Below are 66,054 nucleotides of genomic sequence, written 5' to 3' on the forward strand. Positions count from 1 at the left end.
TTTTCACTTGCACTTTGTTGTTTTGTTGTAACATGATTAGTGAGGAACTAATTATTAGGGTCATCAATGCATACATCTGTATTACAAATATACAAAACATAATGGGTTTTGATCTTGGACGGCTGGATAACATTTTGAGAGACACACGTTGCATCCGACCATCCCAGTCTCATCCCAGCGAAAGACATCCGACGGACGTCGTTTCTGTAACCCCTCTCATTATGAATCAAAATTTATTAATCTTTAATTATTGCATCGCCTCTTAACTCAAGATATTTAAAGAAACATTAAATGTAATCATAATATATCATACATGCATTAATTGGATTTAGTGGTGGCACGATGAGTCTAATAAGAATGAGATTTATTTGTTTATTTTTATTCATAACTCATAAGTGACATATGCATACACATTATTACTTAAATGATTTTGTGCTCGTTTTTGGATAATGTATATGAATAATTTTACAATGTACTTATAGACATTATTTTCGTTTAAAACAAAATAGAAAACTATCTTGTAAAGGAACACGATGTAATTTAAAGTCCGGAAAAAAAAGCAAAAATTACACCAGTCAGATATCATATTAAAGCAGTGTCGTTATGCACAAACTATCTCTAGATATTTGTTAGAACTCTCTGTTAACCCCACGTTGTGTCGTTACGGCACGGGTTATTTCTAGAATTTAACGTCACTGCACCCAGAAAGATTCGGCATATTACTCTCATATTTTTATGATGTTTCCTTACTCAGTGTAAACATAAGGGGTTTTTGAACCTTGGACGGTCGGATAACATTTTGAGAGAAACCGTTGCATGCGACCATCCCAATCTCATCATACCCAAGAACATCCGATGGTCGTCATTTTTGTAACCTATTTCATTATGAATTCCAATTTGTTAACCTTTAATTAGTGGGTAACCTCCTAACTCAACATATTTAAATAAAGATTAAATAAAACCATAATGTCATTTATGCATTAGTTGGTGGTGACAATGTAAATCTGACGGGAAGTAACACTTTTCTTTATTATTATTTTCCTGTACTAAAGTGAGATTTATATTTAAGAATATATGTACATCCTACTTACTTAAATGATTAAGTTTTGGTTTTTGGATAATGGCTACTTTTATAATGTAGATATGAATATTATTTTGTCTTAAAACAAAAACCTACCTCACAGTTGAACACGGTTGAAAAGTCGGAGAGAAAAATTACATCAACATAGATCAGACTAAAGAAGTGTTGTTACGACACGGGGTTTATAGGGTATCGACAAAAAACCTAATTCAACTTAATCTTGGGTTTTAGAATACACAAAATTGGTCAATTAACCCAATAACGATAAATCCTGGGTGAAAAAGACATGTAAAATTTGATACGGTTTAAATGGGCGAAAATATAAAAATATCCAAGATGTAAACAGTTTCATCCTACCTATTTTCAAATAGTTTTTATTATTTTTAATTTACATCAGGATCCATCCAGTTTCATCCTTAATATTTTTTAAGTTTAAGCTAGGATGAATCCAGTTTCATTCTTGTTATTTTTTTGGTATCCATTTCACCCATAATAATTTTTACTCGTCCATTAAACCATGTTTTAAAAATATTTGGACAAATGACCCATTTTCCGTTTAGAATAATGATTCCCGGTAGCGGAGGAAAAGAATTCATCCCATCCAAAACGTCCGACGGATGTAAGATTTGTAACCTCCTTGAATTATGGATATATGCATTGATAAACTTCGTAATTAGCCCCTCACCAATTAAAAAAATTAATGTGCCAACCAAAAAGATCCTTACATTTAATTAATAAAAAACTAAAAAAATAATTAATTTATAAAAATTAGCATACACCAATTTATTAGGTTTTTTTTTTTTTGGTAAAAAGGCCTCTCAACTGAGACTAAGAAGCCCAAACTTTGTTAATAAGTCTTGGTGTAGCAACACCTACAACATCATTATGAAAATGTGAACTAACAAAACTAGGTAAATTCCCAACCCAAACAACTTCATTTTTTCTAGAATCACCATCCTTTGTAAGTCTGTCCACAACGTGATTGGCTTCTCTAAACCGCTGATTGAATCTTACTTCATCAAAAGCATCTCTGAGTTTGTGGATTTCTCGGATAAGTCCGTAAGTGTCTCAGTTCGGTTGCACTTCTTCATTGCACAGTTGGATAGCATAGACTGAATCACTCTCCACTTCCACACAAATTTATTAGTTAAAATATATTTTAACAGATTAGCCATCTTTTATTAACTTGAAAATAAAGAACAACATTAGAACTTTTGCCAACATAAAAAAGTAAAAAATAATTTTATTTTATGTGATAACCAGTTAAATATGATTTTGAATAATAATATGCACCTATGTTAATTCAAATAGAATCGAATGCAAAAAGATGTGAGACAAAAAAAATAGTTGAATTACAAGACATAGTTTGGATAACATTTTGACAGACAAACGTTTCATCCCAGCCAAAGACATCAGACATATGTAAGATTTGTAACCTCCTTCAATTATGGATATATACATTGATAACTCTCATAATTAGTTCCTCACTAATTAAAAAAAATTTAATATGCCAACACAAAAATCCTTACCAATTAAATGTCACAACTATGTAAAACTCATATTTTTATTTTAAAAAAAAATTGATTCATATCTTTTTACATTTGCATTAGCCCATCTTCAACAACCTACAACAAATAATATTAGAACATTCGTGGTTACAACATGTAAAAACCTTATTCTGCCTTGAAATAACGTAATTTTCATTTATCAACCTGCAGAGAACAAAGAACATTATGTCAAAAATACAAAAATTCATTTTCAGTTTTTTTTTTTGTGGATATTATCGGAAAATAAAAATAAATACATACAATTGAGATCTATCCAAATAATGAATCACCAAAACTTTCTACTTCAATCATATGCCTAATTTAATTTTAATGAAAAAATAAATACTACTTTCAAGCCATGAAGATTCGCAAGCTTAAATTATTTGCAACCTTACAAATGAGACGACAATCTAGCTTGGAATCGCATTCCTCTTCAAAGATACACTGATAATGAACCTCAATCTGTCATAAAACTTCTCGATTTTTTGGGTGGTTTCCTTTTTCCTCTGCATCTGCTAAATTTTTTTTTTTATCTTCTTGATCCTCATTATCTTTTCCTCTGTAACAACACGATTGAGCATTGTTATCCAAACCTTCGAATACTGACCCATCACTATCACCAAATCCGTTTTTATTCTCATGACTCACGTCCATTTTTTCAACTCTTGATTTGGTGTAATGTTATGGAGAAGATTAACAGATTCACTAAATTTAAGGAAACAAGAAATACCTTCATCATTCTCGGCATTATTAAGTGAAACCCGGTTATCTCCATTTAACTGTTTCGATTTCTCTAAATCGGTCATTTTGTATCTCGATCGCTTTCGTTGCTGGCCATTTCAGAACTTACTCCACCAAGAAACGTTACAAACAGGGGAATCATAATTGAGGTTAAAATTTAGTACATGCATTGTGTTAGAGCACTTCTCGGTCGAACTCGTATGCGTTGCTATCTCAAGCATGTTTGTCAATGTTAGTGATTAAAACTATAAGTCTTGATTTCTAACCTATTTATAGATGTCTCGGACTAGGACATAGATTGTGTAGTTGAGCTTGGTTTTCACGGCGTTCATCATTTGAAGAAGAAGAACTACTAAGGGGAGCTTGTGGAACTTCAGCGACAAAAGGTATGTGTAGACTTGAACTCATCTATCACTTGGAAAGTCTATTTCTACTCTATCTCCTATATTAAGACATAAGTCATATTACGATATAGTTTTCTCTATACACGTTTGAGATTTCGAGCTGAGTTTATCTCGCTTACATATTTCTCGAAATATGTGTTCGCAAGCTTTCTCTTCGACCAAGTTAATCTTATATCATGAGAAAATTTCCGAGTAACATCTTACATGGTTTGTGTGATACAATCATTAGGTATAAAATTGGAATGTTTCGGTAATGATTATTTCAATATCTTGAAAATTGCTTTGATGCTAATACTGTGTGAAAACGGCTATTTTCATCCTCTAAGAATGTTTCAATGATTGAAATATAGAACTTAGAATCATGTAACCATCTTTGGATATAAGCATATAGTGTGTTCGCACATTTGTGTATAAGTCCAAAACAGGGAACCAAATGTATACATACTTGTGTGTGTACTAATGGTTGATGGAGACTGGCTTAGTATGCGTACTCGTACGTATACTGGCGGAAGTTCACATCCGTGAATTTCTGTTGAGTTTGAAAACCAAAAACAAATTCAAATCTGGTTACTTAAGTACGCATACCCGTGCGCATATTTAAGTGGTTACTTTCTAAAATCGGTTGTACATGAACCTAAACATTTATAAATTAAGGAATGCAATCTTTACAAACCGTGGCTATAATGTTAATGTATTGATTCGAGAGAGTCAAGCCGATTTTGTTTCGACTGTGTTCTTGTATACTTCTATGAGAATATAGCAATTGAACGGTTCTTTAACTAGTGGGCCTGGTGCGGATGAGATTTTAGAATCCAAACGATTATGGATTTATCCCAGGTACAATCATGAAAATCCGTAGGACCCATATCCGTTAGATTTAGGACACTCAAATTAGTTTTCAAAAAATATCCTCCCGCATTGTTTTTTTTTATCAAATTGGGTGATGTCACCCCGATCATTCTCAGCCTATGTGGTTTAGCGAATCAACAATATAGTTGGTTGAATAAGTTGGGGTTTAACTATGAACTTGTGACGGACCGTAAAATTACGCATTTGGGGCGTTGCCCTGCAGGACGTAATCTCCCCGATGTGCCATGATGAAGCTACGATTCGAGCCTTAAAGGGTTTATTAAGGAAACTTAGCTTCCACACCGTTCCAACTTATCATTTTTCCGCAAAGGGTTTATTAAGGAAATAAAAACTTTCTTAATACGGTTGTTTGAGGGTGAAAACGATTTCTGCTGATTTTGGTAATTTCGGGTGTGTGGGTGAGAAACGAGTTTAAACCCTAAACAATGTACTGCAAGGGAGTACTTTAGATTCGAGCGATCAATCTGTACAAATCCGGCTTAAACCAAGAAATGGCCGTTCCATACTTGCTTCGGTCACAAAGTGAAGGAGAAGGGTTGGTTTTGGGGAGGGAAGCCAAGAGAGTGTTGAGACCAGAATAGTTGATTCTGGAAGAATAGTTGTTTCACGACTTGTATCAGAAAGTGGGAAGCTAACATATGGAAAACTAGCAAATATTTTCTGAGTGTTGTATCCTCCTGACCTGAACTTGTTGTTCGGTGGAAATAGGTAAGACCTATTTATACAAGTCGAAGTGAAACGTACTCTGGTCTCATAAGAAATGGAAAACGGATGAGTAAATTGGAGGAGGTGGTAACCGGTAACGCCTGAAATTGATGTTCCATAAAAGAAAGTGTTTCACCATTACTCCCTGTATTTACTAACCGCCTCATCCTTATGACACTGTCTTATAACGGGCGTAGTGTACGCCGCACGCGGTAAACCGAAAAACCAATACCCAATGAGCATCCCCCAGTTTGTGACATATGTTGATGTCTCGAGTGTTTTCGTGGAAAACATGTAGGATGTTGTTTTTCGGCAAGTTGAGCTTGAGAGACTTGCCGGCTCGGTGGTGACCTTCTACGGTCGAGATTTTACATCTTGAGAGGAAGGGTAGCCGTTGATTATTGCAACCCTTCGTTTGGTAGCCAGTGGCATGAAAGCATGGCCGATACGGCTTTAATATGGCCTAGTTTAGGCGCGGCCAAAAGTTAGGGCTTTGTTTGGGTGCGACCAAACTAGGGCTTGGCGTCGGGCCAAAGGTTGTCATGCGTTAGCTGGTAACCTTGGACGGCTAAGATCTGCATCTTAGATGGAAAAGTGGGTGTTGATCTTCGCAAGCCTTTGTTTTGGTAGCCGCATAGGGAAGGCCAGCATGGTATGGCGCGGCAAGGTGGTTGGCATGCCATTGGCACATGTGGCATGGCTGGCATGCCTTGACGCCAAAACAAAGGTTTTGGCGTTGGGCCAAAGGTTACCGTGCGTTGGTTGGCGACCTTGGACGGCTAAGATTTGCATCTTAGATGGAAGGATGGTCGTTGATCGTAGCCATCCTTTGTCTTGTTAACCGCATAGGGAAGGCCGGCATGGTATGGCGCGGCAAGGTAGCTGGCATGCCTTGGCGCGTTTTGGGCGTGACCAAAACTAGGGTTTTGGGCCAAAGGTTACCATGTGTTGGTTGGCGACCTTGGACGGCTACGATTTTCATCTTAGATGGAAGGATAGTCGTTGATCGTCGCAAGACTTTGTTTTGGTAACCGCATAGGGAAGGCCGGCATGGTATGGCGCGGCAAGGTGGCTGGTATGCCATTGGCACATGTAACATGATCGGCATGCCTTGGCGCAGTTTGGGCGTGACCAAAACTAGGGTTTTGGAGTTGGGCCAAAGGTTACCATGTGTTGGTTAGTGACCTTGGACGGCTGAGATTTGCATCTAAGATGGAAGGGTGGTCGTTGATTGTCGCACGCCTTCGTTTTGGAAGCCGTAAAGGGAAGGACAGCATGGCAAGGTTTAGGCGCGGCAAGGTGGATGGCGCGGCATGCCATTGGCACATGTGGCATGGTCGGCATGCCCTGGCGCGGTTTAGGCGTGGCCAAAACTAGGGTTTTGGCGTTGGGCCAAAGGTTACCACGCGTTGGTTGGTGACCTTGGACGGCTAAGATTTGCATCTAAGATGGAAGGGTGGTCGTTGATTGTCGCAAGCCTTCGCTTTGGCAGCCGTGAGGGGAAGGCCCGCATGGTATGGTTTAGGCGCGGCAAGGTGGCTGGCACGGCATGCCACTGACACATGTGGCATGGTCGGCATGCCTTGGCGCGGTTTAGGCGTGACCAAAACTAGGGTTTTGGCGTTGGGCCAAAGGTTGCCATGCGTTGGTTGGTGACCTTGGACGGCTAAGATTTGCATCTAAGATGGAACGGCGGTCGTTGATTGTCGCACGCCTTCGTTTTTGCAGCCCTAAAGGGAAGGCCGGCATGGTATGGTTTAGGCGCGGAAAGGTGGCTGGCACGGCATGCCATTGGCACATGTGGCATCGTCGGCATGCCTTGGCGCGGTTTAGGCGTGGCCAAAACTAGGGTTTTGGCGTTGGGCCAAAGGTTACCATGCGTTGGCTGGCGACTTTGGACGGCTAAGATTTGCATCTAAGATGGAAGGGTGGTCGTTGATTGTCGCACGCCTTCGTTTTGGCATCCGTAAAGGGAAGGCCGACATGGTATGGTTTAGGCGCGCCAAGGTGGATGTCTCGGCATGCCATTGGCACATGTGGCATGGTCGGCATGCCTTGGCGCGGTTTAGGCGTGGCCAAAACTAGGGTTTTGGCGTTGGGCCAAAGGTTACCATGCGTTGGCTTGCGACCTTGGACGGCTAAGATCTGCATCTCAGATGGAAGGGAGGCCGTTGATTGTTGTAACCTTTTGTTTTGGCATCCAGCGGCATGTAGCGGGGTCGGCATGGCTTTGGCATGGAATCGTGGCTGGCATGGTTTGCCATTGGCACGGTGGCGCGGCTAGCATGGTTGGCATGCATTGGCGCAGAGGTGTGGCTGGCACGGCATGCCATTGGCACATGTGGTGTGGGTGGCATGGTTGGCATGCCTTGGCGCGGAGACGTGGCTGACATGGTTTGTCATTGGCACGGTGGCGCGGCTGGCATGGTTGGCATGCTTTGGCGAGGAGACGTAGCTGGAATGGTTTGCCATTGGCATGGTGGTGCGGCTGGCATGGTTGGAATGCCTTGGCGTGGAGACGTGGCTGGCATGGTTTTCCATTGGCACGGTGGTGCGGCTGGCATGGTTGACTTTCCTTGGCGCGGAGATGTGGCTGGCACGTCTGGCATGGTTGGCATGCTTTGGAGAGGAGACGTGGCTTGCATGGTTTTCCATTGGCACGGTGGTGCGGCTGGCATGGTTGGCATGACTTGGCACAGAGATGTGGCTGGCATGGTTTTCCATTGGCACGGTGGTGCGGCTGGCATGGTTGGCATGACTTGGCGCAGAGATGTGGCTGGCATGGTTTTCCGTTTGCACGGTGGTGCGTCTGGCATGGTTGGCATGCCTTGGCACGGAGACGTGGCTGGCATGGTTTGCCATTGGCACGGTGGTGTAAGAATTTAGGGTTTGGTGTACGAAGGTGATGTCGGTCAATACTAAGGGTTCTACCGTGGAACATGACACATATATATAAAAAAAGGGTACCCTGGTAATTCTTATGTAGGCGTGTTGAATGATTGAATAAATGCGCTAGTGGTCCTAGTGACGTCATGTCAGATATAAGGTTTTACGATTTTAACCCTAAGCTAAAAACCACCATCAACATTAAGTCCCCTGCTTAGCTCGGAACAGGAGCATTTTTGCGAGGTAAGCATAAGATGGTGACAGGCGAGGACAAAATCGAAATGATAAGTCGTGAAAAGATGGTCAAGAAGACCCGACTAACCTTTTTCTAGAGGTAAGGGGAGTTCGTGATTCTCGTGTTGCCGACCTTGCATAGATTCTACTTCTGGTGTTGCTGGCTAGACCGTGAAGTGGTGAGATGTAGATTGTCGTCTTGGAATGGGAGTCGCAGGCCTTGGTCCGCTTGGAATGGGAGCCGCAGGCATTGGTCGTCTTGGAATGGATGAAACTGGCTTCGGTCAGCGGAATGGTGGAAACTGTCTTCAGTCCGCAGAATGGTGTAAACTGGTTTCAGAACTTCGTCTACCAAACGATGGTGATGATGCTGGAACTTCGGTTATCAAATGGTAGTGATGGCGCCTGGCAACTTTGTCGAAATCAGGGTTTGGGATGCCAAAACCCTAATTAGCGCTCCTTACTAAAATCGTTGTAGAATTCTCGTACTAACTCGGATTTTGACGGTCTGCCCCTCCATCTTACCGGAAAAGAATTTCCTATCTCCTAGAGATGGAATATTTAGGTTTTGAGCTCCTTTAGGAGGTGAAAACGGCCCGACGGTGAAACTCGGGAAAAATTCAGGAGGAATGTTGCGGGCCCGGGGTAGCATAGTCGCGCCGAGTCATCTGTTCCCGTTCATGGAGCAAGAAGGGAACTTTATTCTATGCAAAACTCTAGAAAATCCGTCCGTATGAAAAGAGGTATTGACCTTCTTCTGTTTTATGTTGCTCGTTTGTATCAGCGCTTTCGTCTGTAGTGTCTCTCTAGTGGATTCCAAAATTTACCAAACTCCATTGCATTCTTGGGACGGATGGATGGAATATATGCTCGTCAACGATCATGTCAGGGTTAATCTTGGAGATTGCGGTTGCAGTGTCGGTCCATCCTCGGCTTTAGGTTGTTCAGTTCCTGGACTTTCTGATCATGATGATGATGTGCTGTGAATGCTTGTATGGTCGAAAACTTTTGGCACCCCCGGATGAAATAGGGATACGTTCTGTTTCCGATGTGCTGCTATCAAGTATTCCAGGACTTTGTTCCAAGCGACATCCTTCGAACCATCTTCTGAATCTTGGACTATCGTATGGAATGAGATGTGGTAAGAAGTCCCCAATTGTACTTCGGTTTGATCAGATGGCATGGATGAATATCTGAATGTATCTTTGTGGCGTGCTCTTGAAGTCTTCAGTGTACATGTACGGCTTCATGTTGAGAAATTCCTGCGGCTCGTGAAACTTCGACAGTGATGATGTTGAAATCAGAAATAACCTGGTTGAGGGGAGTGAAAGCGTCTCATGCTGGTAGTACCCATGTGTATCCTATTTTCATTGCATTGCCTTGAATCCACGTCCACGTGATTTGATACAAGCTTATCGTACTCTTCTGGACGTGACGCTGGGATGCCAGGATATCGCATGGACGAAATATTCTGGATAGAGAAGATGTAGGAATGAGAGAGTTATGTTTTTTATCATGGCTCCTTATGTTTCTTCAAGAAAATGTTTCAGACGCGTCTCTGGAGTTACCTCATGAGTCTTTGATGGTCGTCGATGGACTGCGAAGAGAAGTCCCCAGTCGCATTTTTCTTCAGTTTCTGAAGTTGTTTTCCTCTAAGCAGGCTTGGGATCCTCCGCGACCTCGTAAATTGTTGAAGGCGTCTTCTAGACAGAGAGGTGATGATATTCTTGCGTTGCACCTTTGAAGAGTAGATGACCTTGTTGCGGTTATGGCCTTTTGGTTGACTGTGTCTTCTGAGCTTTGACAGTGAAGGGATTTCGTATATATCCTTAGTCATCGGGTATGGTTTACATGTTTCCATCTTTGTAGTGATTGCTGCTGTGGTGAAGCTCTGGCTGGTATCAACAAATGAGCGGCAACAATTCTTGGTAGCATATGTAATCAGAAGAGACTACATTGTCGTGGTAACAAAGTAGGTTGGCTGGAATTGTATGGGCATCCAAGGAAGTAAAAGGATTGGATGGAGTTGTACGGGCATCCGTGGAAGTAAAAGGATTGGTTGGATGCGTAAGCGAGCAAACTTTCCATGAGTACGAAGATTGGTTGGTTGTGATCATGATCCTTGACATGGGGAGCGTGGTGGTACGACCCTTTGCAGGAAGAAGCGTCGTTTAAGCAGATTCGGCTCTTGGAGAAGATGTTGAAACTTAAGAATCCGAACGTTGAAGCCTCGTCTTCCGATCCTGGAGAAGCTTATGGAGAGAACGCTGAAACAGGGCGGCTGTTGGAGTGAGCGTTGAAGCGGAGCGGCTGTCGGAGTGATCGTTGAAGCGGAGTCGCTGCTGGAGGATGTTGAAGCAGAGCGGCTGCGTTAATCAGTGTGCTGCAAACTGGACACCCTTCAAGCGAACAATGGTTAGGAGCCCCCAGTTCCATCTATCAATCGTGCTTTCCAGAAGAGGTTAGGGTTTGGGAACGGCTTCTCTGGTTGGAAACAGTTTCTTCCCTGATGCGGTGCGGTTGAGGGATGCAAATATGCCTTGACGTTGCGCCTTGGGGAAATATATAATCTCACATAAATGTTTCATCATAGACGGCACGATTTTTCGGGCGAAGTCCCCAGAAATCATGCATCTCCTGACAGGGAAAAGAGTCTTTGTGAACTCAGGGAGGTTTCTGATTTTTCTTTACTTCGATTTTGGAGAAGTCGTTCCTGATCTTTTCGTGTAATGAAATTAGATTGTTGATTCCCTTCTACTGCGAGTTCAAGAGCAACGCTGGAAGGATGCAAGCTGTTGTAAAGATGCAAGCTGTTAGTGCTAGAAAGGATGCAAGCTGCTGGCGCTGGAAAGATGCAAGCTGCTGTAAAGATGCAAGCTATTAGTGCTGGAAGGATGCAATTTTCTGGCGCTGGAAAGATGCAAGTTGTTAGCGCTGGATCGGCTTGGAATGAGCGCTGGCTTGGCACGGACGCTGGCTTGGATTTGGTATGGGGTGGACTATGGATTGGGCATGGCACGGACTGTTGGCTTGGAACGGCGCTGGATTGGCGTGGCGCAGACTTGTTCTTACGGGCCCAGTTGCCTCTTTCCATACGTAGCTCAAATAGGAAATCATTTTCTTATTCAAATTCCAAAAGTGTTATGCGTATGAAAGGGGTTGGCTCTCCTTTTTATCTCGTATCTTTGTTCTCACGTCCTGGTGTTAGCGGTAGCAATAAAGTGGGCAAGCATATTCCATCTATGTACTCCAGCGTTTCTATTTCAATTTGTTTTCTTGTTTTCTTGTGTTGGTGCAAACCCTAGCCATAGGTATGCCTTCCATAAATTTGTAGAAATATTGTTCTTCTGAACTAGTGTAAACCCTAGCCATGGGTATGCCTTTCATAAACTTGTAGAAACACTTCGTCATAAACAATTCCTCTTCGAATATCACCGTAGTAACGTCGGCTACCTCATGAATAGTGACGGGTAATCATTACTATGAAAAGTAGGCACGTACGGGTAGGTGACTGTTTTTTTTTTTGAAAGGAAAACAAAGTGCTTGGTTTATGGTTTTGATTTTCTGAATTTTTGGGTTGATAGACAAGTATTACCCCTGAGGGTTTTGGATTATTATCTGGAATGAACTATTTTAGAATATTGATGTTTTTGGTTATGAATATAAGTGGCATGAGTACCCAGGGAAGTCATGGAATTGTGAATGTTGTGCGATAGTAGAAAGCATGAAACACAGGAAAAATATGGCTATCGGTTTTTTATCTCCCCTGTGAAGATTTGAAGTAGTAGACCATGTATTTTGTCTAGCAAGACTTACTAGGTTTTTCGGATCTCATGATGAAAAGAAATCTCCCGGGTGTAAGACCGAGTTTTGTGGGAAGCACCGCCGTGACTGTGGAAAATACCCAGTCATCCCTTGTCGTGTCATGACTGGTAACTGGGCCGTCTTGTAACTAAACCGTAAATCCCTGGGCGGGTCGTTTGGATTCTACCGTCCTGACGTCTGGGTCGAAATATGAGATCGAGGATTGAAAGTTGACATTGTAACCGGAAGATCTATCTCCCACTGTGGTCGCCAATTGTTTGAGGGTGAAAACGATTTCTGATGATTTTGGTAATTTCATGTGTGTGGGTGAGAAACGAGTTTAAACCCTAAACAATGTACTGCAAGGGAGTACTTTAGATTCGAGAGATCAATCTGTACAAATCCGGCATAAACCAATAAATGGTCGTTCCAGACTTGCTTCGTTCACAAAGTGAAGGAGAAGGGTTGGTTTTGAGGAGGGAAGCGAAGAGGGTATTGAGACCAGAATAGTTGATTCTGGAAGGGTAGTTGTTTCACGACTTGTATCAGAAAGTGGGAAGTTAACAGATGGAAAGCTAGCAAATATGTTCTGAGTGTTGTATCCTCCTGACCTAAACTTGTTGTTCGGTGGAAATATGTAAGACCTATTTATACAAGTCGAAGTGAAACGTACTCTGGTCTCGTAAAAAATGGAAAACGGATGAGTAAATGGGAGGAGGTGGTAACCGGTAACGCCTGGAATTGATGTTCCGTAAAAGAAAGCGTTTCACCATTACTCCATGTACTTATTAACCGCCTTATCCTTATGACACTGTCTTATGACGGGCGTAGTGTACGCCGCACGTTGTAAACCGCCAAACCAATACCCAATGAGGATCCTCCACTTTGTGACATGTGTTGATGTCTCGAGTGTTTTCGTGGAAAACATGTAGCATGTTGTTGTTCGGCAAGTTGAGCTTGGGAGACTTTCAGGCTCGGTGGTAACCTTCGACGGTCGAGATTTTGAATCTTGAGAGGAAGGGTAGCCGTTGATTATTGCAACCCTTCGTTTGGTAGCCAGTGGCATGAAAGCATGGCCGGTACGGCTTTAATATGGCCTAGTTTAGGCCCTGCCAAAAGTTAAGGTTTTGTCTTTGTTTGAGCGCAACCAAACTAGGGCTTGGCGTCGGGCCAAAGGTTGCCATGCGTTAGATGGTAACCTTGGATGGCTAAGATCTACATCTTAGATGGAAAAGTGGTCGTTGATCTTCGCAAGCCTTTGTTTTGGTAGCCTCATGGGGAAGGCCGACATGGTATGGCACGACAAGGTGGTTGGCATGCCATCGACACATGTGGCATGGCTGGCATGCCTTGGCGCAGTTTGGACGTGGCCAAAACAAAGGTTTTTTCGTTGGGCCAAAGGTTACCATACGTTGGTTGACGACCTTGGACGGCTAAGATTTGCATCTTAGATGGAAGGATGGTCGTTGATCGTCGCCAGACTTTGTTTTGGTAAACGCATAGGGAAGGCGGGGATGGTATGGCGCGGCAAGGTGGCTGGCATGCCATTGGCACATTGGCATGGCCGGCATGCCTTGGCGCGGTTTGGGCGTGACCAAAACTAGGGTTTTGGGCCAAAGGTTACCATGCGTTGGTTGACGACCTTGGACGGCTAAGATTTGCATCTTAGATGGAAGGATGGTCGTGGATCCTCGCAAGCCTTTGTTTTGATAACCGCATAGGGAAGGCCGGCATGGTATGGCGCGGCAAGGTGGTTGGCATGCCATTGGCACATGTGGCATGGCCGACATGCCTTGGCGCGGTTTGGGCGTGAGCAAAACTAGAGTTTTGGCGTTGGGCCAAAGGTTACCATGTGTTGATTGATGACCTTGGACGGCTGAGATTTGCATCTAAGATGGAAGGGTGGCCATTAATTGTCGCACGCCTTCGTTTTTGCAGTCGTGAAGGGAAGGCCGGCATGGAATTGCTTAGGCACGACAAGGTGGATGGCGTGGCATGTCATTGGCACATGTGGCATGGTCGGCATGCCTTGGCGCGGTTTAGGCGTGGCCAAAACTAGGGTTTTGGCGTTGGGCCAAAGGTTACCATGCGTTGGTTGGTGACCTCGGGCGGCTCAGATTTGCATCTAAGATGGAAGGGTGGTCGTTGATTGTCGTACGCCTTCGTTTTGGAAGGCGTAAAGGGAAGGCCGGCATGGTATGGTTTAGGCGCGGTAAGGTGACTGGCATGGCATGCCATTGGCACATGTGGCATGGTCGGCATGCCTTGGCGCCGTTTAGGCGTGGCCAAAACTAGGGTTTTGGCGTTGGGCCAAAGGTTACCATGCGTTGGGCCATAGGTTACCATGCGTTGGCTGGCGACCTTTGACGGCTAAGATTTTCTTCTAAGATGGACGGGTAGTCGTTGATTGTCGCACGCCTTCGTTTTGGCAACCGTAAAGGGAAGGCCGGCATGGTATGGTTTAGGCGCGGCAAGGTGGCTGGCACGGCATGCCATTGGCACATGTAGCATGGTCGGCATGCCTTGGCGCGGTTTAGGCGTGGCCAAAACTAGGGGTTTGGCGTTGGGCCAAAGGTTACCATGCATTGGCTGGTGACCTTGGACGGCTAAGATATGCATCTGAGATGGAAGGGTGGCCGTTGATTTTTGCAACCCTTCGTTTTGGAAGCCAGCGGCATGTAGCGGAGCCGGCATGGAATCGTGGCTGGCATGGTTTGCCATTGGCACGGTGGCGCGGCTGGCATGGTTGGCATTCCTTGGCGTGGAGGTGTGGCTGGCACGGCATGCCATTGGCACATGTGGTGCGGCTGGCATGGTTGGCATGCCTTGGCGCGGAGACGTGGCTGGCATGGTTTGCCATTGGCACGGTGGCGCGGCTGGCATGGTTGGCATGCTTTGGAGCGAAGACGTGGCTGCCATGGTTTGACTTTGGCACGGTGGTGCGGATGGCATGGTTGGCATGCCTTGGCGCTGAGACGTGGCTGGCATGGTTTTCCATTGGCACGGTGGTGCAGCTGGCATGGTTGACATGCCTTGGCGCGGAGATGTGGCTGGCACGGGCTTTCCATTGGCACGGTGGTGCGGCTGGATGGTTGGCATGCTTTGGTGCGGAGTCGTGGCTGGCATGGTTTACCATTGGCACGGTGGTGCGGCTGGCATGGTTGGCATGACTTTGCGCGGAGATGTGGATGGCATGGTTTGCCATTGGCACGGTGGTGCGGCTGGCATGGTTGGCATGCCTTGGCGCGGAGACGTGGCTGGCATGGTTTGCCATTGGCACGGTGGTGTAAGAATTTAGGGTTTGGTGTACGAAGGTGATGTCGGTCAATACTAAGGTATCTACCGTGGAACATGACACATATATATAAAAAAAAAGGCACCCTGGTAATTCTTACGTAGGCATGTTGAATGATTCAATAAATGCGCTAGTGGTCCTAGTGACGTCATGTCATATGTAAGGTTTTACGATTTTAGCCCTAAGCTAAAAACCACTATCAACAACGGCAAAAACGACTTTTTGAAGCCTTAAACGATGGAACTTGGCTAAACTCTGGTGACCATGTAGATCTATAGATCAACATGTCTTGATATTTGGGTCGTTTCCCATCAAAATGGACTCCTATTGAGCTAAATTATAACACTCGGGTTTTTAGCCTATGTCGAACGCCTTGATAGGAAGTATGAGCATCCAAGGAATGGAATGCAACTAGCCTCATTAAGTATGGCCACAATCATCTCTTGCATCGAGTTACCCTAGAAAATTTCGCCTTTGGCGCGTTGCCCCGTAGGCCTTAACTCCCCCGATGCGCCATGTTGGCTGAATATTGTCAACGCATTGGCCAAAGGCCAATGTTCCTTTTCCTACGCAACAGAAGCTTTGGATAAAGCTTCATCTCAAACCATGGCACATCTTTTAGCACGCGCCATGCTTAAAACACGGGTGTTACAGAACTTATGTGGTAATAGGCTTTTTTGATTGTAATTATATCATTTTTTTTCTAAAGGGAGTAAGTTAAGGTCAACATATATAGGAATCAGTTTGATGGGTCTTTTGAAAGAAAACTACGAGCATATAATACGTCATAAAATTTGTATGAGGTATACAGATCAAAGAAATGATACGTAGTCAAGGGAAAGCCTAAGACACTTTTATGTAGTCAAGGGCAAGCCAGAATGATATGGATTTGATCTATCTAAAATAATTCGGGTTGCCATATCCCGAATATAGAAAACAGTCATACCATTGGTAAAATCCTAGGTCAATCTATAATACAAAACAGAAGAAGTTTTTTAGCCTCGGACGGTCAAATAACATTTTAAGAGACAAATGAATGATCTAACTATCCCAGTCTCATCCTAACAATAGACATTAGACGGTTATATGATTTGTAACCTCTCCTCATTATGAATTTGCATTAATTGGATTTCCACTTATAACTAAATGCTAAAAAAAGTTATGAGTGGAAGCCCAATTATTGCAAATTAATGGTATAACCGTAAAAGTGATACAAAAATTAATGGGTCCAAGAGCATAGCTCAGTGGTATCCCATCAACTCCAGTAAGGAGGAAGTCAGGGGTTCAATCCCCGCCGCCGTAAAGGTTTGTATAGATTAGTTGTATAGTGGGTTTAGTGGTGTTGGGTCTGGCAGTGGGGCCAGTCCAACTGGCTGGGTTCGGATAGGGGCTTAGGTCCGGCTTTCGCGTATCAAAAAAAAACTGCAAAAAGATCGCTTACTTTAGCTTAAACATCAACCAAAAAAAAAAATAACAAGCATATTCTTTTTTTTTTAAATCATCACAAAACCAACTACACCCTAAAAAATCAAAAATTTCTCCAAAACATTATAAAAAAGTGTAATGAACTTATCTTAGTCATGTGGAGACATTTGGTGCGCGTCAAATGTCTCCACATAAATATATGGTTTCATATGGATGATTCGAAACAATGAATTGAATTAATTTAGTGAGATGATTAAAAAATTAGATAATGAATTCAAAACTCATTCAATTAAATGCATCTCTTTAATATTTTTCAAAGGAAATTTCTTTAGAAAATCATTAAAAACTCATGCATGGGGAAACGTTCAAATAAATGGGCTCTTGATGTGATTATTACTCTCAAGTTAGATGTTATTTTGCTCTTTTTCTTCACGAAAACGTATTTTGTTGGGTGCAAAACATGAAGAGTCTTCGTACATAAAATGAGAAAATATACCATAAATATTTAAGATATATCTCTTTCATCGAAATATTAGAATATCTCCCATTCGTATGCATCAAATCAGGAAGCCTTTGACGATTTGAAGTTTTATAGAAGTCAATAGTTGTTCTAAAGGTGAGTAAATTTGTACTTGAGGGATTCGAAATATTGATTCATTCAATTGTGTATCTATATGTGACTTTTTTTTGTTCTCAGTGATTGTCTGTTATGATCACAATACAATTATCTTTGAAAATCTATAGAAATCTTAATCCACTTATCCCGATAAAGATTTTAATCCATTAATATTCGGTGAAGATTTGTCATTGGGTTTTGATAATGAATAAAATGAAGTGACAAACATTATTGATCGAGTCAGGGGTTTATATGTTTGATTATAATTTTGCAAATGAAAGCTTCTTTCATTGTAATAGGAGATTTGTGTTTCTTTATCCATGATTGTTGAATTCTCTATTAACGTTTCTTTTTTAATGTTTTTATTTCTTTAATGAATTTTTTACCCGGGTAGGTAACTTTCTCGGATATTTGATGGATTGTATTTTGTTTATAATCCATTTCTCACAAGATGTGTAAGGATTTTTGTTTAGGCTATGTTATGGAGTAACGTTTTGAAAAAGAAAAAAAATTACCTAATTGTGTGTTAAGGCTAATGCAAGACTTAACTCTGATTAAGAGAGAAATTAGTTTTATGTACCCCTTTTGTTTTTTTTTTCACGTCGTACATTTTCCATTTATTCCGGCTAATTCTTTCTTATTTTCTCCATATATGTATAATCTACTGAGTTTGATTGGACTGCTTCTGTTTTTGCAAGTTCGAAGACATTACGATCCCTTTGTATTAAGCTATTTCAAGAACTTCAAAATGAAGTTTCTTCCTTTTTTTTCTTTTTTTTTTCTTCTTCTTAGGTGATCAATTTCTATAATGTATTATTTTTAATGAAAGTATGTTCTTATTTGAAACAAAATAACACCAACTTCTTCTCTTTTGCTTTTCTCAATAGATGATATCAAGATTTGTTCATATGATTGAATATCACCGTTTACCGTGTGGATCCTATACAGAGTAAAAATAAATGAAGATACAAAATTTTAGATAGTAATCTCCTATCATTTTACAAAATGAATTATGTGTATTTTCTTTCCATTAGTTTCTTTTCATTTTAATATCCATCATCCTTTGCTGAAAACTTGGATTATATATCGGACTTGCATCCACTAGATTGCAAGTTTAGACTTTTGAGTCAGAAATACTAAAGGTTTTGCTCTTTTTGGGTCGTTATACGTCTTAGGGTTTGTAATAATTGCATTATATTAACTTTGTCTATTGTTTGTGGAATATATTGGGCTAAGAGCAAGTCTTACGGTGGAATCCATCCTATTCCACGTGTGGAAAAATTGTGGAATGTCAAGTCTAGTGGCTTCCAAATTGGTGTTTTCCATGAAAATCCAAGCAGTGTTCCATGGTTTCGTGGGAGGTCCCCTGGAATCCATATGAGCGCTAATCAGATTAGCGTAAAACGCTATATAGAATAGCGCACTAGAAGACGGAAAGCACTAATCAGAATAGCGCACTAGAAGAGGGAAAGCGTTAATCAAAATAGCGCTTTTTTTTATCCGTAGATTTAAAACGAGCCCTTGAAAATCTAATGACTGGAAAGAAAAAAAATGATAATCTTAATGGCGTTGAGCGCTATTCTGATTAACGTAATACGCTATTTTAATTAGCGTTTTTGTTGTTCTACCACTACACTTGCACTTCCATCCACAGTTCCAAATGCTAAGGTGGCGTGGAAGACGGAAGATGGAACTCTTCCACCATAAAACTTGCTCTAATCATAATGACTATGAAGATATTATGATTGCGTTATACTTTACAGCTATTGGTGTTCTAAGTGAGTTCCCGGTTGGTTTGGGAGTAATTCGATCACAAAAAAATTAATATCCGGCTATTGGTATTTTGAGTGAGTTCCCTGTTGATTTGAGAATAATCCGATCATGAAATAAATTTAATAATCCAATCATGAACAATATAAGATAGATTTTGTTCTTGTCGGGGATTTTCCACCTAAGTCTCTTTGGTCAGTCATAATTTGTACAACTTCATACGATCTTATGTACATGTTAAGGACCGGGTTATTGTTTTTTCAGTCATGTAAAGGGGTTGATTTTAGTGTGTATATGGATATTAGATCTGCACGATAACCGTCTTATACTTAGGTGGGACAGATTATTTTTAACACCAAAAAAACACGATCAAGCCAGTACCACTACGGCACAAGTTATTTCTAGTCCATATACAAAATTACTCAAAATATTTGATGAAAACCTCGGCTTGTTAAACACTGGCAAGAGCTTGGATGTTAAAAATCATGGAACAGCATTATAGCATCATCCAGCTTCATTAGTGATGATTCCATAAGTATCTTAACTCTCCGTATGCGTTCAAATCTTTTACCAAGCTCACCCACCCGCTTCTCCTTTGGTAGATTTCGAATCTGTGAATGTTGAGCAAGCAGATGATTTACAATATCAATGATCTGAAGGTAGACACAACAACTACCAAGACAATATTGATTTAGTCCTATCAGAAAGAGAACAAAAACTTGTTTTTTGATTCTCAGGGACCAGGATGAAAATGGAAATTATCAAGTACAGGCACACAACAAACAGCTTAGAACTCGGAGAAACTTATTACTAATTAGATCTTGGAATCAAGTCCTAACAAGATATATATATGAATGACAGAGAGGTCTCACACCTATTCTGTAAAAAGAAATGAAAACGAGATCAAGAAAACACCAGAAAACGTCCAAGACTGTAAACATACAACGCAACCGGGTAATAACTGTAAACATCTAGTGACAAACAACTGATCATAACTTCTAAACAAAAAGATGGATACTTTTTTCAGTTTTGGGTAACACCAAAATCTTGGCTCTTACAGCATACAGAAGAATACCCAATGCAAACTGGAACTTTAGAAAGAGATTTCCTCACATCCATGCACTACATAAACTAGGGCTTTTCCAGGGAATTTATACCAGGGTACCACGCCACCAATCAAAACAGCATATTTTTAGAGAAAATTATCAACATTATTATCATTTTCAAACGCATATGTGATCTGAAATCACTTTAAAAATAAAAAGAAAAGAATACAGCGCATGCAATATCAAATACACAATGAGGATATACATAATACAAAAATACGTAGTATAAGTATTACATACCTCATGTTCTTGTTCAAGCTCATAAGCCATCCGCTGGTTCAGATTTAAGGCAGCATGATGCATCTCATCAAGAACGATTTCCCACAAGGGACACTTAATCACTTTCCATAGCATTTTTTGCGCTTGCGTAGGTCCACTCAAAATTATTTTCTGCATGGAAAGGAAACGAAAATTTTGGAATAGAGACTTACACAATAGCAGCTTGAATTAATGATATGCGTAAAATGAGGGCATTGACAAAACTCAAATAAACTATCCACTAATGAACATTGAGACATCAGGAAAGTATATGCATCATAGTTGCTTGATTTACAAGGTGTAATACAGGTGTGTTAGACTGGTCCAATGTTGCAAAGGATTTGGAAGCTACCCAGCAAAATTAACTTGACTAGTTTAGGGAAACTGCGCGGGCAAAAATGTACGCTTACGCTCTAATATGCAACGGTTGGTGCTCTAGGGCATGTCGTACTAACTGAAATATGAATTCCAACGATGGATCACACATGAACTAGAGGACAAAGTCACTCACTAACAGATTATTTAAGAGAAGGCGGGTAATGCATTCAAGCAGTAGCTTCTATTAGATGGTGCATCTCCATGCATCTAAACATATTATTAATCTAGATATACAAATAATATCAATAGAATTCAATTCGAAGAAGATTCTTTTGAATACTCTTAAAGTTGGAAACATAGTGTTATCCCTTTGCTTTTCAGCTAATATATTTTGCTGATTTCCTCAGCAGCAACATGATTAATACATAACTCTTTCTGTTGGTCGAAAAGAAAAATGAACACAAAACAAGGAAGAGTCAGTTTACCTCCTTTTCCAAGTAGCGATTCTCCCACAAAGTGTACAATAATTTTAGTGCATCCTGCTTTTCAAGAAAGGTCGTATCCGCAATCTATTGAGAATGCAAAATAATTTCATCAGAATCTCTAAATTCAAGAAATACTTTACACAAAATAAAACCTGACAAACAGGTTGTAGTTTTTAACACTGTTGTATGAGATAGTAAAAGCGAAAAGCGAAGGAGTTTACGAACAACTTAATCCCCAAAGTGAAAAAAGGACTCGAAGAAAACAAAGTTAAACTGGCTGCGTGTATGAATGTGTGCAATGATCAAGATATAATAACTAGGAAAATGGCAGCAACTGCCTAAATACATTTCTGTCGGTTGCCCAGATATTCCTATGTATAAATGTATGAAACCAACAGAGGAATGGTAATGATCAGAATACTTATGTGAAGAATATATTCCTGGAGTTGAATGGTTTGTTCTTTACTTAGTGCATGGATGTAGGACTTGAACACAAAATACTGGTCGAATAGTAGTAGACCTAGAGTAAGGCGTTGATTTTCCTAATAACCCACCCAGATCATCAGGAAAACTATTCCATAACCACAGCCATAATATTTGTAGCATTACATTTTATTTTTGGCTTCGCTCAGTGGAATGCCACAATCCAATAAACATGAAATGACTTCCATCTCATGGAAACACTAATTAAAAATCACTGAGTGTATATGCCTGGGAGGGGTATGACAAAACAGCCACATGTTAGCACACGTGGTAAGTTTTGTTAAAAACTAATTCTATCTTTGATTTTGTCTAAGACGGCAGATCATCCACCTAAAATCTTCTATTAATAGCGCTCCCCCCTTGGATGACCACTGTTCCAAGAGTGTTGCGTCGTTAAACCTTGCATGTAAAACCTGATGGGACAAAACCCAGATAAATTAAGAGTACAACATTAAAAGCCTAATATATGTGTTGGACACTGTAATTTATATCCACATGTTGGGACCAAAGTTAACTGCTGCTTGCTCGAATTGTAACATGCTATGAACAGAAGATTCTAGGGTGGATGACCCACCTTCGTCGACAAAGTAGAAGATAGAATCAAATCAATTTTATCTCTTAAGAGTTAAGATAACGATTAGCTCGATTAGTTTTAAACTTATTGCCTAGTAAAAATCACATAGCTCTTAAAAGTTGGTTGGATCCAGAAATATGGTGAAGAGTAACTACCTGATGGCTTTTTTCTTTAAGGCTATAGCTATGAATTCTATTGGACCCAGAAATGAAACATTGCAAGAATCTACAGCTATTCTTAGCTTGCACATTTAACTAGTCATGTGATGTTTTGCAGTTACAAGTTTCAGGATCTAATGTACTGTGAATAAATACGAAGTACGACAAGAGAAAACCTCACCATAAGAGAAACCCGGAGATTACCTTATCTGTTTCAGCTAGATGGCCAGTCCTTGACAGATATCTGTAAATCCGACATGCATATTCCCCATATCTTTTCTCGACAATAGATTCTACCTACACCATTAAGAAAGACATGGTATTTGATGAGCGGATAAACATGGTTTCTTAAAAATAGAAGAAAAAAGTAAAAACAAATAAATGGAGTGCCTGCATAAACCCAAATATGGTACCTCCATGTTTTGAGCTGTTTCAATAATGCTCTTCAAATCTAATACACAAAAAGTAATCAAGACATTAGTTGGAAGGTAGAGTTTAACAGAAGAGAGACAAAAATTCTTCACACTTGAAATTCAAAATGAAGATGTAAGAAAATCAATACCAACACGATAAGCCTCTTTCTCGACACGACATTCCAATTGGACAAGAGCAGTTCTAACATGTTCCAAGTCCATGGTACGACCTTCTTCACGATTGATCACCTCTTGATAAATAGTATTTATTGATAATGGATCTGACAAATGAAGACTATCAGAGAAACAACTGACAGGAAGAAAGTGCATGCAATTAAAGAACCATGACAAATGTAAAGCAACGAATAACTGCTAATTTCAGCAATAGATGTGGTCCTCTGATATGCAGGACTCAAATCACATGAACCATGACAAAAGTAAACTACAAACTTTATCGAGCATCACCTGTAATTTCTGTTTTAACTTTTTTCTCCGCCCTTCTCGTTGTCTCCAGAATTGCGTTTAACACAGTACCAGCTCCCTCATCTAGTTGTGATCTCACACTTGTCACGCAAGCCTAAAAAGATGAGCATAAAGATTCATGCATATGCCAAAGAATCATGTACATGTAGCATTATGTAGAACATTACATTTGGAAAATATGAAGTATGCATATAATAATAATAATAATAATATTAATAATAATAATAATAAAACATTATGTATATCAAAACAACTTATAGAAAAAACAATGACAATTAGGTACAACAGTTGAAACAGACAAATAATAAAAAGCAGACTTAGATGTCAAACTATTTATATTTAAAAACCTTCAACTTGCAAAACATAGGCACTACAAAGTGATTTAGTACCATACTACTGGATATACTAGCAAAAACATTGGTCAGTACTCGTCTATGTTCCCTTTTTCTGAATGATCAACTTTGTTAACGATCATATACTGAAGGGAAACAATAAAGTGGTTGTTTATGGCAATAAGAACATGGAAGAAAAAAAGTAAAACAAAAGATAGGATCAACCTGGTGGAGAAGATTTTGAGATCAAATTTAGGTACTAATTGTATTATCATATTATACAGATCTTAAACAGTGAAAAATCAAAAGTGGCCAAAGTTATGAAGTCTTCTGAATCAATCAAACTGATTTAGACGAAATACTGAGATGGAAGAAAAGGGTAATTACCAAACAGTTCAAGTCAAGAAACAACTACTGGTGTCACCAAATATTTCACTGAAAGCTTCTTGAGGTTGTATTTATCAAAAGGCTAATTATCATATATAACTTTTAAGGTCCAATTCATTTTGGGGATGTGGAGAGCATTTAGTACAAACGTCGTCATGTAGGCAATCGTCACTGAAAACCACCCCAGATTAGAAGTTTGCTACCTCGAGACTACCTGACTTCCAATAATGGATATCCTATTATTGAGTGACGGGGTTACACATTTCAAAGGGATCAGAGTTTTTAAGAATGCTCTAGCTTATTGAAAAGAAAACCGACCTTGTGCCTAAGTCGGCGTACAAACTCGTCAAAATTTACACGCCAAAGATCTTTTTTCTCCCAATCATGTTCACTCTCTATCTCCTCATGCTTACGCTGTAACATCAGAGGCAATTCAAGATAATGAGTTATTCAGCACTAATAACAAGACAAATGAGTGTAGTTAACTACAAAGTACACCAACCTTTTCGCCAATGCTTATTGGAGCATTTCCTTCAATTCTAGCTCCAGACTTAACATCAGTTCCATAGTTCATCGTAATATCAAATCTTCTTCCTTCAGAACAAGATGCCATAGCGATAGCCTGTTGTTCTTGTGTCTTCTCTCTTTGGTCCGCAATCTATTTTGTCATCAGAAAACGCAATCACGTGTATCACTTAGATGCGAAATTGTGAGATTTAAAAACTAAATGCAATTAACTAGTACTTCATTGAGCTATTTTGAATGTCTCATTGGGTCAATGAAAAATTAAATGAGAAAGTAGGAATGATTTGCTACTCATATATGGTTCAAAATATATAGATATGTCATAAAATGTTGAGTTGAGATGTCTCAATTTTTCAACTAGCCAAGAAATTCTACTAAAAGGGGACTCCAGTTTGCTCAAGTCAAATAGTCTCACATGCCACAGGCGTAACAGCAGATTGTCTTTTTTCTGAGATGAAAATTTTCATTACTAAAAAGAAAAGAGTGGCATGATGTCGCAAGCTTCCAGCATAAGACTGGAGCACAAAGGAAACACTACAAAATACAACATTCTTATCTAATAGAGATACGCAAGCACTTCCTCTAGCACAATCTAAAACATGAATTTTTTCTACTTGATGTTAAGATCCCTGAAGTAGGTGGTACTGAACTGGAACTCCTACAGATTTTATAAGCATTTAAAAAAACTGCAAGCAAGTTACCCATAGAAGGACTTTTGGTTCCTAAAACTGCAGTGGAACAATAAACATAAAACATGGTTGCAGACGAACTTCAGTAAATTATAAGTAAGCAAATAAATATATAAGAAATCCCAGCAGACAGGGTAAAAGCACGTGAATAGCGAAGGAACATCAAAGGAGAACATTGTGGACACTGGACACACGAAATCACACAGGAGGAAACATTCTCCAAGAGGCCCCATACAATTTATCTTACTTAAGCCTCCAATTTCATGGTAACCGAATAACATAAAAACAAGAAGGAAAAATGTGATTTCTGATATTTTCAGGTGAGGTTAACCCGCTGAATACTGATTACCTTAGACGACTTTGCACCGCGTCTCGCTGTAGAAGTGGTTCCATCTTGAGGTGGTATCGGAATCGAGGGTTTAAAATCTGGACAACGCTCCACATAGTGCGCATCAACAAGTTTACCAAAGCTTGCACGTATACCATCCTGAAGAGCAATATTTCCTGATGTGGATGAAGAATTCCATTATAATATGTCAACAGATACGGTAAAACCAAAATTTCTAATCCAGAGACATTGTACAAGTCGACTGTTGCCACATGAACATTTCCACAATATAATGATCCTTAGCCAATATCCACATTTCCAATTAACATGCCCACAAACTTAACACTATCTAAATATAAACAAGTATTATCACTTCAAAGCTAACAGGAGAGAATTCAAACCTTGGTCTGGCTCCGGTATTGCTCGTAATATAAGTTGTTCCAAAGACAGCCTACCATGTTGCATTAAACCCTCAAAAAGTTCTTTACACTGACAAGAAAATCAGCACACAACATAATCAATTCAAAACTCCAATTTGTTTATCTCACATACTAAAAATAAAATTCACCTAGCCATATACGGAATCTCACCTCTTTATCCAGCTCCTCAGCTACCATAGTTAGGAATTTGGTGAACCTCATCCGATGAAGTATGTTATCAAAGAGTGCAGCATAATGAACTACCCATTTATCTTGCTCTCCAATACCACCTGAAATTACATTATTATGAGTTTATAATGCGAAAAGAAAATTATATAATCTGAGATTATACCTTCTTTTTGAACAGAGTAATCTAAGACACAGTTGTGTTGAATTAAGACTAGAAGACAATTCTTCACTTGTTGAGATGGAAGCTCAGTGAATCGAGTCAATTCAGGAAGGGTTAAGGCTCCCTTACGCAATAGACAATCACATACTTTACCAACAAGATCAGCAAAGTTTTCATAAATAAGGCTAGAAGCAAGCTTAATCCCGTTTTGCAACACCATTACAATTCCTACAGGATTTAATAAACTATCTCACACAGGTTGTTTTTTCCCTGGATGTTTGGGTTAGGGTTTTAGAAATTACGGGGAGTGTTTGGTGTTGATAGAGAAGGATTTGGGGAATTATTTGTATGATTGTATCTTTGGTGTTGATGTATCTTGGCTAGTTCCTTTAGTCTACAGATTAATAATTAATCGGGAGATGGAGGTAACTGTGGAAGAAGAAAGAGGTGCGAAATGGAGGTGTTTGGTTTTGTTCGATTTGGAGAAGAAAAGATAGGTGGCTAGGGTGTTGAGCAGTTGCATCAGAACTTATGTAACAGGGTATGGATATGGGTTAGGCTTTGGGCATGGGTTCGCGTCTTGGATCTCTTAAGCCCGTATCTTCTTCAGGCCAACCTCTTCTATCGAGCGAAGCGGATGGCAACATGAGCGCAAGCGGATTGCGGTAACCTTTTGCGTGATGTTTTTACCATACTTCTCACAGCCTTTTAGCGGATCTCTTGCTTTCTGCCTTCGGTCACCAATTTCTTGTTCCTTTTACTTCTAAGTCATCCGAGCTTTATTTATTACCGAAAAACACAAAATTAAATTAGTAAAATTAGCACTACTATCCATATTCAGATCGCTACAAACATAGACTTATGAGGTATTAACGTGTTTGCCTGCTCTAATACCAATTGAAAAACCGGCGGTCTAACAACCACACCCAATTTTTTTTTGGAAATCTGAATAGACAAAATCCAATATACTTTCAAGAGAATCAACTAGAAAGTCAGACTCAATCTAGAGAAAAGTATATCAAATAGTTTATATCTCTATCTCTTAATTCAATCCGCAATCAGCAAATAGGATTTTGCGAGCTCAGTTGAATATAAGAGAAATAACTTGAAGGGTACCAAATACCAATATTCAAGGATCAATCAACAACCAAAGGTTGGATTTACCAATTGATCGATTCAACGCACAAACTGTGATATTTCAATTATATAACAAAATATAATGCGAACAAGAAATAATACATTCACCATAATTTTGTTAACGAGGAAAACCGCAAATACAGAAAAACCCCGGGACCTACTCCAACTTTGAACACCACACTGTATTAAGCCGCTACAGACACTAGCCTACTACCAATGAACTTCGGACTGGAATGTAATTGAGCCTTAATCAATGTCACACTGATCAAGGTATAGTTGCGCTCCTTACGTCTCTGAACCCCAACATGATTCTACGCACTTGATTCCCTTAGCTGATCTCACCCACAACCAAGAGTTGCTACGACCCAAAGTGGAAGACTTGATAAACAAATCTGTCTCACACTGAAAAGTCTACTGTAATAGATAAATATGTCTCCCACGGAAATACCTCCGAGTTTTGTTCCGGCTTTTGATAAATCAAGGTATACAGGAACCAATTGATAAACCGTACTTATATTCCTGAAGAACAGCCTAGTATTATCAATCACCTCACAATAATCTTAATTGTATGGTAGCGAAACAAGATATTGTGGAATCACAAACGATGAGACGAAGATGTTTGTGACTATTTTTAATCTTACCTATCGGAGATAAATCTCAAGAAAATCTTAGCAAAGATAATACTCAATCACGATAGTAAAAGTAAGATCAGAACACGCAACTACAATGAAAATAGTTGGGTCTGGCTTCACAATCCCAATGAAGTCTTCAAGTCGTTAACCTACAAGGTTTCGTGAAAAACCTAAGGTTAAAGGAGAGTCGACTCTAGTCGCAACTAGTATCACACAGGAGGTGTGGGGATTAGGTTTCCTAGTTGCTAGAGTTCTCCTTTATATAGTTCTCAAATCAGGGTTTGCAATCAATGTTACCTTGGTAGCAAAGCATTCAATATTCATCGTTAGATGAAAACCTTATTAGATTCAAGCTAATATGTTTCAATTGTTAGATCGAACTTAGCTTTTTATACACAAATGAAATGTACCCTCGTTTAGGTTTATGTAACCGTACCTAAATGTGTACACCATGTTGGATCAACAGTAGTTAAACGAGGTTAGCTATATGAGCACTCTCATATCAACCTTATTCATCTTAACCACAACTAGTTCAAATGACTCAAATGAAACTAGTTAAAGAATTGTTCAATTGCTATATTCTCATAGAAGTATATAAGAACACAATTGAAGCAAAATCAGTTTGATTCACTCGAATCAATTCATGAACATTATAACACGGTTTGCAAAAGAATGCATTTCTTATTATATAAATGTATTTTTTCATATCACGACCGATTTTAGAACTTTAACCACTCAAGTATGCAAACTGGTACGCATACTTGAATAGCCGGACCAAGTTTGGTTTTCGCCAGCATGCGAACGGGTACGCATACCTCCAAACCCAACAGAATTTTCCGGACATGAACCTTACGCCAGTATGCGTACGGGTACGCGTACGGGTACGCGTACTTAGGTTCCCGGACTTCTCAACCCAATAGATACGCATACGGATATGCATACTATGGTTCCCGGATAAGGATCACATATATGTAAGAGTGCATAACATGTCTATAATCCAATGTTGGTTAAGTGTTCTAAACTCTATTTCAATCATTGAATCTTTCTTAGAGGATGATAATAGTCGTTTTCACACACTATTAGCATCAAAGAAATTCTCAAGTTATTGAAATAATCATAACGAAATATTCCAAGATACACCAAATGATTGTATCACACAAGCCATGTAAGATGTTACTCGACGATTTTCACATGATCATCTTTTGACTTTTGTCAAGAATATAATATGAACTTGGTTGAAACGAAAGCTTACCAACACGTGTTTCGAGAAATATGTAAGCGAGTTAAACTCAGCTCGAAATCTCAAATGTGCATAATCGAAAATCTTATAGTCATACAACTTATGTCTCAATATAGGAGATAGAGCAGAAATAGACTTTCCGAGTGATAGATGAGTTTTAGTCTCCACATACCTTTTGTTGATGAAGTTCCACAAGCTCTCCTTAGTAGTTCTTCGTCTTCAATTGATGAACACCGTGAAGTCTAATGCTCAACTACACCATCTATCCTAGTCCGAGACATCACTATAAGTAGACTAGAAATTAAGACATATGGTTTTGATCATTAATATTGACAAACAAGCTTGAGATAGAAACGCTTGCGAGTTCGACCGAGCAGTGCTATAACCGGTTTGTTTCCAAGCAACCTAGCCTTGATCATTCACTATATATAGAGGTTTTTTATGTAACCACACAAGTTATCCTTTGAAAAAGTATGTGTGTGTGTGTTGCATAAGGTTGTTTTCCATATCTTTGTTCTTCACGAACAAGAATGAGAATTTAAAAGACTTTTCTTGGGGATCGTAAAGCAGAGGGAAGGTATCTTATTTGATAGTTACGGAACCTGTCTGTAGGTGTTTTTCATAAACTCAAGATTTGATAGATCAAGATATCTCTAGATTTTTCTATGTGATCTTATGAGAAAAAATTAATTAGGTTACGGAACCGTAAACTCTAATTGTTGAGGAGATCTTCCAAAAACAATTAACGTTCTGCTAGAGGATTTTCAAGAGCACCTTGTAAATAGGATTTTTCTAGGTTATTGCTAAAATACAGTTACCTAAAATCGGTGAGAGGATAAAAGTTGGATTATAGGGTTTCTGAAAGTGAGTTACGGGAGGTTGAGCACGAACAGTCTTCGCCTAAACGACGCACACTGGCCTTTCAAAGTCTGCTTCAATCACAAGGAAGAGGCTTGGGGCCGGTCTTAGGGAAGGAAGCAGATGAAGATAGATCAGAAAATTCTAGGGTTTGAGGAATAATTTCACCGAGAGTTTATGAGAAAGTTGTGCTAGCTTGGAGAAACATAGGACTTATTTATAGTTGAATTCTCTAATCTCAGGTCAGTGAAGATAGGGATCGCTTGTCGTGCCGGAGCACTTCTCTCGTTTCTTCAAGAATAGATAGAGATAAACGAGGCTTAGTTTATCTCTTTATTCAACCGCCTTTACTCTCTTCTGCCGTGAGAAATAGGATGGGTATTTCTTACACGTTTTGTAGACTGCCAGTCCAAAACCTTAATTGATATCCCCCCATTTATATGAAGTTGAGTTAGTCTTTGCGATGATGTGGCGAGAAAGAAAAAAATATTCTTTATAGCCGAGTTGGCCAAGATAAAGAGATATTCTCTGATTTGTGAAAATAACTAGGATGCATCACGTGAAAAGGCATGAAATGCCTCAGAATTTGTGTATAGAGTATGAGATGAAATGATATTAGGCTCTACCTCTTTTTGTCCAGTCACATATGTCACGTGGAGACTGTATTATTGCTTGTGGGTACCTTTGTTGAGCATACGGAGCTCAAGGGATATTATCCACGTTTTTCGATAGACATGTAAAGTTCATGCCCAATTTATTAGCCGTGAGTGTGTTTAAGAAACTGAGAAAGAGGCATGAGCCCTAAGTGAGGCTTGTGCCTGAGTCTTATGCTTGTATAAGATCCTTAAGACGAGCTGACTCAGCTTGAATGAGGCCGTCTGATGTTTGGATGACGCGACCGAGGCTCTCTGTGATTTGGCTGACGTGACTGAGGCAGTATGAGATTTGGCCAATGCAACCGAGGCCGTATGGGATTTGGATGACGCGACTAAGGATGTCTGACATTTGGCTCGCGTGATTGAGTCTCTTTGAGGTCAGCTGGGACATGTTCACGAGAGAAAGGAAGGCTTGCGCGCCTAATAATGTCTCAGTGAGACTTCGGGTCAATTGTCTTTGACCAACGTATCTTGCAAAGATGTGCTAAGAGTCAATTGTGTCCGTATAATAGGGCCAACATGACTAGTGTATCTTGAAAGGATGTTCCAGGAGTTGTCGAAAAGACCCATAGGCGGAATAACCAACATATTTCACGGGGATGTCCTAGGAATTATTCGGAAGCCTCAGTAAGCCGAGTTAGATCCTAGAGTAGACATGACCAGTATATCTCGCGATGATGTAATATGAATCATACCTTGATTTTAAATATGGTGAGTCGTTCTTATAGGAGACATGCATGTCTCTGCTATGGTTTATAAGTCCGTCGGGGACGTTATACGCTCTACAGAACCTACGTGACCATCAATATCTCGTCGAGGATGTACGCTAGGAGTCACGACAGCACGATCAACAGTGTCTCACGGGGACATATGCTAATCGTGGCTATAAGTGCCTTGAGGACCAAGGGCTTAGTCTTTGAGCTTGTCTTTTGGCGATGATGATCAAATTTGTTTGCAAAGCTTTCTTTTTATGCCCAATCCTCTCATTTTAGTCTTGCTGAGCTTTTGAAGATGACTTTTTAGCTCAGAATGATAACTCAAACCCTAGTTATGGAAGTACCATTTTTCCCATGGTCTTGAAATGACACTTTTACTCCTTATCCAAATTCACCATCTACACTTTCACAACAAATATCCCCGAGTCTAAAAACAACAACAACTTTTATGTGCATTGTTCTCTATAATTAAACAAAAGTTATTGATACATTGATAATTAAACATGGTCAAAAAAGATTTCAACATATTTAAATTCTTATTACCATCCTATTGCTTTGAGAGTTTTTCTTGGTCGGGTAGTTCACAAGGATTTAAAGCAAGTACAATAAATTTCCCATGTCCTACATAAATGCAACCTCTATGGTGTCCAATTATGTAACACCCCGATTTTTTAGCATGGTGCATGCTAAAAGATGCAAAATGGCATGAGATGAACATCTCAAGTTTCTGTCGCGTTAAGAGGAATATTGGCCTAGGGACAATATTGCACAATCATTGTCCATCAGGCCAGTGAGGGGAGGAGATCGAGTGTTGCTCATTGTACATAATCATTGCGCGCATCACTGTACGCAATCATTATGCGCAATCATAGTGCGCAATCATTGCACATGAATAGTGAAGCAGACATGTCAATATGGTCCCCTTTCCATACTTGTAGAAATTGCAAGTTAACATATATAGGGAGGGGTACTTGGTTGAAGGTGCACATACGGACCATGCACCAAGTAAGCTTCATAGATTAGCCGAAAGAGTATAAATGATGTGTAAGCCTCATTTATAACTGCGTAGACTTGCGGATAGGGCATTTGATGCTTAGGCATCACTATGCCATGTCGCGGACCCGATAATGTGTAATTATTGTGCATTATGATGGAACAGCCTATACGGACTAGGCCATTACCATTATTTCAAGGCCACGACCTTGCGAACGAGTTGGTTTAAGTTGCTTCCCCTTAGAGAATGAACTACGGTCTGTGCTTGATCCCTTTAGAGTAGGGAAGGGTATGTAGGTAGCCGCAATGAGTTGCAACATTGCGGTCCAACACTTTGTCGCTCATATCATCTATTTGAGAGATGATTGCAGCACATTGGCCTCTCATATCATCTAAGATCGGTGATGCGATGCAAGAGATGATTGTGGCCAAACTTGATAAGGCAAGTTGCATTCCATTCCTTGGATGCTCATACTTCCTATCAAGGCGTTCGACATAAGCTAAAAACCCGAGTATCGTAATTTAGATCAAGACGGGTATAAATTGATTGTAAACGGCCCAACGATCAAGACGTGATACCACGCATCACGATCTTGGAATTTTAGCCAAATTCCATCATTTAGGGCCTCAAAAGGTCGTTTTTGCTGTTTAAGAAAGTTTTGTTTTTTTAATAAACCCTTTGTGGAACACGGGTAAGTTGGAACCGTGTGGAAGCTAAGTTAGCCGCATCATTCTCCAAGAGCATGTTTTCAAGGGTAAATGGACGTGTGTTTCCATAGCTTAAAGGCTCAGACTGTAGCATCATCATGGCGCATCGGAAGAGTTATGGCCTGCGCTCCCAGGCGCACCGAGCGTAATTTTCCGGTCCGTCACAAATTATTTGTCTACATTCTAGTAGACAGCAAAGCCTTGGCTCATGGAGACCGATCATCCGTCCAAGACTCCAAATTGATATATTTTTCATAATTGGAATTACAAAGAGTTGGTTGGAAGCTAAGCAACAAGATGAGCTCCAACTCAGAGTTAGTTGATATATTTTTTCTCTGGTACTCAGTTTCTGGAAATTACTATTTGGTCGGATATTCTTGGCCAAGGCTAAGCCACATGCAGTAAGTCGAGTGAGAGCCTAGAGTAGACATGACCAGTGTATCTCACGATGATATAATAAGAATCATACCGTGGTCTCAAATAGGGTGAGTCGTTCTTATAGGAGACACGCATGTCTCTACTCTGGTTCATAAGTCCGTCGGGGACGTTTTACGCTTTACAAAACTCATGTGACTATCAATATCTCGTCGAGGATGTGCGTTAGGAGTCACGACATCACGATCAACAGTGTCTCGAGGGGATGTGTGCTAGAAATCGTGGCTATAAGTGCCTTGAGGACCAAGGGCTTAGTCTTCGAGATTGTCTTTTGGCGATGAGGATCAAATTTGTCTTCAAAGCTTTCTTCTTATGTTCAATCCTCTCATTTTAGTCTTTTTGAACTTTTGAAGACGATTTGTTAACTCAGAATGATGACCCAACCCCTAGTTATGGAAGTACCATTTTGCCCATGGTATTGAAATGACACTTTTACCACTTATCCAAATTAACCATCTACACTTATATAACAAATCTTTCTGAGTCTACAAACAACAACAACTTTTATGTGCATTGTTCTCTATAATTAAACAAAAGTTATTGATACGTTGAGAGTTAAACATGGTCAAAACAGATTTCAGCATCTTTGAATTCTTATTACCATCTTATTGCTTTAAGAGTTTTTCTTGATCGGGTAGTTCACAAGGATTTAAAGCAAGTATAATAAAATGCCCATGTCTCTACAGAAATGCAACCTCTATGGGGTCCTATTATTTGTCTACATTCTAGTAGACATCAAAGCCTTGGCTCATGGAGACCGATTATCCGTCCAAAACTCCAAATTGATATATTTTTCATAATTGGAATTACAAAGAGTTGGTTGGAAGCCGAGCAAAAAGCTGAGCTCCAACCCAGAGTCGGTTGATATATTTTTGCTCTAGTACTCGGTTTCTGGAAATTACTGTTTGGTCGGATATTCTTAGCCAAGGCTAAGAGCAGTTCCTATGGAATGAACAAACTATCAAGTTTGTTCATTTTTCTCCCACTATGGACTCAACAAAAATGAAAAATGGATGTTCAAACCAATAAATTTGTTGGTTTGTTCATTGAGTTGGAGGATGTAGCGAGCGACTGATGCTAGGACGGGCGGTCTTCTATCGAGCGCTGGTAATCAAATACGTCGGCGCTTGCCTTTCGGCGTGCGTTCTTAATTAGAGCGCCAGAGATTTTACTTCAAGCACCGCGTTTGTCATAAAAGCGCCAACGGCTGAATCTGGACGGCTGAAAACTGTTGTGATCTAACAGCTATAATTTTTGAGTTATATAAATACTACTCATTTCAACTTCAATTCACACTCACACATCTAGTCTTCTTTACTCTTCTCCAAGCTTAAAAAAATTCTTCAACTTCAACAAACTTTTCAACTTCTTAAACATGTCTCGTCCCTTGTTAGTTCAGCGCGCTCCGTATACTAAAGAAGAAGACGAATCTATTTGCAGAAATTATGTTTTTTTATTTACTTAGCTTGCTTCAGCAAACTATCCATGGGTGAATTTCTGGACGGTTATTCACGACGGGTTCTGCAGTGACACCCGTAATCTGAGTCGTCGTGCTATATGCGACATAAAAAATCATTTTCGTATAATTAAGAAAGAAGTAAGTGGGTTTGTAGCTTTAACCATACAAGCCAATCGATATAAACTGAGAGGTGAAACTGATGCTGAGATGGTAACAAGATCTTTGGCTGAATGGGGAAGATGAAAAAATGTGTCTTTTCCTTTCAAAAAATGTTTCGAAATTCTTAAGGTGTTGAACAGTCTCAACCCCTTCTTTGAAGCTAATGTAGTCCGCCGTAATTCAGTGAAGCTAATGTAAAACGCTTAATTTTAAAGCTAATATAGTCCGTCGTAATTCAGTGAAGCTAATGTAAAACGCTTAATTTTAAACATATATAGTTGTATTTAATTAAAACCACCGTACTTTTAAAACTAAAATTACAAATATAGCAGAATTAAAATTTACAATCTCTCTAACGTCGCTCATCGCTAGCTCCCTCAATGTTGTTATTTTCTGGAGTTCAGAATTTTGCAAGACCTGGGGATACACCTGGGACATTCCCACTTTCCAACATATTAAATAAATTTCCATACATTGATAAACTTGGGGATAGACCTGATTGACCAACATTAGGCGATTGTTGGAAAGCACTTAGTCCTCCAAGTATATAAGATGTTTGTGGTTGTGGTTGTGGTTGTGGTGGAGGTGGTGTATAACAGTCATTTGGGTTGTAGGGCGAGAATGATGATGAAATGCGCCTAGGATCTAGCCGAAATACTTGAGATTGAGATACATGCACAATTTATGGTGAAGAAGTATTGTGTCGTATGTGTGGTGAAGAAGAACTCTGTCGTACTTGTGTTTCTCCCACCACTGTATCATCACTATCGTGCAATGATCTGTTGCTCCTGGTGGAATCAGAAGACTGTGACTGCCGCCCATTATCATTTATAGTTGGAATCAATCTAAACATTGTGTTCTCGTGCCATTTCCGACACACATCTAAGTGTGTAGCCCCTATTTGCCGAGTCAGCCAGTGCAAATCGTTCATCCGGCTCCTCAACTCTCCCTCACTGGCAGTCACATTGTTGTAAGGATAATTACGTTCCATACCTTGGGAAACAATGAGATCGTGGTTGGCTCACCTTGTAAAGTAATACTTGGCATCTCCCAAAGAATTTCGGGCAAATTTGACGAAGATGATGAAGAACTTGCACCCGTGGTGGGGTAAGTCATAAAACATGGCTCTTTTGGAGGTGGCTGGCTAGGAACGATATTTGCATCATGGGACAGGCATGATAGCGCTGGGAGATCAAATCCATAAATGTGCATGTTGTGTGTCCCAATTACAGGCTTCACAATCAACTTGTACCATTTGACATACCCCGCTTCACTAATATTCATCTCTGTATTTAGTTCATACCTCGCCCAATTAGTTCTTCTCAGCCGATCAAAATTTGATTCAGAGGTTTGCATCTGTTGTGGCGGGTTAATTGCAATTGCATATATACCTTGCATTTGGTATTGCAGTCTTTCTCCCAAGTACCAAACCCCTCTGTACAAATATGGAGTGTAAAAAATAACTCTACGCAGAGAATAATCAAGAACTTGTTGTCCAACATCAAGATCATACTCAGGAAAATCAATGTAAGGGTGAACAACGACATTGTTGTAGATCTGAGTCATCTGATGAAACCTCTAAACAAAATTGGAACTTGAGATGTCGTTGCCAGTTCCCTTCGCTAAGTTGGTCGAGATGTACATATCCAACATTGGAAATCTTTGGGTATCATCTTTAAGGATTAGTTTACCAACACAGAAGTAGGTATACCACCGATACTGCAAATTACTCCATAATTTTAGTATTTTGACTTAATATACATTTGCTCATAAAAATTATTTAAATTTTAAAATAATAATTTTGATATTTACCTCTATGATGCCCCAGAAACCAGTGAAGTTATCTCCGCCCATGGACGCTACAACCATCCCAAAGTACAATTCTACTAAAATTGCAGATCCCCAGTCATAATCTGGTGCTTTGTCAAAATCTTCTAACGCTTGAAGCCAACCAACACGAGCAACAAAAGTTGAGTTTGGAAAGAATATCTGACTCAGTACCCATAAGATAAACGCCCTTTCGAGTTCAGGATAGTCATTTACATGCTCTGGGTTTCTGGGTTGGTTAAGAAAAAGCTTCGACGCTGAACATCTAATCCCACCTCCTTTCAATTGTTTTTTTCCAGGTATTTCTGAATCCAAAAACGAGGGAAAAAGCGCCTCCCCATTTAATATTTGATATCCATTCGTCATCGTTGAATGGTGGCGGCTCTCCTATTCCACTTGGGATCCCACAAATGAAATACAAATGAAGGGGCGTAATTCATATTACAAGTATAATATCAACTATGATTAATTCTTTTGATTATTTAATAATTATTTACAAAATATAATTTAAGTTAAGTTAAACAAGCTTACCAATTTCAAAATCAATGAAATGGAATGTGTGTGTCGTCGCCCACCACCTTTCGATCACTGTTTTCGGAATTTTTTTGTTGTGTCTTTTAGGCTTCACACTATAAAGCGCACGCCAGGCGTATCTGTCAACCCTTTGTCGGACTTCAGGGGGTAAAACTTTATAAATAACATTTAAGCCTGAAAATCCACCTCTCATATAATAATAATCATCAGACCGATCTTGATGTCCCGACACATGACCTTGGACTAATGATGGACCAACAACGACACTCGGCGCAACAAACATTGCTCCACGATCTTGAGAAAAATCTACACCTGTGGCAGTCCGCGGTGCCGGTTCATTTCTTCGATATATTTTCTTCTTTATACTATTGACCGCCTTTTTTTAAAAGACCGCTCATATTATATCAAAAATTTTTGATTTAGAAGAGTTTTAGAAGAAGGAAATAGTAGTGGTATGACAGAAATGAAATGAGTTTAATCCAATTTATATGTTTTGAAAGTATAGACGTTGGAATTATGGCCGTTGGAGATATGAACGTTGGAGACTTTGTGTCTCACGCCCGCGTTGGTAGCACAAACGCGCGTTCATAGGTCCAACGCCCTTGTTTGTCTGTCAAACGCCCGTATTTGTCTGTTCAACGCCCAGACTTTTTCTTTAAACTACGGTGTTTGTCTCAAGCACGCGCGCTTAGTTATCTAACACCCAGTGCTTTACCATAGTGGAAAAGTCAGTTTGGCCATCCACCTGGCTCAACAAAAAAAATGGATTTGTTCATTCCCATAGGAATTGCCCTGAGCCAGCCACATGTGGAAGTTGTGGCCTTTGGCTAAATTTTGCGCTCACTAACATAAAGGATGTATTATGAAGCTTCGCAAAAGTCCAAGGACTTAATTAGAAGTTACACAAACGAAAATCCTTTGGGTTTAGAAAGAAAGAGGGATCCCATCCCATTCAGCAGAACAACAACAACGCAGAGGAGAGAAATAAAGGAAGAAAGAAAAGCATTAGATTTCCCGCGAATTTCTGTGTAGGGGAAAGATGATGTCGAGTGGTTACACCAGTATTGATAACCAGAAAGTTTCTGGTGGTGGCGGATCTGTTCCTGTAAATCTCCTTCTCTCTAATTCTCACAGACACAAGAGTTTCTTCTTGCTCTAATCTTTAAGATCTCACTGACTATTTTTTTTTTCTTAAATTTTTGTAGGCAGTTCCAGATCCAGGGCATGTAACTGTCAAATTTGCAGGTTCGGATTTACTTTATTTGTTTTTGAATTTGATTGTGAATTTATGAGTTCTATTTTATTGAATTATTTGGGATTTTTTTTTGTAGAGTCGAATCTTCAGACATTTCCACCATCTGAAACTCAAGGGAAAATTTCCGGTGGTTACCGTCCTCCTCGAGATGCTGATGGTTTTACTTTATCTCCTTTGTTGAATTTGAGAAATGCTCTTAGGTTAATGGTACAAATTATTACAAATTTAAACTGAATTAGGGTTTAGATGCAACTACTATCTGAGATCTATAGCTTAGTGCTAGCCATTAAGCAATTGGTAAGTGATTAGAAGTTGATTTCTCATTGAATTTTGACGTGGTAATCATACTCAAACGTTTAGATCTTGTTTTTGGAGCTAAGAAGTCATGTCATGTTTCTGTCACTGTAGATTGTTTGATTTGCTTTGCTAATCTTAAGAGTACTGCAAGAACTAAACACTTTATCATGTTGAAGAAAACTGTAAACAATGATGCTTCATATTCATGGTTCTGAATGGTGCTTTCTATATAGGAATCAACCTTACGTAGTTGCATTCGTTTTTAGTCGCTGAAGTAGAGCTTTTCTTCTTCTTCTGGTTTGCATTTCTGTTGATAGTTCTAACATGATTTTAACTAATGCAGATTCATTTTCGAAACCAGCTTCTGGTAGTAATAGTTCTGAAGAACAACAGCCAAGTGGTTGGCTACGAACATTCACGGTTGCTGCATACAAACCATACTTCGATGTGGACACGTCTGATGTTTTAGAGAGGATCAAGGATTCACTATTTCCATTTAAAGGAAGCTTTAACGAAAAGACCAGCAGCAACCCAGACTTGTGAGTTGTTTTCTGTTTCTATCTTGCCCGACTTCCACATCAAAATTTATGAATTCTAGCATAGTTGCATGCGACACTTTAAGGATAACTCTAGTGCTAGGATCCAATTCCATTAAATTTTTTTTTTTAGTAGTGGTACATGCCGAGTTTAGTGTTCGCTAAGATTCAGTGTTTCCTGTCATGGGAACATACATTCAAATTCTCTTGAAATATGAATCAAACTTGTTTTCTTCTGCAAGTTGATATATCTCCGTATCTTCTAATTGAGAAGCTTTAGATCAACTTAGTGACAGCTTTCATTTTGGTAAAGAAAGGGTTGCAAGCGGTTTAACATTGTAACTAGGGGTCACAGTTGCAAAGCCGAAAATAATGTTGCTGTTAAAGCAAAACAGAAAATAATGTTGTTGTTAAAGATGGTTTTGTTAATAACTTAGAGGTTAATTTTTTTCTTTTGTGTGTAATTAAATTCGGAACAAAGGGGTTTGACCCTGTACGTTGTGAATTAGTCAAAAGAGGTTACAATGATCAAAATGTAATGCTAGTATTAATTTTCAGGCTCTCTTCTAAGAGAAAACTATTCTCAGGTTACATTTTCTACCTAGCTAGTTTGAAACTTATTATTAAAAAACAGAATAAGATATGTTGTAGTAATTTTAAAAACCTTTTATCCATATATTTTTATAATGGCCCGCTAATTAATTAGCGGGTCATTTAACGGGTAAATTAGAAAGATTAATTGACGCCAAGTAATTAATCATGTGTAGATAAACCATTACAAAAATATGTGGATAAGGGGTTTTTTAAATTATTTAAGAATATCAAATTTTGTCTTTTAGTGATAGGCCTCAAACAAGTTGGGATAATTTAGAAGGTCCAAGTTCTCGCTATAGCTGATCCAGTTCTCGCTATAGTTGATCAAAATGTACTTTTGAGTTGTTTTGTTGTTATTCAACTAGCAATTAGCAAACCCGCTTCAATAAACAGTTAAGCAGTAATTACTTTTAACCCTTTTTATAACAGTATAACCTACGTTTTAGAATCTAGCACCTTTTATGTAAGCTTCTCTGTAGAACTCCATTTCATTTATCTCATTGACTGGACCTTGTCCTCATCTTCTTGTCGTTAGATTTAAACTGCTTTTTATCTTGGAAGTAAATATAAAACAGTATGCTCGTATGCCTGAGACAGCACTTAGTGGAATAGGGTTCTTTGATAGAGTTTTTCAGAATATTCTGAACATTGGCTCTCTTAGTGTTTCACTTATCCAAATTTTTTGTAAAGAAAAAAAATATATGAATAGTTGATGATGCTGCCATGGTGGTGTTGATATTAATGATGTTGGCTTGGGACAGTCGTGATAACAATGATACCATTTGTCATTATGGTAGAGTTAGTGGTGTAGCAAAGGTTACCAAGGGCCAAGGGGTGGTTACAAAAGAAAAAGATTTAATATATAAGGTTGACCAAAGGCTTAACCAAATTGGTTACTATCTATCGGAAAAAAACTATTTAACAGTTAAATTTGTATGAATTTTGACTGAGGCTAAACTAACTACGACATATATCGGTACAGGTAAGCAATTGGCAAATCAAAAACATAAGTAAAAGTAAAATTTCGGATTTCTTTTTTTCCTATGTTTTTGTTTTTGGCCGTCTTGTGTCATTGAGCAATGGTAGTTACTTGTCATAAATACTGTATGCTCCAAGTTGTTAAAATCGTTCTCCTTTTTTTTATTTCTTTGTAAGTATGCTTTTATACAATCATACCAAACTTATCACTTGAAACTCTGAGCAGGTACGGGCCTTTCTGGATATGCACCACTTTAATATTTGTGGCAGCAGCCATTGGGACATTCGTTACATATGTGGCACACAAGGTCCAGAAGAAAGAGTGGGATTACGATATAAACATGGTTACATGGTCAGCTGGCTTGTTTTATGGGTACTCCATGGTTGTTCCTCTTGGATTGTACATCATCCTTAAATACTTCTCGGCACCATCTGGCCTGGTTCAGCTTTGGTGTTTATATGGATATTCCCTTTTTGTTTTCATTCCTGCCTCGGTAAGCCCCTTTCATATCTTTAATTTATTCGGATCGTAGTTCATTATCTTTTGGAGTTGTGGTTTTATCTTCCTAATAAACAAATTCTGTAGTTTCAGAACTGATAATTTAATCCATCCCAATTTTGTCTTAACATTACAAACAACTTACTCCATTTCTTAATACATTTCAGTGCCTGTCAATCATTCCGTACGAAATAGTTAGATGGGCAGTTGTAGGTGTTGCAGGATTCATGTCAGCAACTTTCGTTGCACTTAATCTTCGTGCTCATATCACTTCAGCTGGTGAGAGGTGGTTCTTGATTGTCGCTGGAATCTTTCTGTTGCAGCTAGGTCTGGCTGTGGTATTAAAGATGTACTTGTTCACCGTTACAGTATAACAGATTCGGATCCTTTGCAAAGGCATCAAAAGTACTTGTTCACCGTCAGTATAACAGACACAGATTCCGATCCTTCGAAAAGCCACCAAAAGTAAAATGAGAGCTTTCTCCGTTCTGTCTCATAATTGATTTTTGACTGTTGTTCAAGGTATTATAATAGAAAATGTAATTCAACCTCTTATATTCAATTTTTGATAAATATTAGCTTCCATGACTCTGTGATGAACCCATTGTGGATACTAGTGATTCGTCAATCGCGCAGAATATAGTGTACTGTTCTCTTTGAAGCCTAGCATCTGACTTTTTTTTCTTCCAGATGTAGATCTTGAACATCCCCATCATATTTTGTCAGCCTTGAACCACTGTCGACCTGCACCACCGGTTGTAGGTGCTGCCGTTGCCACTGCCACAGCATCAAATTTTCGATGACAACTGTAGCTCCTCCATTAACATGTACGTCCAAAATCACCAACACTTACTCCACTTTTTGTCAGGTAGCAGAGAAACAGTATACAACCGTCAATCTCTTTGGACCCACAGGAAAGTCTTGCATCATCTACTCAAATTTGTTGACCTAACGAAAATAAGAAGTTGACCTAAAAAAGGAATTATCTCATTATCTTTTACCTTCCGGTAACGAAATCAATTTATGGCATTAATTCTAAAGTACGGTACCCCACTAAATCAGTATACGCACACGTGTCGTACAATCATTGGCTAATACACTTGAAAAAACATAAACAAATTTTCATATTTCGCCTTAAATAAACAAAATTTCTTCATTTATTCAATTGCATGCCTTATTCGTGTCTGCACTCTGCAGTAGAAACAGAGTATCTCTACATAAAACTAAAATAGAGAAACGTTTCTCTCTGCAAAATCTTATTCCGGGTCTTCTTCTTCGTTTTGATCAAAATCCATTGATTTTCCTTTCTTCTTTTTTTCTTTGAATATGGGGAGAAGAAGGAATTCAACAGTGAATGAATTGTTTGGATGGATAAGGAAACAATCAATGAAAGTGAAGATATTCTTAGGAGTGGTTATTGGAATATTGTCATTAGTTGGTTTGAAATACTCAGTGAAAGATCATAACCATTTCTTTGTTGCTTCTGAAGCTGTTCATGTTGCTGGGATTTTTGTTTTGGTTTATAAACTCATCACTAAAAAGACTTGTTCAGGTATATTTCTCGTATAATTTTAATTCAACTTATTTGGGTTTGATTTTTATTTTATTTTTTGCTGAATATTTTAGATTAATTTTGGTAAAGATTTCAGTTTCTGCTTATGCAATATTTTGGTGGTTTAAACTTCTCTTTTCAAGCATATTTATTGTATGTGATTCAGTTTTTTTTTTTGGATTTTTGGATTTTTGGTTGTTTCTTGTTCTGACCGCTGGTGTACATAAATCCTGCATGTATGATTTTTGTTTTCAAAATTATGATTTTACTCAACCTTGTCGTGTGCATGATCCTTGTAGCAATTTTAAGATTGGATGGGTGTCAATAAAAGTAGCTAGGGTCATTGTAAGTACTACCTCGGTTTCAAAAAGACAAGCTTGCACATGGAACAAGCCTATCTTTTTGAAACGGAGGGAGTAGCTATTTAATCAAGTCTATAATGATCTTAGGTCACCCGAGTCATGTTCTTGACGGGATACTCACTAATTTAACATAGTGCTAGTTCATATGTGATGATAGCCAACAGAAGATAATCCCAAGCTCCAGGGGAATTGTAGAAATCAATCCCACATGAAGATTAGAAATCTAGTCTAACTAATTGTCAATTTAGAGTTAGATGGCTCACAATTTTAACTTGTTGGGGTCACATACTATGTGTAGTCTCTGTGGGTCTAAACCTTCTGCCTAAAGTGAGATTCGTGGCCTTGTTGATCTTAAGGCCATGTACAACATTGTTATGCATCCTTTGCGGTGCATGACTGGTCTGGTCTCTGTGATGTTTCCTTTACTGCTTTACAGTTAATGTTTGTACTGACTTATATTAGACACCACACATTTGAACCGCATTATACCTTGACTTCTTGTGTTTTTTTCTTCCTAAGAAGTACCTCTTTTTCATGGTAGACTTTATTGGTACATTTAAATTTTCTGACTATTATGTTCAAGTGATGAGCTGTATTCTAAATTTCTAAAGTTTGATGTTTCTTTAGGTCTGTCATTGAAGTCTCAAGAGCTCACGGCTCTATTCCTTGCTGTAAGATTTTACTGCAGTTTTGTCATGGAGGGAGATATTCATACGGTGCTTGATTTCATGACACTCGTTGCCACAGTTTGGGTCATATACATGATTAGATTCAAATTGAAGTCTACATACATCGAGGAATTTGACAACATGCCAATATACTATTTGGTAAAGAGTTAACTAACACTAATATGTCTTGGCTTAGTTTTTGTGTCGTCATGCTTAACACTCTCACAGAAAAAATGGTTTGATCTTACTCACTGTATTTCCGAACTCGAGACAGATCAATTGACTGATTACAGTCAATCTGAATGAGTGCTAGCACTCAATTCTCTTGTTGAGTGTTTAGTTATTGTCCGATTGGTAATTTAGTGCAGATTGGTTTGAGTTTCTGGATTGAGTGTCATATTAAAAGGGATGAAATGGATTTTCAATATCCAAGTTTTTGTTGTTCTTGAATCTTAAATTTCCATGTGGATCAACAAATTTGGTTTCTTACCTCAATGAGGTCAAAGTGAGAGACGTTCTAATGGACAACACGTAAATCCTCTGTTTCTTTTGGAACAGTTACAACTTCTTGTTTTCAATGCGTTGTACTTGTTGACTGTCACTCTTTAAGCCTTCCTTTTCTCTGTGTATTCAAGTAGAAGCATTCACATCATAAAGACGATTGATTCTTCCTGTAAATAAACTAGAACAATCTTTACACGAAAGATGCATGTAGCCTGCTGTGGTACACAGCTTTTGGTTTATCTTTATATAAAAACTTTTTTGTTTCTGCAGGTGATTCCCTGTGCTATCCTTTCCATATTCATTCATCCAAGTACTCATCATAATGCCATTAATAGAATGTGTTGGGCATTCAGCGTCTTCTTGGAATCTGTTTCTGTTATGCCTCAGCTTCGTCTGATGCAAAATGCGAAGGTACAAATCTTATGTTATTATTTTTGCTGTGTCATTAGCTTTGCTGAACATAATTCTTTCGGTGTGCTGTGTTTCGTACATTATTCCTTCATCAAGGGGAGAAACAAATATGATTGCTTACTGTGTCTTTTCAGATGGTTGAGCCATTTACTGGACACTACGTTTTTGCTTTGGGTATTGCAAGGTTTTTGGGTTGTGCTCATTGGATCATCCAGGTGAGATATAAATACTTCAATTAAGATTGTGGTTAATTTACATGTTTCACATTAGCTCTCCAGCTATTTTAATTGGGAATTTCGAGAAAAGGCTTCAGTTTGCTTTCCTATTCTTCATAGTCGTTAGATAAGACAAATGGTGTTCATCCCCACCCAACGGCTCCCATGAATAACACACCATTTGGACAAACAAAACAACCTATTCACACACTTTTGAGGCTTAGTTTGAACTGATTGGCTCACCAGTATTTTTCAAATGAGCACACCGTTCCGCAAACTTTGGTGAAACTGTGTTGACGAACTGAGCGATTGATGAACCAAAATGTTGAAGCTATCATTAATTCTTAGCTTTTCCTCAACTGCATATGCAAATTCACAATAAACAGATGCTATATCACAAAAACAAAGTGGATTATTAGACAAAGTAATTAGTTTCATATTTAATTTAAGAATATATATCCATGTGGTTTACATCGCGTTTTTGTTTATATTCGTTACAGCTTAGACATGTCAAAACATCTAACTTCAAGTCGTTACAAGACCTGTCATATTAGCGTAGCTTAATTTTGTTTGAAAGATGCTTTTAAATTTACACCTAAAATTATTTATTTCTGTTTGGCTTATGTTGGATCACATTATATGCTCAGGTTATTGAGACTAGAGGGGCATACTTATTCGTCCGGACTGGACTTCTTTGGATACCAGTAGTTCTGGTTTCAGAAATCGTTCAGACTTTTATCTTGGCCGACTTTTGTTACTACTATGTCAAGAGGTAGAGATACATTCCTTCCCAAATCTGTCTTTCTGATTGACCGCAACTTCATTTTTATTCTGAACTTGTGTCTATCTTTTTTGCAGTGTTATGGAAGGTCAACTACTGGTCAGACTTCCTTGTCCTGTCTAGAGGAATTTTAATCATGTCGTATTTAGACATATCGAGTAGTTTTAACTATAACCAACACTAGCTTTGAAGCTTAATTTAATTCTTAGTTAAATGAATCGCAACTTATAATCCCAGTTTTATAGTTCAAATTCTGAACATAATGTTGCGTTTTCTATTTCCGGCTCTGCTTGTGATTCTATTCGAGAGATTTTATAAATGGCAATTCGGCACATAGAAGTCAATCTGATTCTGTGTAACAGTCTTGTTTTATGCACCCTTCTAATATTGTGTCAGCCAAAGTCTATGTTCGCAATAGGTTGTTTAGCAACTCACTGCTTTTCTGTATGTTTTTACTTTGAACATATGAATCTAGATAAATATGACAAATATGATTTATTTATTTTTTGCACTGCACCATATTAGAATTAGCAATACACCAAAATTCTAATCCTGTGGTAAGCGTAATTTTTTTCTGTTTTGTAGTGTAGTTTGCTTGCACGCTTTAAAGTTTTGCACTAGTGTCTCTTTCTGTATTTTGAAAAGGATTCCAGAGTTGATTATGTATGCCACAGCAACATCTGCTGTAATAGTGAGTCTTTTTTAATCTTTGCGTAAATTTATGTACTTCTTCTTTTACTGGACTTTAGTGCAAGATCGGTTAACTCCTTGGGCCAATGAATCAATCTGTCTCCAGTAGCTAACCTCCCTATTGTGGTGTTTATGTAGTTAACTACTGCGTTTCCTTCTAGCAAAAGACATTTCCAGTTTTATGTTGCACCATAATAACCATACCATTACCTTTTCAATATTTTTGGCCTTAACAAAACCTGTTAGGGAACTTTATTGGATGGAAAAGGGGATAGTAAAAGGTGAGGTTGTTTATAAAGAAAACACTTCCAAAGGCAAGCTATCCATGTGAACCGGTTACCTTATGGCGCGTTTGGATTAAGGCTGCACATGGTCCGGTACTGTCCGATTCTCCTATGGAACCGGTCCCCGTACCTGGTGTTGACCGGTACTGAAATTTGAGGACCGGTACCTGTACTTGTACCTTGTGTTGTACCGGTACTCCGGTACAAGTCCGGTACCGGGTTTTTTACCCATATTTTGACACAGAGATGGACAAAAACTTCATCCGAATGAACAGGTAGAACCAAAAAAGAAAGAAAAAAGAAACACTACAATTTCAAGCATTCAACAACATTATTTGATCTAGCTACACAAGATAGAAGCTCATGTTCAATACCGGTAAACAAATTTCAATCAGACAGAGAGGTAGCCGGACAAAGAGACACAAAATCACACAACAGAGATTGAACAAAGACCGTCAGAATGAGTCCATCAACAACAAGTCAGCAACACGGCAACTCAATCCTCTATGAGTGCAGTCCATCAACAGCAAATCAGCCTTCCCCTGTAATTCAACATCTCTATATACATCAATTTTAGGAACAACTGCAAGATCTCATCGATTAAACCCATCACCAGTTTCATACTCGAACCAAATCTGAATTTCATCTCAAAGACCCTAATTTCACTTTCAGTTCTTCAATCGGCTTGAATCTCGAAACCCTAATTCCTATTGCAGATGCAAATCAAAACCCTAATTCCTTATCTCTTCTGATTCCTTCGAAATTACCCAAAATCAGATGATGGTGGTGGTGGTGCTAGTGATGGAGAAGGTGGTGGTGGTGTTGAATCTGATATAAAGACTCAAAGTCAGAGAGTGGAGAAGAATGAAAATAAGTGAGCGATGGTGTATTCGTCTTCCTGTTCTTCAGCTCTGAGAAAAAAAGAAGAAGAATAGTTGATTCTCGAGAGATAGCACTGCTACTAATACCTAGAATCAATGACCAGGATTAAATCAAATAACAAGATCAAAGGCTATTATTAAGGGAAAATTAGGCGCAGGCCCAAAAAAAATAATATCGTTATTGTCAGGTCCACAATTAATTTTAGGTACCGTGACACCCATAATTATTTCCGTGGCACCCATAATTATATGAAATTATTAAACATGTCTGCATGACGGATTATGCATCCGTATGACGGGTTATGCATCAGGGGTATAATTGACAATGCAACTTGGATATAACATATCTAAAAATCCGTGCCTTGGAATTTTATAAATTTTATATCGTTAGAAATCTTTTCAAGAGAGCTACGCAACGAGTACAAACAACAATATCAAATTTTTGTTTTACACGAAAAAATCGGAGGTGATCATCATTTTAGGCAAAATTTCGAAAACTGACTACATAACCATTATGCAGCCACCAAAAAAGATGCATAACACATTCTGCAGACGCATAACGAATTATGCAACCATTTTCTCGACTGCATAACAAAGTTATGCATCTATAACAAGTTATGTAACCATTGTTTTGGTAGATTTTAGTGCGTACATAAAAAATTGATGCATAATGCAGTATGCATCCATATTTACGGATGCATATCAGGTTATGCATCTATTTTCTCGATGCATAAAAGATTGTGCAACAATTTTCTCGATGCACAATGCATTATGCAGTCATATTTTCGGATGCATAACGTGTTATGCAACCTTCTCTGGACTGCATAACAAGTTATGCTGCTATTATTGTAGGGGCATGACAAGTTATGCAGCCTTTTTTTTTGTTGGTTTCAATATTAACAAAAATGTTGTTGCATAACGTGTTATGCAACCATTTTCGCGACTGCATAACAAGTTATGCAATAAATTTTATAGATGCATAACAAGTTATGCAACCATTTTCATAGCTGCATAACAGATTATTCAACCATTATGAACAACACCAACACCAATAGATCACACTAGCTTTACAACCAACAACATCTATCCCTTTATTTTTTTCTATTAATATAGATTTTGTCGAGGGCGTTCTTGATCTCATCATGGAAATGATAATCCAGTCCTAGCCTTTGGATGGTATTGATCAGCTTCCACGAATATGGCAATCCACTGACTCCATCAACGAATATTCCTTCAGCTTTTCGGCTTTATTTGTACAGATCTCACTCTGTCCATTAACAAGGTAATCCGCAAATGGAACATCAATTAAAAAATCTATTATACATTACACAAGAGGTCGAAAGTATGACCTATTGGACCATCCACTGAAATAGACTGATGAAAACACATGTGCAACAGCCATAACTCCTATGATGATACCACAAACTGTTGCTGCAGCTCCAAGACTTAGAGAGTAGTTATCAGCCGTTGGGACAATAATATACGTATTGACCATATACAAGAATGTATTTGCTAAGTTCAACATCAGTGACGTACAATGATATCTATGTTCATCAACTGGTTCATCATTTGGCATTGGTAATTCACCTTGCAAGATAAGGGCATGTTGTTGTTTTCATGCCCAGACCCATTATTATCCAAGTTCCAAGTTTTTCTCACAATCCCTTCCATACAATATTAGTAGCTACAAAATTAGCTGTCAGATCCGCACCGGAAGTTCGCAGTAAAAAAAGCTGACAAAACCAACTGAGACCCATTTGCTTCTGGTCTCTCCTTCTCTCTCTCTTTCTGCACACCAGCAAATGCAAACATTCTCTCCCGCATGATACATGGTGAAGATTTACAGCCACCTCATACACCAATATGGGATATCATTCTCGTCGGGAATCCTACGCAGGAACGTCATTATTCTGCTTAACCCGATCAAACTTTGATCAATTGCTTGAAACTGTCGACCTTGATTGGCCATTCAAAGTAGACGGTGTCGATAAAGATGATTTTCGAGAAACTGCAAACGAAGTGTTTTTCACGTCATGCCGTTCTTCTCCAGGGTTCGGTGGGAGGAATGCATTATCGTATTACCCATCTGGGCATGACAACAACAACGGGGATGGTGGTAGTTTTAGTGGAGGAGGAAATGGGAGGAATAATAATGGGTCTGGTTTGGTCGCGACCAGTAGATTAAAACGAAATATACATTTTAATTGAGGAAAGAAGATAACTTCACTTTGCTATCGTACCCATCATTCCTAAACTAATCAGACACCCATATATCAGTCAATCTTCACTAATTAACGGAAACAAGGTATTCTCTTCCTCCCATTGCCTTCTTCATCTCGACCACCAAAACCACCACGAGTTTCATCCAGGATATGTTTATGTTTTCGCCATCTTGGATATGCGATTTCAGAGAATGGTGTTTCGAATTTATTTATTTTTGTTTTTCTTCATCTGGTTGTAGATCTGACTTGATGAGTTTGGATGGGGAAAACCAGAGGTCTGAGTTGGGGTTCCAGTTTCCTATTTTCTGGATTTAGGGTGAGGAAGGCGGAGAGAAAGAGGAGAGGGTGTGTGGAAGTGGCAGAGAGAACTCAGAGAAACATTAGGTTTAGGTCTACAAATCTGTGAAGCCATTACAGTAACAATATCAACACAAGTAGAATACATCGAGAAGAAAACATCGAATATTAAAATATGGGCATGTGCATAATTTTATCACCGAAGATGGGTGCGACCGTGAGTTTTTTTGGCCGTGGGTTTCACAGTGGAAAGAAAACAGAAAATGGGTCTGGTAGTAGTTTTCACTATTATTAACCGGTTCTTTTGGTCTGGTTCTTGCCGGTTCGTTCACTAGAACCAGTATCTGTACCGGTCTATTTCGGTTCTTAAGATTCAGTCCCGGTCCCTGTACCGGTTACTCCGGTACCGGTTCGGTATTTTCGGTTCCAGACCGGTACAGGTCCTCTTGACCGGTTCCTGTGCAGCCTTAGTTTGGATACATGCGAACCTTTCTGCTTCTCCACAAGAAGTCATAAGCAAAAACACTTTACTTCATAAAAGGTTGACTTTTTTTGTTCTATAAGTCATTATGAAATTATATATCCAAACTAATTTCTGTTTTTTTTACTTCTACAAGTCATTATGAAATTATTTCTAAACTAACTTCCGGTTTTTTTGTTTCTGAGAGGTCCAAAAGAGACTTCTGAATGCGTTTGAATACACATCCAGAAATAACTTTTGATTTATAAAAGTCAAAAAACAAGAAGTTAGTTTGGGTGTAAAAGTTCAGAAAAACTTATAAAACAAAAAAGTCCATTTTTTACAAGCAAAATATCTTTATTTGACTTTTACTTTTGGTGAATCCGAACGCCCTTCAGGTCTTTTCAAATTTGATTGTGATTGTGTTGTTATTCTTCGAGCTCTTTTTCGTTTTGCAATCGTGATATGCACCATCCACTTATAAGAGATTTGCTCTCGCCCAGGTGTAAGCATTACATTTTGTAAGCATTACATTTTATAATGAAGAAATCCGTTGGGGAAATCCGGCGTGCTTGCCATCATTTTGGTAGGTACACCGTACAAGTATTATTGGTAGGCAGTAGTAAGCTGTTTTTGTTGCCATAGAACGTTTATGTCGGAATCGCGGATAGACTTTTAGGTGCATGCACTGTTTCGCCAAAAGCAATTTGGTGCCATAGAATTAGAAGCAGATGTGGAACAACCAGTAAGCCACCAACACGTGCGTACCTTCTGATCACATCGGCTAAAGCAACCAACAGACAAACCTTTATGATTACCCTAACCACAAATGTGAGAGTACTTTCTTCACTTTCCGCGTGTCCGATGAAATGTCGGTTTCACCGAATCTTGGACCTACCGTATCTGCTTTCAGTGTCCGCCACGTATGAAACACTGTTCTGTTAAAATCTTGAGTCTAAGCTAGAGCCCCCGGTTACGACACGTGGAAATGCGTTTCTGTTACAAGGAGATGTCAGTCGCCCTCTCTCCTAACAGCCACCAACGTGTCTTATTCTAAGCTTTCTTCTGACGACGTCGAGTCAAGCAAGATAAGAGAGCAGCTTGGATACACTATTGGTTCATCAAAATATTGCTAAACTGGCTAGCAATTTGCACCCAGCTTTGACCGTCCAGAATGTGTGTGGGGTAAATTTTTGCAAATTTTTGGTGGTCGATGTATCTGATTGATTTTCCACGTGTCACTACAAGAGGCACTCATATCGAATATTTGATAGGCTATAACGGTATTCTTGTTTAGCTGAACGAATAAACAAAGATACTCCCGCTTTATGAATTTGTACGTTGGAAATGAATGACATCTCGCAACACCTAGGAGTCGAGTTTTAAGAAACTGCAAAAACAAGCCACGTCTTAAAAGGAACAGCTTTTTAAGTCCACGTCGTCACAGAATTGGTCGGAGGATAAGATTCCCCAACTCCAACCATCTCCGCCGAATCCGTCTTACTATTTACGTGTCGCTTAGTCATCTCTCACAACCTCGTCTCTCGACACGTGTTAGGTTTCCCGCGTTTGAGATTGTTTATTATTTGAAGTTTCCTTTTAGCTAACAAAAAGATTTCGCAGTCTGAATGAAAAACAAAACACTTAAAAAAATATATCAAACAATTATTGTCCTTTTTTTGGTTTTTGAATTTTGATCTTGAAGGAGTTATAATGGAGATTATTGAAGGAAATGATGAAGAGATTGAGTTAAGTTTAGGGTTATCAATTGGTGGTGGTAGAAGTTTTAAGAAATTTGAGAAACCAAATCAAGAGAAATCATCATTAACATTTGATATGAAATTTCTTGAAAATGATAGTAATGGGTTAGATCTTGAGAAAAGGAAGAGGGAGATTCATAAAATGAGAAGGCAAGAAGCTAGAAAGAAGAGAGAAATTAAAAAGAATGGTGGTAGAGAGAAATTGATGAACAGAGCAGAACAAGATGAAGATGATGATCAAGTTGAACAGACCAGCAGCTTCAAGAAATTGAAACCTGAAAATGAAGAAGAAAAAGGTTTATATCCTGTGATGCTGCCATCATCAATGCAATATGGTTATCATCATCAACCTTTGCTTAATCCTTTTAGTAATGGGTTTGGTGCTTTTCCTGCTGCTTATCAAATGATGCCATTTTGGGTTCCTCCTCCACCACCACCACCTACTTCCACTTCTTCTTCTTCTCCTGAAACTGCTGTTGTTGTTGATGATAAAAATGTGGTTCAACCAATTGTTTGTAAACCTTTCATCAGAGCTTTTCAGTTTTCAGATACTCCAATTGATAAAGTTTCTGATGATGGAGTCAAAACTAGAGACTCTGATTCTTGTGGATCTGCTGTTATTTCTGATCATCAAATATCATCTCAAATTGGTAAGCTTATCAAGATTATCAACTTTTAAGTTTCTTGAAATCTGGTAGGATTTGTGTTGATGATTAACGGTGGGTTATGATTCTTAATTGCAGATAACGATACGAGTACTCCTCCTCCATTAAATCTACCTCAACTTCATGAATCAAACAATGTACAGCAGGTTCAATCTGAAAACATTACTGCTACTTCTCATCCACCACAGATATTAACCATAGGTATCAAGCAAGACACACCAAATTCAAACAAGATCATAGCATCATCCAATATTACTCAATCTAACCTTAGCTGCAGCAAATCAGGTGAAGAACCAACACCAATACCTAGCTCTGTTCCTATAATTATTAACACATCTAAGACAGAATTCCCACCACAAAACTTACCACCTCTTCAACAATCGAAGTGTGCTAATGGGGATAGTCACAAGCCACCGATACCGAGGGTTCCTCATCAATCAAAGGGATCTAATGAGGATTGTAATATGAAGCCTCCATTACCACTCTCACCCAAGAAGGTGGTGGTCACTGATCATGTAGAAACTAACCAGTTGAAAAAGGTTACTACTACTAATGAAGAAGAAACTAACAAATCTCCTAAAGCAGCAACACAAGTTCCGCAAATCAAATCCCTGCCGAAAATGCCGTGCGTTTCGACTGTTGGTGATGGACCTGGTGGGAAAACCATTACAGGGTTCTTGTACAGGTATACCAATGCAGAAGTTAGCATAGTGTGTGTTTGCCATGGAAGCTCATTTTCTCCAGCTGAATTTGTGAAGCATGCGGGAAGAACTGATGTTTCTCAACCCTTGAAACACATAACTGTGCTTCCATCCCCATTCGGCTGATAAGCATATATTACTGTAACCTGTTGTCTTCTTTTAGGTTTTTTGACATCTAATTTTGTTTCTCCCTTTTGTTATGGATCTGGGTCTTGTTTAAATGTATTTATCTTATGCATTATAAAAGGGAAGAATTAGTTTTTGCTCTGTTCTCCACTATTAATCCATATACTACATAGTAGATTTTCTGTTTGGGGTGTGAAACCCCCAAACATCTACTGTTGCTTGTAATTTCGTTGAAACATCACCTCACCTACCATAGAGAAAACGTGGCTCTTAAGTGCATTGACAGATTAGCAAGGGAATAAGAAACTAGAACTCTTCCATTTTCGCCTTGCTAATTCTCACCGTAAGTACAAATGACATTGTGCTATGAAATCTATAACTGTATTATCCTCCGCGAAATGACAAACAAAAACTGAGCAACCCTCCATCATTCATGTATACTGTAGACAAGCCATATTTTTCAAACAGAGTATGCACAAATTTACGGACAAAACCGGAGACAACACAAGAACTGGAACCGAGCAATTCTGCAAACAGGAACTCCCATCTCCAGACAAACCATGCATGTGCGTAATTGCTGCAGAGTGAGATAAAAATGCATGTGCCTAAAATTCCGAGTTACTTGATTATTTCCAGTGAGACTTCATTATATGATCAGGTAAATAAGAGAAACTAGATTTGATTATTGTCAGGTGTTTTGCAAGACAGAACTTCAGAAACAATGTTATTTTGTTTGACTGCATCATTTTACATGGGGATATTGCCTGAATCAAACTACATTACATTACATGTATTTATATCTAACAGCAGCATCTCAATTCTTTCCCCGAAATAGCAGTGTCTCAATTCTATTTTTTTTTTTATTTTTTTTGATGGGGAGCAGTGTCTCAATTCAACGGTGTCGAGATGTAAAACCACTTGAAATTGACATACAAATTACAAACAAATGAAACAAGAAAAAATATTCTTCAGCCATGAAACTAATTGCCATCGTATTTCTGCAAAAAGGGCTTACCTGAATTTAGTTGAGATCCGTTTCATTACTGTTGCTGTTTTCAGGGATTACTATTTCATCTTTGGTTTCAGATGTTGAACCTGCATCCATTTCTTTACCTAGAGGCTCGAGTTGAACACACTCAGCGGTAGGACTGGGAGATGAACCGTGTTAAGTATCGGACTCATGCCATGAGTGAGATACTGCAAGATCTTCCTTCTTCACAACATTAAAGATAATACCATAATGGATCCTTTCAGGTTCAGGAAGATCTCTTTCAGTAATTGTAATGCTAGCTGTACCGGATAAAGTTCTGCTGCTACTGCTACCACCCCCCACCCCGGTCAAGAATCTCAGGGATTCGATCTAGTGTGGTTACGCTGGAACTACTGTGGTAGTAAGAATCCTTACTAACCATTTGAATTATGATACTGGGTGACCTCATCAAAGTTAAGCATATACCATCTTGCTTAATAAAAATCAATGGAAAAACTCTTTTGTTCTAAGCAAAAAATCATAATTTAAATTGCATAAATTATTTAAAATAGAAATTACCACTTTTTCATTGTCAGAATAGCTTCCTCCGTCGCCCCAGAGGATGGTTTTAGCTCCTCATATCAATCATGGTCTCAAAAGATTGGTCTATGGCTCAAAAGATGATCAAAAGAGTGAAAAGGTATGAAACTGTGAGTTTGTAACAGTTATAATTGTTACAAAACTCTCTGTAACGGAAGAACGAAAGTGAACTGTTGCAACCTTTATTAGTTGTTGGAATAATTGTTACAAAACTGTTACAAAGAGTTTGGATTTGAAAGTTTAGGCCACGGTTTCTGCGACTGTTTTCAACTATCGAGTTCACTATTCACCTTCTTCCCTGACTGCAACTCGGCAGTTTCTCTGTAAAAAATTTTCTTTGTTTTTGAGCTTCCCTAAACCTCCCTAAGTCTCGACAGACCCTCTATGAGTTCCCAACACCCTATATATACTCCACAGGGCCAAACTATCTCGCCATAACTTCATATAATCTTCCATTATTCTTCACTGTCTGTTTAGGAAATAATTTAGATATTTGATTTCTCCACGAGTTCTGAAGCTGCAAAATTACTATATTTATCTCCTTCACACTCCATATGGTTGTTAGAGTCATCCTAACATACACAAACTCATTCCAACTCATGCAAATCCCGTGACAGTCTCCATACAATGACGTGCTCCCTGTTTTGCTCCACAATTTGATTCAGCCAATTCTGGCACGAGATAACACCTGAAATAGCTTAATATGGTTATATCACATCTTTCCACAAAGTTTCAGCGATTGAATCGCACAAAATCACGTCCAAAAATCGATCGAAACATCTGCCAGTTGAAGAAGAAAATTTCCCGCCAAAATGAAAATTCAAAGTTTGAAGATGGTGTCCCCCTATCCGATCCTGGGTGCGAATAGCATCTTCCTTTTTGGGGTGACCTGAGTTGCCCCTTAGTAATTGAGTGCCCCTTAACCAATGATGAGAGTCCGAATAACATATGTCCTCCGAGGGTGCTCCGTGCAACTTTTCGAGCCGAATTTTCCAACAATAATTATTTTCCAAAATTACCTACAAACACACAAAATACCATAATAAGGACGAAAACAAGTACTAACAATACGAAACATTGAGGACAAATTAGACACATAAATGCGTCTATCAAATACCCCCAAACTTATTATTTGCTAGTCCTCGAGCAAAAATAAAAAATAAAACCGAGTTAATCTCGGGAGGGTTTACCAGAGGTGTACCCACAAAACCATTACTCCAGACCCTAGCTATCTATGTCGAACCTTGGAAGGCAGTAAAGAATCTTCTTGGTTGGCTTACAATCACTGACTACAGGAGGAAGTACCCTGATGCGAAATTCCAATTGTTGTACACGAGTTTACACTCAAGCATACTAAAATTCGTATAAAGTGACAGAGCTCTACTCAGATAGTTGCACTATGGACATCATATTCGGAGTCAAACTAATCATATGGATAGAAAAAGGAGATGGAAATAGAAAAACATAGATGGTTTTGATGTTAACCAAATGATCGATGTTTCACATATCTGTCTGAAGGCCACTGCCAGAATGAACCTATCCTAATGGACTGAGATACCGATCTGACTAATATCAACACAACTGGCATATACAAGGGAACCAGTGGTCAATAACTTAAATCTAGATCAACAAACTGGCAAATACAAGGGAACCAGCAGTTGACTACACAGAACAATAACCATTTTTTTTTTATTATTTTTTAACTTAACGACATGAATAGATCTTTTTGATCCAAGCGCATGCTTCTTGTCAGCAGATTACACGATAGTTCCCACGGGTCCTGCATTCCACGCTTGCTTAGGCGACGGAAACAGGGAGAACACACGCATATTGCTATCCAAGTGTTTATACTTATTCCGATTGGTCTAACTGGTCCGATCTTTTTTTTTTTTTTTAGTAACCCAGTCACTCTAATTCACTCTAACAGTGGTAACAACTTGAATCGTGTACCCAACCTAATCACTTAGAGAAACATAGTTTAAAATGAAAAAATAAAATAAAAAAAAAAGAAATGAAAAAGACTCAACGAGATATGGTGCAACTATCATGTTATTTATAACACCTGAGCTCTGTGCTTTTATGAATAGTCTCTATAGATGTTTCCATCTAATCAGATTGGTTCCTCAACTCCTACAATCAAGATGCTTCCATCCACTTAGATTAGTTAGTGCCATCCCGAATACGCATAAATCTCTAGGCTCTGGAGCGTATTTATTTATTGCAACTAAAAGATTTTCCCATACCCCCAAACTTAAATCTAACATTGTCCTCAATGTTTCCAATGATAAAATTAACAGCATGAACGAGGAGAAATTGTTACCACTTGAAGCAAAAAGGGTTGAGGAAATATATTACCGTGTTGCGTGATATTGGGTTACCTCCCAAGAAGTGCTAAGTTCAAAGTCTTCAGCCAGACATCAAATACCTCAAAAAGGATCTTCACCTTCCAAAGTCATATACCAATAGCCGAAAAAGTTGTGGGTCCATAATACCAAATAGAGCTAACACCAATATGAGACAACTGCACTGGTTCAGAAAAATGAACAGAAGGAGCACATCCTCATCTAAGGTTTCTTGCAAGACAACCGGATCCATCAAGAGCCTCCAGTTGGGCTTCATAAGAGTGTCTTGAAAAACAGATTCATCCGAAAAACGGGTTTCTAATATATGGATTTCCTCCTGAACAATATCAGGCGGATCAGGTTGTGGAGTCTGAATAGACTCAAGCGATACCTCAGATGCACTAGGCTTGAGTCCCAAGTTAGGGACTTCTACTGGGGATAATTGACAATCTCTACCCCCAAAGTTAGGGTAATCACTATTCTCCGTAAGACCTTTAACTATGTCTTGAATTTCCGGATCCGGAGAGTATTTAAAATACTCTAGAGCTTCTTCTAGTTCACTACCCCCAAACTTAGAGTTTTGGGTGTCTCTAGATAAACTAGTCACAATATTCCTAATTTCTAGACCATCCGGTTCCTGAAAAAGGTCAATTGCTTTCTCTGAGTTATAATCAGGTGGTTCATCCTCTAAATTCTTTTGAGGTATACTAGCTATAGGACTTATATGTTTCATATCCTCTATGGTCATCCCTAGAGTTTCCTTATTGTGTTGAAGCACGGTTACTGGCCTAATCTCATGATCACTATCCAAATCGGAAGTTATAGGAAAAATCTCAGATGGGCCTACAAATGCATAATTGGGGTCCAACTTAGAAGGATCTTTAGGCTCTTCGAAATAAGGGCTTAAGGTAGATTCGGTAGCTAGTAATGGTTCAAAACTAGATTTCCATTTATCGGTATCTAACATAGGAATGGAATCCAACAGAGCATTTACTTGTTCAATGTTTCTATCATCGTCGAAATCCATGCTAAAACGGGCTAGACAACTCTCTAATGGATCTTCCGATTCGGTGTTTGGTACAGACTTCGGAACTAAGGTTCCTATCATGTTGACCTCTTCAATGCACGTGTCATCTAGCTCAGAATGTAGCTTATTGACATTAAAAATATTCAACTCAATAGTCATATTACCAAAAGATAGATTCATAATACCATTTCGACAATTTATGATCGCATTAGACGTGGCTAAAAACGGGCGACCTAAAATCACTGGTATTTGGTTCTCTGGGTCAGGGACAGGTTGGGTATCTAGGATAATAAAATCCACTGGATAAATAAACTTGTCAACCTCTATGAGAACATCCTCGATCACACCACGAGGAACTTTAACGGACCTATCAGCTAACTGAAGTGTTACCTGGGTAGGTTTCATCTCACCAAGTCCTAGCTTAAGGTACACATGGTACATAAGTAAGTTCACACTGGCTCCTAAGTCAAGCAACGCTTTCTCAACACGGTATTTACCTATTGTACAAGCAATGGTAGGGGAACCTGGGTATTTATACTTAGGAGTAGTGGTATTCTGAATAATAGAACTCACATGACTAGCTATGAAGGCTTTCTTCTGGACACTGAGCTTACGCTTTCGCGTACACAAGTCCTTAATGAACTTGGCATAAGAGGGAATCTGCCTAATTGCATCTAGTAGTGGAAGGTTGATAGTTACCTGCTTAAAAACCTCAAATATATCATTAAAGTTTGACTCCCTCTTAGTCGTAACTAACAGCTGGGGGAACGGGGCTCTGGGAACAAAGACGGTCTCATCAGGACCCTCATTGGTCTTTTTAGAGACTCTATCAGTCTCCTCATTTTCTGGCTCAGAAGGGTGAACTACAGCATGTTCACTATCAGGCATGGCAACCTTATTGTCAACTTTCTTTCCACTCCTAAGGGTTGTAATAGAGTTCACATGATTGTACGATTTCTCTGCTTTACGACTGGGTTGAGTTTGACTAGGAAACTTACCTTTTTCCCTCAAAGATTCATTTATCTGACTAACCTGGTTTTTTAACTCAGAAATAGCTTGGGAGTTAGCATAATCTATATTTTTACTTTCTTCTATCCCTTGACAACCATTAGGTTGATCTTATCAGAGTTTTTAATAAACGAGGCTAGAGTGTCTTCTAAACTTGTGATCTTTTTATCCGAAGGGTTCTGAAACTGGTGTTGACCTGAAGAGTTCTTAGCATAACCAAAACCTGGGGGAGGCTGAGAATTACTAGACTGACCTTGATTCTGGCCCTTAGACCAAGAAAAATTAGGATAGTTTCTCCAACTAGGGTTGTAGGTTTCTGAGTATGGGTCAAACTTCTGACGGTTCTCAAACCTAGCGTTGTTATAGATAGCATGGGCTTGTTCTTCACTAACATGACCTTCCCAAAACGAGTTATTGAGCTCTACTCCACAACTAGAGACTTGAGCGGCTCTAATCCTACCATCAGGTTCAACAAGAGACCTATAATTAGGCTGATTCAATTCCAAATCTTCTAACCTTCTAAAACAAAGCAGCAAACTTAGCATCTGACTCGAAGCTTGTATCTACCACATTGGTGTTACTTCTATTGACCAAGAGTCTTTTAGGGAGTTCAACACAAGACTCCCACTGTTGGGATTTTTTAGCGATAGCTCCTAAGAAGGTAAAAGCATTATCAACATTTTTATTGGTGAACTCACCAGCGCACATACACTCGACCATGGCTTTGGTCGATTAGTCTAAACCATTATAAATAATCTCAGCAAGTTTCATTTTATCAAATCCATGGTGGAGACACTGGGATAGGAGATCATTGAATCTCTCTAAAAACCTATAAAGAGACTCTCCCTCTTGTTGCACACTAGCACTAATTCTGTGCCTAACAACTGCAGTTTTATGCTTAGGGTAGAATTTCATATAGAAAGCAGCAACAAGTTCCTGCCATGTTTCAATGGACTCAGGTGGTAGGTTTTTCAGCCAGGTCTTGTCTTTATCTCTCAAGGAAAAGGGAAACATCTTAAGTTTCAAAACTTCATCAGTGAGGTCTTTTATTCTAACTGTCCCACATATTTCCTCAAAGTCCCTAATATGAAAATAAGGGTTCTCATCATCTTTCCTAAGAACATAGGGATCATCTGAAGAATACTAGGTTTTATCTCGAAATTAGCCGTACTGGCTGGCAATTTAATGCACGAAGATCGGTTGGTCCTAGTTGGGAACATGTAATCTTTCAAAGTTTCCATCGCTGGCACAACTGAAGTACTAGGGGTACCTTCCTCACGAAGAGACAGATTTTCAAAACTGAAGTTTCCAAAAACGGGGCTCTCAAAAGAAGAGTCTTCGAGCTCCCCGCTTTCACAAGAAGAACTTCTAGGCTCGTCACTAATCAAACGGCCAAAAGTATTTATTTTCCAAGCCCTTTCGGGCATACACTAAAAAAAAAAAAAAAAAGTCCTAAAAGGAAGGGAAGTTCTATGCAAACACAAACAAGGCTGACTCCACCACAACAAACCTACTGATTTCTAGCAAACAAAAAGCATGATGGTTCCACTTAGATTGTTTCTAGACCAGCTTCTAATCCTTCGAAAGGGAATTAGTTACAATTTAAGCAAACCCCTCTAGAATCAATCCAAGTCAAAGTAAGTTGAATTGAGGCGAGGGAATCTCAGTGGAGCTTTGATACCCAAGGCCTCACCGCTATCACAAGGCGGCGCAGTCATGCATTCAACTCACATAAACCATCATGAACTTCGAAGTATGCTAAAAGAGTAACCAATATTTTTCGAACGACTTTCCTACTAAGCTCGTTACCCTATAGGTCTCGTTCTATTTCAAATTTTAAAGTTTAGGTTCGCGTTTGGTTTCGTTTTCCTAAGGCGGGTAAGAAGAGAACGGTGATGAAATCCGAACCCTTATCTTGTATGGCCAGTCCTTGCCCTTTACTAGGAATTTAAAACAACCGTTTTCAGTTCCTCAACATATATGCAAACGAAGGAATACAGTAACTCGCTGACATGGGATTCGCGAGTGTTTCGACAGACTTACCTCCCGTTCCAGACGGGGGATGAACCGTTGTCGTCGACTCGGGCCACAACTCCTATGTTGTGTACGAAACCGAGGGGCCGAGGTGATATCGTAATCACCGTCCTTCTCTGCAAACAGTTTAATATTTAATCTACCCTTCCGTAGGGTTTAAAAAAAATTAATGTCCAAATGTCCAAAGTCCAAAAGAAAGGTCCAAAAAATAAAGTGCAAAAAGAAAAATAAAAAATAAAAAGAATTCCTAATACAATCTAATAAAATAACACTCTCTTTTTTTTTCTCTCTTTTTCTATAAAAAAAAAATTCTTCTTCTTTAGCTCCTTTCGCTTTGCCTTTTACTTCAAGTCTTTAAATATTCGCCAAAAGCTTTGGCAAAAATTTCTTTCGCTCCAAATTCCCAAAGTCTGAAAGGAAAAGACAAAAACCCAAAAACGTAAAGAAGAACAAAAAAAACTAAAAAATAAATAAATAAATCTAAAAACTCTATCCTAAAGACAAGTCCGCGTCGGCGACGCCAAAAATTTGATGGTTTTCCAAAAGTTGTTGTAATAGTGGTAAATAATAGGTTCTTTTCAGACTTGTGAAGGAAAGAATTTTTAGATTTAAATAAATATTTCAAATTTGATTCAAAAAGTGATGTCAAGATTTTGGAGAAACTGGGGCTAAGGGTTCAACTATTCTATCAATTCCAAAGTGATATTATTATTATTATTATGCAATTTTCCATTTAAGTGATTCTAATCATTGCAAAAATAGATTTTATAAAAGAGCAATTGTAAGTTGAAAGCATGGAATATCAAGAACTCAAAGTTAAGCATATACCATCAATTAAAATAACAATTGCTTAATAAAAATCATTGGAAAAAATCTTTTGTTCTAGGCAAAAAATCATAATTTAAATTCCATAAATTATTCAAAATAGAAATTATCACTTTTTCATTGTCATAATAGCTCCCTCCGTCGCCCCAGAGGATGGGTTTAGCTCCTCATATCAATCATGGTCTCAAAAGATTGGTCTATGGCTCAAAAGATGATCAAAAGAGTGAAAAGGTATGAAACTGTGAGTTTGTAACAGTTATAATTGTTACAAAACTCGCTGTAACGGAAGAATTAAAGTGAACTGTTGCAAACTTTATTAGTTGTTGGAATAATTGTTAAAAAACTGTTACAAAGAGTTTGGATTTGAAAGTTTAGGCCACGGTTTCTGCGACTGTTTTCAACTATCGAGTTCACTATTCACCTTCTTCCCTGACTGCAACTCGGCAGTTTCTCTGTAAAAAATTTTCTTTGTTTTTGAGCTTCCCTAAACCTCCCTAAGTCTCGACAGACCCTCTCTGAGTTCCCAACACCCTATATATACTCTACAGGGCCAAACTATCTCGCCATAACTTCATATAATCTTCCATTATTCTTCACTGTCTGTTTAGGAAATAATTTAGATATTTTGATTTCTCCACGAGTTCTGAAGATGCCAAATTACTACATTTATCTCCTTCACACTCCAGATGGTTGTTAGAGTCATCCTAACATACGCAAACTCATTCCAACTCATGCAAATCCCGTGACAGTCTCCATACAATGACGTGATCCCTGTTTTGCTCCACAATTTGATTCAGCCAATTCTGGCCCGAGATAACACCTGAAATAGCTTAATATGGTTATATCACATCTTTCCACAAAGTTTCAGCGATTAAATCGCACAAAATCACGTCCAAAAATCGATCGAAACATCTGGCAGTTGAAGAAGAAAATTTCCCGCCAAAATGAAAATTCAAATTTTTGAAGATGGTGTCCCCCTATCCGATCCTGGGGTGCGAATAGTATATGCCTTTTTGGGGTGACCTGGGTTACCCCTTAGTAATTGAGTGCCCCTTAACCAATGATGAGAGTCCGAATAACAAATGTCCTCCAGGGGTGCTCCGTGCAACTTTTCGAGCCGAATTTTTCAACAATAATTATTTTCCAAAAATACCTACAAACACACAAAACACCATAATAAGGACGAAAACAAGTACTAACAATACGAAACATTGAGGACAAATTAGACACATAAATGCGTCTATCATGTGACGAGTTTGCCACCAAGGTTAAAGAATGTATGTTATGGAAAGCTATTGAGTTAGCACATGTGGAATTTGACATTGTTGCCGTATCCGCATTTCTCGAGAGGCATTATCCCGAGACATATACTATGCATCTTCCATTCGTCGAGATGGGAATTACTCCCGATGATTGCCATAATATCACCGGCTTACCAGTGGAAGGTAAATGTCTTCAAGAAGGCTACAACCCCTCAATGAGTTATGAAGCTCTTGAAGATTTGGCTCTAAAATGTCTAGGATGGGATGCAAGAAAGTCCCAATATGAGTTCAGACGTGCTGTGAGGTCCCCTCAACGTGGAGATGAGTATAATCCAAGAGAGGCAAATGGAACATTGAAGAAGAAGGTCAAGAAGTTCAAGCTGGTAAAGTGGAAGGCAGCATTTGGAGGGACAAAAAAGAAGGTGGAAAAAGGAATGTTTGTGATGGACAGGGAGACCCTTAGGCATCATGTCACCGCTTTTTGGTTATGTATGCTAGGAACTGTCATTTTCCCCGACACTTCTGGAAATAGGATGGATGCACATTATCTACAGCTTTTGGAGAATCCCGATGAGATGAACAATTACTCTTGGGCCACTTGTGTGCTTGCTTTTGTTTTGAAGAGATGAACAAAGGGTCGAGGATTAAGTGTAATCAAATTGGAGATTACTTAACTCTTGTTCAGGTGAGTTTTTCTACATTGTTAATTAGCAAATTATTCGGAATATTTATATGCTTCCAATTCAATTTTCATGTACGTGGATATTTTCTTATTTTCGCAAAGGTTTGGATTTACGACCACTTCCCTAAATTGGTAAGTGCAAAGGTAAAATAACATTATCCCTATGACCAATCTACAACAGGAAAATGGTTGTTTTTGGATGCACAAAATAAGTCTAAAGAAGAGCAGTTGACTTCGTTGAGGAAGAGATTGGATGCACTTACGGTAAACGATGTAGTATTTCACCCATACGTCGTACCCGATGATGTCTCTGTAGATGAAGATGACTTGAATGCTTTCTCTAGCGTCACGCCTTACTATGGACCAATTTGGTATCCTAAAGGCTATGCAATATATAATCCAAGGAGAATACTAAGACAACTTTGTTGCGTCCAAATGGATCCCAATGTGGAGAATGAAAATTTCACTTTGCAGGTTCCAGGAACAAAGAACACCGAGAAGTATTTTGAGCCAAAACATGAACCAAC

General features: G+C 38.9%; 5 protein-coding genes across 6 annotated transcripts; 4 read left to right on the forward strand and 1 right to left on the reverse strand.

The window, feature by feature from the left end:
- Window positions 1–19,686: 19,686 nt before the first annotated feature.
- LOC113282926 (DNA-directed RNA polymerase III subunit RPC3-like) lies at window positions 19,687–27,172 on the reverse strand. The gene is made up of 13 exons (XM_026532035.1): window positions 26,689–27,172; window positions 26,508–26,626; window positions 26,319–26,406; window positions 25,939–26,093; window positions 24,878–25,033; window positions 24,694–24,789; window positions 23,639–23,750; window positions 23,323–23,454; window positions 23,174–23,211; window positions 22,965–23,057; window positions 21,546–21,629; window positions 20,725–20,874; window positions 19,687–19,989 (listed from the first exon to the last, which is right to left on the reverse strand). The coding sequence occupies exons 1-13, from the start codon at window positions 26,903–26,905 to the stop codon at window positions 19,855–19,857; spliced, it is 1,575 nt and encodes a 524-aa protein (XP_026387820.1). The 5' UTR covers window positions 26,906–27,172; the 3' UTR covers window positions 19,687–19,854.
- Window positions 27,173–38,965: 11,793 nt separating this feature from the next.
- Window positions 38,966–42,856, forward strand: LOC113282927 (protein YIPF1 homolog). Of its 2 annotated transcripts, none has more exons than XM_026532037.1 (6): window positions 38,966–39,144; window positions 39,245–39,284; window positions 39,371–39,421; window positions 39,935–40,130; window positions 41,926–42,193; window positions 42,366–42,856. In XM_026532037.1, the coding sequence occupies exons 1-6, from the start codon at window positions 39,079–39,081 to the stop codon at window positions 42,570–42,572; spliced, it is 828 nt and encodes a 275-aa protein (XP_026387822.1). In that variant the 5' UTR covers window positions 38,966–39,078; the 3' UTR covers window positions 42,573–42,856. The 2 variants fall into 2 exon arrangements, with proteins under 2 accessions (XP_026387822.1, XP_026387821.1); XM_026532036.1 differs by having other exon boundaries at window positions 38,968–39,144; window positions 39,371–39,451.
- A 59-nt stretch (window positions 42,857–42,915) lies between these two features.
- On the forward strand, window positions 42,916–47,193 carry LOC113277879 (putative ER lumen protein-retaining receptor C28H8.4). The gene is made up of 6 exons (XM_026526850.1): window positions 42,916–43,750; window positions 44,740–44,939; window positions 45,555–45,695; window positions 45,830–45,910; window positions 46,558–46,682; window positions 46,769–47,193. Exons 1-6 carry the CDS (start codon window positions 43,525–43,527, stop codon window positions 46,812–46,814), a joined length of 819 nt encoding a protein of 272 aa, XP_026382635.1. The 5' UTR covers window positions 42,916–43,524; the 3' UTR covers window positions 46,815–47,193.
- A 5,956-nt stretch (window positions 47,194–53,149) lies between these two features.
- Window positions 53,150–54,918, forward strand: LOC113277880 (AFP homolog 2-like). The gene is made up of 2 exons (XM_026526851.1): window positions 53,150–53,935; window positions 54,029–54,918. The coding sequence occupies exons 1-2, from the start codon at window positions 53,239–53,241 to the stop codon at window positions 54,775–54,777; spliced, it is 1,446 nt and encodes a 481-aa protein (XP_026382636.1). The 5' UTR covers window positions 53,150–53,238; the 3' UTR covers window positions 54,778–54,918.
- A 9,899-nt stretch (window positions 54,919–64,817) lies between these two features.
- Window positions 64,818–65,474, forward strand: LOC113279705. The gene has a single exon (XM_026528374.1). The coding sequence runs from the start codon at window positions 64,818–64,820 to the stop codon at window positions 65,472–65,474; it is 657 nt and encodes a 218-aa protein (XP_026384159.1).
- Window positions 65,475–66,054: the final 580 nt, after the last annotated feature.

This window comes from Papaver somniferum, chromosome 5 (genome assembly GCF_003573695.1).
Source record: "Papaver somniferum cultivar HN1 chromosome 5, ASM357369v1, whole genome shotgun sequence".
Taxonomy (NCBI): domain Eukaryota; kingdom Viridiplantae; phylum Streptophyta; class Magnoliopsida; order Ranunculales; family Papaveraceae; genus Papaver; species Papaver somniferum.

Bases quoted from the DNA above. Each gene is read 5' to 3' on its own strand.
- LOC113282927 (XM_026532036.1), top strand. From the start codon at position 39,079: ATGATGTCGAGTGGTTACACCAGTATTGATAACCAGAAAGTTTCTGGT. The intron at 40,131-41,925 runs GTGAGTTGTTTT...AACTCTGAGCAG, and splicing joins ACCAGCAGCAACCCAGACTT to GTACGGGCCTTTCTGGATAT. The intron at 42,194-42,365 runs GTAAGCCCCTTT...AATACATTTCAG, and splicing joins TTGTTTTCATTCCTGCCTCG to TGCCTGTCAATCATTCCGTA.
- LOC113279705 (XM_026528374.1), top strand. From the start codon at position 64,818: ATGCGTCTATCATGTGACGAGTTTGCCACCAAGGTTAAAGAATGTATG.
- LOC113277879 (XM_026526850.1), top strand. From the start codon at position 43,525: ATGGGGAGAAGAAGGAATTCAACAGTGAATGAATTGTTTGGATGGATA. The intron at 43,751-44,739 runs GTATATTTCTCG...ATGTTTCTTTAG, and splicing joins CACTAAAAAGACTTGTTCAG to GTCTGTCATTGAAGTCTCAA. The intron at 45,696-45,829 runs GTACAAATCTTA...GTGTCTTTTCAG, and splicing joins GTCTGATGCAAAATGCGAAG to ATGGTTGAGCCATTTACTGG.
- LOC113277880 (XM_026526851.1), top strand. From the start codon at position 53,239: ATGGAGATTATTGAAGGAAATGATGAAGAGATTGAGTTAAGTTTAGGG. The intron at 53,936-54,028 runs GTAAGCTTATCA...TCTTAATTGCAG, and splicing joins TCAAATATCATCTCAAATTG to ATAACGATACGAGTACTCCT.
- LOC113282926 (XM_026532035.1), bottom strand. From the start codon at position 26,905: ATGGTGTTGCAAAACGGGATTAAGCTTGCTTCTAGCCTTATTTATGAA. The intron at 25,034-25,938 runs GTAATCAGTATT...ATGACAAAATAG, and splicing joins GCGGTGCAAAGTCGTCTAAG to ATTGCGGACCAAAGAGAGAA. The intron at 24,790-24,877 runs GTTGGTGTACTT...CTGATGTTACAG, and splicing joins CAATAAGCATTGGCGAAAAG to CGTAAGCATGAGGAGATAGA.